We start from the raw sequence: 67,228 nt of genomic DNA on the forward strand, positions 1-67,228 counted from the left end.
CCAAAGGCCGCACTTGCCTTTCCAAAGCGCTTCATCACCTCAGCGTCCAGGGATCCACTGCTCGTAACGGTGTTACCCAGATAGCAGAACTCAGTCCACTCTCTTCATCCCTATGTTGTTGATGACGATGGGAGGAGGTTGTGGTGCATTGGCAGTCTGTGGTGGTGAGGGCTGAAACATGGCTTCAGTCTATCCAGTCTTCCCTGACTGTTAGCCCGAATCGTCTACAGCTTCGTCTAGTGTAATAGTTAATGTCAGCTCTGTATAAGTAGTTATTTCCAAGTAGTATCTAGTATTGTAATAATTTATTCTGTGTTCTACAAGGCAATAAAATAAAACAAAAACCTGAACGGGTACGTAACAGTTTACACGAGGAGATGTTACAGAAACATGTGCATGAGATCATGATCAACTCATACGGGCCTCCATTTGGCAACCATGACGTAATAACGCGGTTTGCTTTTAGAGAAATTGAAAGCCTATGGAGTATGTGATAACGAGCTGGAATTAATACCACGCAGTTATCTAAGTGGACGCACACAGTATGTATGTATCAATGGTTGTCATTCCTCCCCAAAAACTGTGTCGGCTGGAGTACCGCAAGGGAGTATTTTGGGCCCCATTCTGTTTCTTTTATTCATTAACGATCTACCATCGGCGGCACAGCATTCTACCGTAGACATCTACGCGGATGACACTACTCTCAGTTTATTATCAGATGTGACTAATGGACTTACTGCTATGTCATCAGCCCTTCAACAGGACTTAGACGACGTGTCACGGTGGTTGGCTGCCAACAAAATGGTTACAAACGCTGCGAAGACGAAATGTCTCCTTGTTACAGAGAAACGTATACCATGCAAGGTTGACAATTGCTCATTGGAGCTCAAACTTGTTAACTCTGATATAGAACAGGTTGATAGTCAGAAACTCTTCTCTAAAGGGGTTACTATCGACAAACACCTAAGCTTTGATGTACACGTTGAGGAATTGAGGAACTGTGCGTGAAGTTATCTCAGAGAATAGCGGTTCTTAGAAAGATAAGGAGATTCATCCCGATTGAACAGCGTATACTTTTCTACAATGCTATGATCAAACAAGTAATGTTGTATAGGTCATTTACCTGGTCAAACTGCTCAGCTGATAACCTAGCGAGAATCCTCAAGCTGCAAAAACGTGCCGCCCGAGTAATTTTAGGAGCTGATACATGCAAGATCGGACAGCGCAAATCTCTTTAACAAATAAGGGTGGCTCCCATTTTATGACGAAGTCAAAGTCAATAAGTGTTCGCCAGTCCTTTAGCGCCTACAAGGAAACTGCCCCATCTACATGTACGACCTACTTAAATGCAATGCAGATTCACACACACGCAGTGGGCGGTACAGTGCCTTGAACCTCGTCTGCCCCAGATATAAACGTAAATCGGAGGGAGGGAGAACTTTTAGTGTGTCCGTGACAAGGCTCTGGAACTCCCTGCCCATTCACCCTAAGAAAGGAACATGTGTAACCTCGTTTAGAAAGGCTATTTGTAGTCATTTTTATCTAGATACAATGTTGTCGATCATTTTAGTTTAAGTGAAACTTAATTTAATTTTTTGCCATATGCTGATCCGGCATTTCACAACCTTGCTATCGCTTGATCCATCTTAGCAATATTTTTATTGTGATTATAGTTTGTAGACACCCATTGTGAGGATATTTTATAATTGTAAATATAGTTTTTACTCTTTTAGTCTTATTTATGTATATATTTATAGTTCTTTCTCTTAATATGTATTTTTGGTCACTTAATTTTTGTTACACAATTTTAATTTGAGGGCCACTAGTTATTCAGTTGAAGTACTGTCCCGTGTTACCCTCTTTAAATAAAGTTGATTGAGTGATTGATTGATTGATTGATTGATTGATTGATTGATTGATTGATTGATTGAGCGACGTCATATGACGTCATCATTTTTTGTTGCAGATCTAAACGGGAAACATCTTTGGGCATACTATTTCTGTCCTCGAAGCTTCCTTGTCATTGCCATTACCTCCTCTTCCCCCTTCCTCTCCCCCGACTCCAAATGACAAAAAAAAAGATAGAAAGAAAAGAAAAGGAGAAGAAGAAAAAAAGAAAAACGAGCCTAGACAGGGTTACGCCACCCAAGTCTGGTCGCCCGCTTACATTACTCTGAATGCTAAGGTGGAACAAGCGCAGAGACGTGCAAGCAGGTGGATTCTACGCGCACGCAGAGGCGAGATGTCATACAAGGAGCGGCTGACTATGCTAGATCTAGACTTTCTTCCACTCTCTCTAGATCGCGAACTCAAAGAATTGGTCTTTTTTATAAATGCCTCTATTGTAGTACTGCTTTAGATGTTCTGAACTACGTATTCGTTTTGTTTCCCACGGTCGTACAAGACAAAGTGACTCCTTTAATCTACGTACTCCTCTCTATCAAACATCTACTTTTCAGGCTTCGTAGTTTAAGAGAAAAGCTAAACTTTGGAACTATGTTTGTAGCGGCTAGCAACCCCAACCAGTTTTTGCTCGCCTAATGCCTTTCAACTTTTTGTCCGCAAATTAATGAGGGGGTATATGAGCTAAATTCCCCCTGCACGTGGACGCTAGTCCCAACATGCCCATGCCACCCTTTTTTTCTTCTTCTTCTTCTTCTTCTTCTTCTTCTTCTTCTTAAGAATGCTTGTGTATGCTTTTCGTTTTAATTTAGGTCTTAATCCAGGGGCGGTGCCTCGCATGGGACGTTCGTCCCGTTGCATCTGCATTTATGTTATATACTGTAAGTGGAGTACCCAATAAAGCTGTTAAAAAGTTCCTGTGTTTACGTGATACGGCGTTTCATATGTTGGACAGCCTCTCTTATCTCTCTCTCTCTCTCTCTCTCTTTTATCACATCAGCTGTCATTTCATTGCGTCTTACGTGCAATACGCATACTAAATATAGCACTACTACAGCGATATTTTTAAAGGTAGTAAAGGTTATCTAACTTTCTATTTTAAACGTGCACTAATGGATCCCTTGGTCTGACCTTAATTGATATTTTACCGCATATTTCTGTATTTCACACCCAAAAGTCTTGGCATTCTTTCTTTTGTCCAGACGGATGACCTTATGACCAGTTTTAATACGTGAATCAAAACAACAATCCTAAATTATTTTGTACATGGGAAAAAAGTATAAAAGTCACAGGTAGTTGCTTACTTACCACTATAACTGAAAACGTTTGAAGGGCTGATACGTCAGAGTATAACTGTCTTAAGTCGATTATTAGGCCGAATTTTTGTTTTGCTCAGAAGTACATGAATTTGTGCATGATGCCTTCAATTTGGCCAAAGAACATCGCGCTGTGTTTTTGTTTTCTTTTATTTTATTGTGCTCCAAAGCATCCATTGTTCCGTTACTTTCTTTGCGTATCTTCACTGAAGTGATATTTTGGCCCTGTTTGCCTCTAAAACTATAAGCTAGCGTAAACTAGCGGAAACAACACGGTAACCAAATTGACCAAACTGACCAAAATTGAAAGCAACATTCCAAAATTCAGATACTTTCGACCAGATCGGAAATCGGCAATAATTATTAAAGCTTGATATAAGAAAGCTATGCGATATCCCTTTAGCAATTACTTCAAACGCTCATTTCAAATGGTAAAAAATTAAGTTACCTACAACTTAAAATAGTCAAGAGGCACGTCAAATCCCTTTGTTAGTTGTCCCGGGAAAACTGAACCGACAAAAAAAAAGATCGTTCAAAAAAATTACAAGTGGTTTAATTATGAAGTTTAACTTCTGCTAACGGCTTCTTCTGAATGGCGTCGTTTTTTATCTCTACAGAGGCAATCGTTTTACTCAAATTCCCGCACTGTTAAGCCGGCTTCCAATTACAGTTATGAAAAGGCTTAGATTGTGTCACAGAGATTTTTTGTACTAGAAGGGTTTCTCTGTATCTTATACATGATGTGTCTCTTTAAGACAGGTTGTCATCCTAGCGGAGGTACCTAGGAAAGGTGTCCAGTTTTGAGAGAGTAGTAAGGTGTCCATCTTTGAGAGATTTCCACCAAAGGGAGGTGTCCACCTTTGAGTGGTGTACTTCTAGGAGAGATGTCCACCTTGATAACGTATTCATGTTCAGAGGTGTCCAGCTTGGAGAGGTGTCCACCCAGTGTAGACTACGTTGTCCACCTTAGAAAGGTACCCAATAGAGTTCTCAGATACCTTTTTAATTATTTTAATGTGAGAAGCCATGACATTCACCACTACAAAACTGGAAATAATGATTACCTAATTTTGGAAAAAGTTAACATAGAATGCACCAAGCGCGCTTTTTTCTACAAAGGTACAAAAAATTTTAATAATTCTTAGAATTTACAAATGTTTGAAACTTCCTTTTAATGTTACTATCCTAGAATATTTGTGATCTCCTTTTATTTTTTATTTTATTTTTATTTTTTTTTTAACAGGAACTGCATTGATAGCAGTTTTCTTCTTTAAACTGATGCAGCAGCTATCCCGTATAAAGATGTTTGAATTATTATTATTATTATTATTATTATTATTATTATTATTATTATTATTATTATTATTATTATTATTATTATTATTATCATTATTACTTTTGAGATGTCCACATTGGAGAAGTACCCACCTTGGAGCGTGTCTGTCCCTGAGAGGTTTTCATATAAGGGAGGAGTACACGTTAAAATGTCCATGTTAGCACGTGAAAAATCTCGGTTGAACATTTGAATATGTTGGTCGACATTTTTATCAAAGCTTGGTTGTTTTGACAGCGTCACATGTCATACGAAAAAGAATTTCATGTAAAAATCTATCCGAGAAAAAAAATCCACAGCTATTGAAAGCCTTTGCTCCCCAAATTAAAGGATGCTAGAGGAGACATATTGTATACACCCTCACCCCACCCCTCCCCCCTTTTCGCCATTGTACACTCAAGAATCGGAGAATCCGATGATACTTGCGCTAATTCCAAAAGCAGCAACATTAGACTGAAAACTTTCTCTTCCTATTCCTATTTAAATCAGTAGTAGCCCCAGACAACGTAAGAGTTCGGCTGGCTGTCAAGTACTCAAAAAGTTGTAGGGACTATTCCCTTTTAGCTCATATTTTTATAGTTTTTTTCTTTGCCCACAAACGCCTGACAGGCACCGAGAGGCTCATTATAAGTTTATGGTAACATAAAAATTAGCACTTTCATTTCATTTGAACGTTCTATAACAAAGGCAAACAACATTGGCCAACATGTATTGGATAACAAGCAATGCATGGATGCGTGGCTGAAGCCAGTCTATTCAACTCCATCATCGATCATTATCTAATGAAAAATGTTGGTCTAACATTGTTTACTGAACATGGGACACTATTGAAACCATCCAGCATTGTTGGGTCACCAAACGTGGTAAAAACGATCGATGTTGGAACCTTTAGCGTCACTTTCAAAGCTGACAATTATGTTATCTCATCTTACACAGATCACATACACCTGCTAAGGGCGTTAGCGAGAGCGCCTCTAATGGCCGCCTGCGTTGAAGGACAACGGCCACATTTACAGGGTGTAAAACTAACGATATATACGAATTAAAATTTTTGCACTTTCTGCGGGTTCTGAAGTTCCACCTGTCACTGTGTGCTTTTGCATGAGTAAATACTTCTTTGTGACGTGCAAAAGGTTAATGGCTTTGGTGTAACTAGAGGACATTGATTAAATATTTACGATGTTAAATGGAAAGGTGACTGAGTATTCCATTATCTCCAAAATGTATCCTGAAGCACGGAATCACGAAGGGTTATATTAAGCTCCGTTTGTGCTTCTTAAAAGTTTGAACTTTTTTATTTCTAAGCATTGTAAACATTGATGTCAAATACCCGAAATACTAACGCTGTATTAAAGCCAAGTATATTCCACCAATGAGTATCATTAACACTCAGTTCATTGTATACACGTGCATGCCGTCAAACCTCAGTACACTTAAGTACAAAATCGTCCGCCATAACATTTGCCGGTGTTAACGGGGTAGACTGATTAACGAGGCTTTTTTAATAAGAAAGAAAATGACTCTGTTCAGGAGACGCCGTAATCGTAATAAGGACCTGATCGTGTTAATGGAATTCTGACCTCATGTTCCCTTGTGAACAGTAATGGCCGTCAAGCGGGGTGCCATAAACTATTCCATTAGCTCTTAGGTGGGTCTTTTCCACCTGTCGATTCATCACATGGGAGATAAAATTTAAATAATCACTTTCTTAGAGCGACAGACAAATTTGGCCGCATTTAACCGGGAACTGCAAGAAAGTGCCTTTGAACGTATATCAGGTAAATGTTCATCAGTATAGTGCCATGGCCAGCGTTTAAGGGTTTCGTCCAGATGTGTTAGCCATTATCCAACAGTGCTTCCTGGTGGTACACATGGGTATCAAACTCTTTTCTCCGCAGAGGCCTCTTTTGTGACCTGTTTGTGAGCTTTTGCGTCGTCCCCGCGCCTCCTTTTATTTTTCTTCTCATTTCCTTTCTTTTTTATTAAGGGTCTTCTGCAGAGGAGAGAGGGTATCGAAAGAGTACTTTAAAGAAGCCCTGCCTGACCAATCGATGAAATCAATCGTTCATAAAAATCGATATCAGTCAATACTAATCGATTTCAATTAACCGATGTTTTCGGTTCCGTGGTCCGTTTTTCGAAAGACCCGGCAACTTACCGGGCCCGAAAGGTGTATTTGGTGATAAATGTTTCTTAACAGACGTCAAGTTCGTTACCTTTAAATACTACTGATTTCAAAACATTACAATTCTATGAAAACATTGGCCAAGTACCATGTCTGTTATCACTGTGTAATCGGCGAAAAAACATTTAAAAATATACTTATCGGGCCCGGTAAATTACCAGGCCTTTCAAGAAACAGGCCCCAGGCTGCCCCGCGACCGATCCCGCAAGCAGAGTTCCCTTTAATAATTTTCTCTCAATATACTCGATTTGTTTCTGTAGCAACTTCACTAGGAAGACCGAAGGAAACTCTGTTCGAATGGCAAATGCGCTTTCGACCCTCCTAATCGACTGCTGTTGGAAATCAATGACCATTCGATAAAAGTGTGAATGAGTGAATTTTCGATCGATTCACTTTCGTTGACCTGGTTTCATCGATTGCCATCGCTTGCTACCTCGTTTAGAGAAGCCGAGGTTAGTTTATAAAGAACTGTGGTGCTGCGTGGTTCAGTAAGGTTAGTCATATAATTTTATTTCTCCATTTGTTTCTGTAGGTCTCCGAAAGGTAATATAATATTTCATAAACTGTACATTCAAATTGGAAAGGAGTCTATGTGAAATATAGTCCATTTTGCCTAACGATTTCGAGGCAATACGTAGGGTTTTAACGGTGACGGATAGTTCTAATTTCCAATCCTTGAATCCACAGTTAACCCTATAGAATGAGCAGTATCTAATTTTTCCCTACATATAGCACTTCTTAATCAAAACCACCGGTCATGGGCTGATAAAGGAAACGATCACCCAGTAAAATCTCCCGACTAGAACTATGAAAAATATAAGGAGAATGTTAAGGAGAATATAGATGTTGATTAACACCCTGCGCAAGACGTTCGAATAAAAGGAGACAACAGGCAAGAGGTATCTGTGAGCTTAGTTTAAATTTTTTGTCACTTTGGTCGCTTGGAATTATATCTTCCATTAAATTGAAAGGGTAAAATACTTCACACGGCTCAGAAAGTTGACGGCGCGCTGAAACACATTGAACCCTCCCTTCCCCCTGGTATAAAATATCCGCCAGGGTGTTGTTCTAATAAAGCCACGCCCAATAGACGAGATTCTGGTACCGGCAGGAGTGAGACAAACTAAGACAAACAAGACAGCGCCAAGACAAACTAGCCTGTGAACAGGTTCCCAAGTAAAGAAAAATCGGCAAGCCGGGTGAGCAGGGCGTGGTATGGGGGCTCGATGTTTGTCTTCGCACTATACCCCACTTGGGAGCCTGTTCACAGGCTAAGACTACTGAACAAACGAGATTCTCCTCTGGGGTACCACAGTAATTTCATGTGGGGATATAGTGATATGCCTCTAAATTCTATTATGAACGGTGTAATACATAGTGAACAACACTTATCACCACGGGGATGGTACGTGTGTCTCAGTGCTGATAAGTGTTAATACATAGTGGACGCTTTTCCTTATAACGAAATAGCCTCTCTTTTCGTTTTATCAGTTTGTTGATTTTTCGCTCTCTGTGATCGATGCTACATTTTTAAGAGCTATATACTAGCAGTGGTTCGCCTTCCACATAATCATCTCTTACACTCAGCGCTACTTCCTGATGGTGTGATCTATGTTGTTCCTATCACAAGAGGTTTTGCCTGTCTGTATTGTTTGATTAATTTCTTTTAACTTTTTGCAGATTTTAAAAGCCACTTTGAATTGGTAGAAACACTAGGCGTGACGTCTCTATTTTGAAAATCAGATGATCAAAGTCGATAGCAACCGAGCTGACCGAGGGCCAGCTGTCTGGTTGTTTTAGCACAACTCAGTGATCTATTTATTCAGCAAAGAAATTCATTCTCTGGCAAAGTTGGTTTTTGAGTTCGCCAAGTTTCATTGCCCACGCGTCCTTGCGTCTCCAATCAAATTGCAAGTTCAGTTGCACCCAAGAGAAAATAAGATGTCCCCTTATTTCCTCCTGGTCACCGGGTTATGGTAAATATTACGACCTGCATTCAAATCGTTGTTTTAGACAACCTCTAAGTTAAGCTTGGTTGCTGCTTGTCATAAAACGTCACCTGGTAGTTGCGCTAAATATTCTCTGTATTCCCACGCGGTTAACAAGCAGTACAAACTTACGTAAAACATCCCGCGCAAGTCAAACGATGGGTCAACGATTAACAATAATTGAACTAAGTTGTCACGAAATTCCTTGCAAATAGATATGTGATTGACTAGAAACGTCATCAAATAATTACTTTAATCATAAAATACAGACATTTTATCTGCCTTACTCGCTTCTGGTTACAAACAGGAGTGTAGGAAGAATGCGATTTGCATTTGGAGTTCCTTTGAACAGGTGAATATTGGAAACTGGTATGAAAAGCTAGTCTTAAAATTAACCCTCACATGCAGTACCTCCTGAAGTATTTCAGTATTCAAATTTTCACATCACACTTTTCATTTCGTTTTAAATATCAAACGTTTTACCGTCCGCTAACTTAGACGAGATTCGAAGCAGTTATTTTTTAAAAAAACCTCCACACTGGCGTAGAAGTTCCTTTGTCATTTTGTGTGGCTAGCATTTTAACTCGATATTTGTTAACCGTCGCATATGTTTTTTCTAAGTCACAATTTTTCTTATAGTCTCGGCTTTCCTCCCTAGATTATCTTGAAATTAGAGGAAATTAAACGGCAGGTTTTCGTCTGTCTGTCCCGGTTGCCTTTAAAGGCATTAACGACTGGATTAGAAGTTATCAGGTTTTCATCTCTTTCGGAAAAGGTTTTTACTGACTAGCCGACATTTATCATTATCCGGTAAATGTCTCACCCACTTTAATCGCCTGCTAGCTCTCTCATGAAAGAAACGCGTTTCTCCTCGAGGATCTACCAGTTATTTTCTCGAAATTCTCACCGGCCTTCAAGCGTGTTGCAGAATCACTTCAGTCTGGTAAACGATGTGAATTTACAGCTTCTTTTTGGCCTTCTAATGTAATCTCGATTCTCTGGTGGCTTCCACTTTAAGGGGCCTAGCCTTCTAATAAGTGGTCCGGTAAAAAAGTCTTCGTAAGCAGATGGTTTCCCGTTTAGCTCGGCTAGGAACAATATCAGTATTTCGAAAGAAAATATTCCTTCATTACAGAAACTTGAAAAGGCTTTTTGTATATATTAATTCATAACACGACATTTTGCTTATGGACACAATATGTCAGTTTGATCGCATGCAGCAAAACCCGCAATTTTTCCTCGTTTAACCAGGCTGCGATAAGACTTTGGAACCATCATCTGTCGCCCGTCCGCCTTCAATCTTCTTCACCCTCAAATTCAAAGACCGCGGGACATTTCAGTCCCGCGGGATTTCAGGCTGTAGGCACATTCCTCCTCCTTCGCGGCCAAGTGCTCAGTATGGGAAAAATCGAGGAATAGAAAATATAATATGAGAATGATTATGAATGTGGCTAGTGAAAAACAATGGAGCGAGATGCACAGCAAGTAAACTGGTGCGAGACCGTGTTCGAAATGGCGTCCCGCGAGAAAAACTCGATGCGCCTAAAATTGTATCGAGAGAACAATGTTCACTGCGACATATTTTCACCAGCGCGAAGCGTTTTCACTCGTCCACGTTATACTCCGAATTGCATCTCTTCCATACTCTCCCAAATTTGTTTCTTTGTGTATTGGAAACTTAAATAAACATTAATCCATTGAGTGGTCTTCATTTGACGGTAGATAATCGTAGAAGCTGAGAATCTGCTTCGAGGTCAACACACCGGCACTAAAAAGAAACTATAATCTTGTGCGAAAAATCAGCTTTCACAAAAAAACTAAACTTATTTTATGCTTACTTTTGCCGGTCGTATCATTACTCAACTTTGATCAAAACATGAATTTCTCAGCTCAGCCTCCCGGAAGCTCTTGGAAAGAGGTTGCCAAGCAGAACAAGTGTCCTTAAAGCATATGCAGCTCATATACGCAAACGGGTATGATTCAAGTCACGTCCCTCGATGTTGTTTACGAGAGCGCGGTGCAAATTTCTATTATGCACAGCCAACGGCGTGTATACAGCTCATATGAACTCGCTCAAACCACACCTAAGAGACAGCAAAATAAGCTTTTCATCCGTATAAATAATCAAAATCTCCGTTCCGAAAGCCGAAGGCTGGGAACTTCTATTGCTAGAACTTCCTGTTTTAAATTAACATTTGTGGATGCTTAATTTCGGTGTCTGATAAATATATATTTAACGTCTAATATAATAGATGTTTTATTTTTTATTACGTGAAGCTGGTTTGGCCATTAACCGTACCTCTGATAGTGTATGTCGTCAAATCAGGCTGAAATAAAATTTTAGAGAATCGAAAAAACGCGTCAGCGTTGAATAAATAGTGAATAAATTTTTGTGTTACCGAAATTAAGCTTTCAGTAGAATATTGCATTTTACAATACTGCTTTTAAATACTCGAATTCTGACACGAATTCTGACACGGAGACTTCAAGTGTTCTTCCAGGCCGCTAAGCCGATCAATATGAGCTTACCTTAATTGACGTTAATCAGTTGACTCCAACGTCACGCTATAAGTAGCACCAGTAATCTGCATGCACGCCATTCGCCTTTTGAACAACTATTCTCACTAAGTGACTATCTAGCGACGCGCGCGGGCAATCAGATTACGCTATACTTTCGATCCTAGTCTTATTTAAAATTTTCTGCTTAGAGGCTGTTTTCAATTCCGCGTGACCAAATCCTGAGCCAAAGAAAAGTGGTCTCAACTTTCGATCCTGGAGGAGAAAAAGTGTGACCATTCAAACGAAAGTGAATACTGAAGCAGCCCCTCCCTGTGGTATTGTTTATTATGCCGTACATGCAAGTTAATTAAGTTCTGAAACTTTGGATACGATTCGAAAATGTGACTGTTTGGCCAGTAGTTTGTTGTGGTGCTGTTATGTCTTCTTTGCTACTGTCCATTTTTCTTCCCTTAATAGCTCTGCGTGCATGCGTGATGCTTTAACAGAAAGCAAAAAGAAGCAGCTTTTTATTGTGGCAACGCTCCAAGTTAGCATAGCATTCCAAGGATTTTCTAAGTGATGATATGGTTCGTCGCCGAGGACTTTAACCTCGGTCTCCTGCCTTCAAGGCATGCAGACGTGATAAAAGTGATCTTAGTGATGTAATAAGAATTAGCCGCGCTAGTTCGCTCGCTTCCACTGTAGGAGGTTCGAGTCTTCGCTGAAGAGCATATTTTCATATAGTGCTGTTACTTGCTTTTACAGCCTCGTTACCAGTCTCCTTGGCCCGCGGCCGAAGATCGCTCGACAAGCGCTATTACTCCTGGGAACGGGGTTGTTGTTTTTACACGCTTACTTACTTCGCTCCTTTTATATAACAGTTCATGACAGTGGTCCCATGTGAACATATAGCTGATTCACTTAGAACAAATACTACTTCCTGCTTGTTTCTTTTTCAAGTGCTCAATCTTATCAAGCTTTTCTTCGAAATAAGAATCTTACATATGTCCTTACAAAAATGTCCAGCTTAGACTGAAGAGTTAATTTAAAATGGAAAGAGAAGGTGCGCATTCTAGAGGAACCGACACGGAGGACTTCCATAGAAAAAATGAAGCTGTTCCCGTTGAACTTTCGCGAGTTGAAATTCTTGGTTTCGTAACAGTTTGTAATATATAGCTGAACTGTCCGCGCTGAAAGGGAGCCGCATTCTGATTGGCTCCCAGCTGAGCGATCCGAATTTTCCCGCTTACGTTAGAACGTACGTTTGAAGGGAGCAAAGTGTTTCAATTTTGATGAAAAATAAAGCAAAAGTGTTTTAAATTAAGCTTATGAAGAAGGAACTGTTCAAATCGTCATGTGGGAGTTTTACTTTCTCGTACTGCTTGAATATAAACAAGTTTCACGCGGACTAGAAAGATACAACCGGTAAAGTCTATATAATTAACAAAAACCTTATTGAACTGGCTTGTTTGGTCTATATCAGGAAAATATTGATCTCGTCCGTTTTTCTTCTATTTTTGGAAGTTTATTTTCCCAATTCGGACCTGCGCTAGTTCAATAACATATATAAGGTGTCGAAATCTAAAATAACAATCATTAAATTTATTCCTACCTGCACCCTTAGGGCGGAAATTGAAAAAGAAATCAACCGCCCACAGGCTAAAACGTGTCTTGCTTGAGGGGTAAAGAACCACGCCCAAAAACGAGTTTAGGCTATACCTTTCTCTAATGCGAACTGCCTTCACGTTTTTATTGGGGTTATTTGCTTGGGTGAGAGTTTTTCTTCAAACTTGGTTTTTTCCCTGGAGGTTTACAGAAGAAGACGAGAACTCGCGAAGCTCCAGAGTTTGTTCGATCGTACGACAGTCCAACGCTTTGAATTTTAAAGTCGAACTTCCTCAAAAGGACTGCTCCTTTATAGGGGTTCACTTCAAAGACTCACTCATAGACTATAAATACGCATCAAAAGTAATTTACTTCAAGTGACTAGTCACACTCACCTGCAAGTACTACCGCACATACAACCTCGTTCCCAGAGCTTAAAGCAATGGGAACGAGGTTGCCGCACATGTACATGGGGCCCTTTACGCATGTGCGCAGCCTTTTGCTTTTGATCACGCCCTTGAGCAGCCGCTGACAGCTGTCTCGCCCTGGGCTCAGCAGCGTGGCATAGCCAAGTCAACGCAGAGGCGCGCTCAGCTCCGAGAGCGGCTTAAAACCTTTCTCCACACAACTTGAACGTAAACATCAAAAGCCGAGGAAACATATTGCATTGCATTTTTTATCTCCAACATCGGCCACAATCGAACACTTACCAGCTGTTGCTGGAAGTTTAGTCTTCCCAAAGACGTCTTGCTCCAGATATTTCCTTCGAACGCCTGCGCGTCGGCAGGCTGGTGGAAGTTCAGCTGTGCGCAGCCTTGCTAGTTTTTAGACAACTTCACCAAGTGTGGGCTTCAAAAATACCATTTTGCCCAAACAACAGCTTGTCAGGGCAACACAAGATGCGCTTTGTCTTCTGGTTTATACGAAGCCCATGCACCCCCTTTCCCAAATATAACTCTCCCTTTGGCCTGCCATGAACATCAACTTCTTAGAAAAAAGGTATAAAACTCCACTTTTTCGTCTTTCAGAGGGTAATGATGCAATGCGGAAACTGCTTTAATTTTACCGAGCTAGAGTACAAATTAATTGGGTTTGTTGCGCTTAAATATGTGCATATTATATAGGTGTTTGTCATTTTAAAAGAGACTGGAAAGATCTAAAAACATTTCAGTCTTCCGCCCACGTGGCTCGAGTCTCCTCGCGCGTCTCCTCGCGCGGTTGGGGATTACTCCATCTAGTGGGTTTAACGGGAAGGAACCGTTCGAAACCGGTGCCTTGCCTTAGTTTTACTTCCTTAGTATGCGAACTGGATAATGAAATTTGAAATGCCGGTTAGCTGAAATAGGAGCAGTGAACTCCAAGTCGATGGATTAGAAACTGAAATAAACTGGCGTGACTTTGGCTTATTTTTGGTTTAGAAGGAAGGGGCGCAATTGTCTATTTTGTATACTAGGAGACGGGAACTATTTCGGCAGAAGTTGGTAAAGGGTCGAACCTCTGGGGCGAGCCTTCCCGTATAACCTTTCTTGAGTAAAAACCACAAGTCACCCCATCCCCCCTTCCTACCTTCCTCGGGAGGCCTAGGAAATACAGAAGGTGTTTTCAATTCGTGTGTTTTGGAATTTCGAGTGTGTGGATGAAATACTGAATGAACGTAACAAAACAAATGAGAGCGGGTGATTATCAGTCATAATATATTTTTTTTTCAATATGTGTATTATTTTTCCCTTTGGTCTCGAAATTGCTCTCTTCTGGGGATGAAATGCTTCAGAAATATAACAATCTACTTGCCCGTCATAAACCGGCTGAACGCGTTGAAAAAAATACTTATATAAATTGGCAGACTTTAGGTCGGTGAATTTTAAGTACCAGAAAAATGAAAACAAAAAAAACAAAAAAAAAGAGTACAATTATAACATATATGCTCAGTACGGCAAAAGTCGTTTCGCGAGGGTATACTACCCTCGACGAGAGTCAAATTTCTGTCTCCTGTTTTTTTGAACTGTAACTTTGGCACAAATTTTTGTGCCAGTGTTAATTCATTGAAAAAAAGGTTCAAAATTCTGTTTTGTGCTCAGAAACTACTAGACAGGTGATGACGCTTTGCAGTTCCGCCCTTGTCAATAGAATCATTTCACAGGCAGCAAAGATAAGAAATCATTATTCTCCCAGCCAGCTTTCGTCTGAAAGCTGTCTCAGAGCCAACTTTGCATAATAACAACTTATCACTGCCTTAAACTTATGAATTTTTATTTCAGTTTTATTTTCTCTAAAAAAAAAACATCCGACGAGATCAGCGTGGTAGCATCCGGTGACGACGTCCTGTTCTATCGATATTAAAACGTTTTTGACTCGAATTAGTAGTCAAGGCTTAATTAAAATGAAAAAGAGCCGAGGGAACATTTTAACTGTCATCTATATTAACGCGCGCACCGCTAATGGGCGAAAAAAATGGCTTTCATTGGCGTCACACAGTGCTCACAAGTCACGCGGCTCTGTTTTAGTTAGAAGGGTTTTGCTTCAAGCCCTAACTTACAAAAAGAAATTTAAGGCTAAATACACGTGAAACGTTTTGAATCTTTAGACAAAGTTATTATAGGTCTTTCTAAAATTTCCAAATAAGGCCAAGATGACGTTCCCTGTATTTAATCAGCTGAGATGAAAACCGAAATTGGTGGGTGTGCGGGACTAAAAATAATCCATGTAAAACTACCATTCGGAAATGAATTTTTCGTCCAGCCGGGTCGAAGCGATATTTTTTTGGTGAACTTGCGCCGATAGAATCTTCTCTTAGCCTTTCCCAAGATCCGGCTGGCAGGCAATTGCCTGAAATACGAGCCAGTGAGGGGCACCTGTGGGAAATTTGAAACTACCCCAGTTTACATTTGCGCAGCTAAAAATGTTCTCTTATATCCTCTGTTATATTTAAGTGCGTGGTCAGATGACAAGTTATGGTGTTATTACAGTAAATTTAGATCATTTGCTAATTGCAAGATAGACGCCGCTGGTAAATGGGTAGAAATTGAAAATTTATGCACTAGCCTTGTTTAAAGCTCATTCCTTCCTCTAATATAGGACTACGCGACATAAAACATCAGATCAATACTGATTATTTTCTCATACGCATGAAACCCATCACGTATTAGTTACATTTCATTTAAGATCGAAACACCGAAGCCGAAAATTTGTATAAAGAACTGAATGAGGAAATAGCACTTCTCAGTGGCTTTCATTTGCGCGACCAAGCTTAAACCCAGTCTTATATCAAACTCTGAATTTAGAACCCTAGCAAGTGAGCATGAGGCTGTCTCTAGCGCTCTAAGTATTGAAAAACGTTTACAGCAAATAACACAGTGTTGAATTGTTGGATGAAAGCTAATCTCAAGGTTGACTGGCGCTGTCGTCTATTCACCTCACAGAGCACGTCGTGGCGTTGCGTTCGGTTCTAAGCTTTTTTTAGTTTCCTCTGTCATTTCATTGGTTTTCTTTTAATAGACGTTTTAATATTTCTCTCGTCGTCGCACGATTTTTCTGTGATGGCCTTACAAGTCAAAAAGTTACAATAAAAATATAATATTTTAGCCTAAAAACGCGGGCTGTGCAATTTATAGCATGTTTCCGGAGGATTGATCAACTTCCGTTTCTCAATCTAGTTGAACCAATCCCATCGACAAATAGCTTTAATTCCTATAATTTTTAGAGGTATAAACCAAGAAGAGGACGCGCCCATAAACTCTAAAATCAGGTAAAAAATGCATCTTCCGGATCGATCTTCAGAAAGCAAGCACTGTTGTTGTCTTTTTGCGTTACGCAAATACAGTGCGAGAGTGTCATTGTGGCTCAATTTGTCTTGCACTTTCCGAGCGCACACAACATGTGCGTGATCGCGTGTTTTCAAGGCGATGATGTAAACACGCCAAAATTAGTCAATAGCGATCACAACAAAACCGAATAAAGTGAGCATATATTCTTGCCGCAACTGTCAAATTGAAGAGTCAACAAGTGTCTGGCGCGTCTCGACCAATCAGAAGCCGGGATTTTCCAGCCCAGGTTTCTCCGCGCAGATGTGTCCGTTTTCTCCACCAATCAGAGCGTGCCCTTTCAGCGGCACGTGACCACTTTGCGGGTTTTCCCAGCATGCTCTTGATTGAGACCGGAATTTGGAGTATTTGGCGCCGCGAGGTTTCAGTTTTGAAGAGAGTGGTTCTGTGGCATGGCCGTCGAGTTAGCGCTTGTTCTCTTTAGCAAGCGATGTTCATAAGCTAAAACTCAGCTTTGTAACGCTTCAGGGACTCTGCGCGATGGCGGCGAACAAAATTGTCAACGGTATCGCGAGTCAAGCGGCCGACGCGAAGAAGCGGATGACCAAAGAAGACGACGAAGGGTGAGAGTGACTTCTAAGTTTGTCAATATTAGGCGCAAAATTCATGAAATTTATACACGAAAATAATTTGTAATTTATTATCGGAGCCACAGAGAGCGCCATGAATTTTACAGGCCATAATCTACGAGTTTTCTTGCTGTGTTTTAGCGTGTGTTTAGAATTTTGTGAATATATATGTGAGTTTAAGGTTCGTACAACTTCTTTCTACGAAAGTTGTTTCGAATGCGTGTCGTCTTTCTGGCTGGATCAGTTGATAAACTTCCTTTCTAATTGTTGTTCCTTCACAGCAAGCTCTTCGTGGGCGGACTCAGTTATGAAACCACGAAAGGTAACTTGATGTTTGTCTCCTTTGTAAAATTATACTTTAAATTTTGAAAGTAGGAGAGTTGCAAAATTTGTCTGGAAAGTCTGGTAGACCAGCTGTGTTCGGTTGAACACAGGTTATTTACGACATCTCAAATCCTTTCAATTTCAGAAACATTGACGGAATATTTTAACAGGTTTGGTGAGGTTATCGGAGTGGAAGTAAAAATGGATGCTTTGACGGGTCGTTCAAGGTTTGTGGAATTATTTGTACTTTTGTTTTGTTGTCTCGCAAAGACCTCATCTGAATTAAGCACCGAAGTACACTCGTTTGTGTAATTTTTAGCCCAACAATGTATTCTTTTGTAGTCTCGCTACACGTGCTCGGCTGTCGCGAGTTTACATTAAATAATGTATGGCAAAATAAGCTTTACTTTTCACAGCTTCGTGTCAAAACACACGTTTTCTATTGTGTAACTATTTCGCCTTCTTAACGCCTCGGAAAAATAGCGCTAAGATTTTTCGTCGGCTGTTAAAATAAGCCAATTGACCCCAAGTGGCGCGTGTATTTCCGAGTTCCTCGCTGTTTTGTTTGTCGTTTCCAACAATCCAAGTAAAAAGAACAGCCTTGTAAGAGACCACCAGTGTCTAATTCTTGCTATAAACAGCCCCCTGTAGCGAGCCATTTTCGCGGTCAAGTTTTCATATAAACTAGAGCATGCATTATCGCACGCCATTACTTGCGCGAGAGACTCGAAAAGTCGATCAAAATAAGTCGCGGCGCCGGATTTCTTTGTTTTGTCTAATCAGATAGCCTAATTTTATTTTTCCATACCCTGTCTGGGCTTCATATATATCTAACTCCTTTCAACACTCGCTGAGAACAACCGAAACTGTGCTTTCAGTTATTCTTTTTCAACGACGTCCCTTGACCGATTCAGCTGAAGACACGTCGGGGTAATTAACCAACAAGCGTATTCTTGTGATAATATATTGTTTGTTTTCTTTCATTTCAGGGGCTTCGCATTTGTACAGTTTAAAGATCCGAAACAAGCTAACGCGGTAAAGTCCTGCTTTATGAATTTCCATAGTGTATAGTGGTAGAATACTTTCGTTATCGAAGAAACCTCGTGCGTATTCGAAATAATTTTTAGCCAAGTAACAGAACACCTTTTAACAATGGAACAAATGTTGCGTGAAGCGCCAGAGTGCTTTAACGCATTAGTCAAAAATTATTGAACAGACACTTGCAGGTTTTCGCCTCGGACGACTACTAGACGAAGCTTTAGCGGGTGATTGTTTCCTTATTGGTCAGGTGGCTAGTTTCAAAATGGCCGAAAGCTTTCACGAAGGCAGTATTTTTAAGTGGCAAGCCAACCAGTCACCAAGCGACAGCATATCACGGCATATATTGGGTTACTGATATCATCATGTCACATTTGGTCACAGATCCGTGACATATTCGACCAATCAACTCATGCTATTTCCATAATAATATTGATCAATGAATGGCAATTTCTGATGGTGCAAAATTTTTGGACAAACTTTTGTGTTCTTTTTGTCATCTTGCGGGAGAATTTAAACCAATGTAGCCTATTGAACATGATATGTCTAGAAGGAGAATATTTAAACAAATACACTTGGTTTACTACAGGCAAGATGTTGCAATTGGTTGCATGACCTAACTGAAAAACAAGCACAAACTGTCCTATTAATAAATATGAGTTATTGGCATTCAAGTTACGCACTTGAAATGCACTTATTTGGGTCTAGTGACGTTGTTAGTGAACTCTCATTTTACTTGCAAAACTTCACTGCTAATTCATACAAAATACAATTGCTGTCAAAACACAGGTGATAGTCTTGCTTAAATATCCATCCACGTTTAATGATCAGTGGGATTTGAGTCTTACAGCTTAATGTGGAGAGAACTGCCTCAATGTCAATTTTCTATGGGTTCAAAAAAACAGGCACCTGTAGTTGGTTCTTTCCCATCACAAGGAAGTAAGGGAACTCATAGATACAGGACATTTATGCATTAAATTGAATGCAAATGAGAGACTGGCAGATATTAGTCAACACCCTGGGGCCGTTTTATACAGTTGGCATCACTGTTACAATTGATGAAGCAATTTCATCGGGTCTTCACTCCATATCTTACTCAGACATTTAATTTAGTCAGCAACAGTCAAATGTTTCGTTTCTTTTTATAAAATATTATGCCAAGAGTGCAACATATTTCTTTCATTATCATACAAGTGTTACTAAAAAGCAAACGTCATTAAATAAATGTGTCTGCTTTGTGCTTTGATCTTTCAAGTTTGTCTGAAAAAGTGAAGGCATTATCAATTGAGAGATATTAAGTAAAAATGAGAAACACTTTGGTCAAAAGGTGTGTTTTTACCTTGCAACCAATTACTCAATTATGGAGGTTAAAAATGTTTTCAAACTGTTTATCTCTGACATCTTGTCCCGCCTACTTTTTCGCATTGTAATTCATGTCACGTATTTGTTAGTTCATCTGCCTTATGTTCAATAATATATCAAGTTTATTTATCCAGCAGCAATATTTATAACTGGGTGCAGAGTTCATTTGAATGTGTTCTTTCTTTGCTAGATTTAAAATTAAAGGGTTTAGGAAAAAAAATTTTGTTTGCTAATATGAGATAGCATGAGCAGTGGGTAAGATTACTTTGAACAAGGAAGTACAATACGTGGCAGTAATATCGTAGCAAATCTTTTCATTGTTTGATGAGTGTATTTGTCCTTGACGTGGTGGGAACAACTGTTTTACATTGGTTTAACAAGTGCTAAAACAGGATGAGTAGATGACCTACTGGGCTTTTATCTTGTCATTTGAACAATTTATGTCTGTAATGTTTAAACAAAGTAGCTGGAGGCAGATAGTTAACCCCTCAACCCCTTATGTCAAAGGACAAATTCTCCCATCTTGTCCCTATACTTTTCTTATAAAAGTAATGGGGAGAAGTTGTTACATATCTGAGAAAATTCACCTTGGGTGATCATATCCTTTATTCTCATGACCTCAGGGGTTGAAAAGCATTGATATTATAAGGAGAAATTTGATGCTGATCACTGTTAGGGCTTAAAGGGTTAATATGTGACCTACATGTAATGTCAATCAAGATTGACTAACAGTTTCCAGTTTCCCCTGGGGCCAAGTGTCGCATGGGTCAGGATTAGATTAGTCTTCAGTTATTGTAAACATCATGTGATGTGCATGCATGCACTGTTTTTCCTTATTTTCTTCTTTATGTTGTAACATGCGACCAGTACAACCACTGAGGGTTTAAATTTTTGTCACATTATTGCTTCAAAACATTTAGTTCCTCCCCCAGGGGGGTACTCACATATATTAGTGATGGGGAGGTATAATTAAGACCAAATTGTTAGACCCAAAACAACGAGCCCAGGTGGGCTAATGCTGGACATAAAAGTCCAACAGTCCATAACATATAACCCATCAGAGTCTCATTTTCAATCATAAATACAGTCGAACCTCCCGTAAGCGACCATCCATAATGTCAAGGATATGTGGTCGCTTACGGGAGGTGGTCGCTTACCAGAGGTCAGACCACAAAGGGGGGGGGGGGGGGGGTGAGGTCTAAATTCCGGGTAATTTACATGATGGTAATTGCAGACACCTAACGGCTTTTGCCATTGCTTATCGAAACCCTAAGTAAAAACTCTTCTTTAGACTGCCTGATTTAGGACCAAACAGTAAATGGCATTTTTGCAATGTTACATTTCAAGCGTAACACATCAACAACTTTGGCATTTGTTTGTTTGTTTGTTACATAATCCAGTTGACGTTCTTTATCGCCACAATTTTTCTGTTGAATAATACAAGGTTGAGAGAGTCATCACCGGTCGTGCATGTACATGCATGCTATTAACCAGATAAGAGAGTTTTTTTTTCCTATAAGGGATTCAACCTGATTAAAATTTATTTCAGTGTACCATAGTGCATGTATATGTTATCATTTGTTTCAATGTCAGGAGACACTTCCGGTAGCTCCGGCTGTGGGATTTTTAGTAATACGGCGTCCGCTGTAATGATGGGCGCCAATATGTTACAGTCAATTTCCGCCCGTGAGAGAAACAGCAGATTGTGCCGTGTCAAGTGGTCGCCTACGGGAGGTTAAAAACAAAAGAAAATTTTAAACTATCATCTCTAAGAGTGGTCGCTTACGGGAGGTGGTCGCTTACGAGAGGTGGTCGCCTACGAGAGGTTCCATCTAAAGTGATTTGACTTGAAAACTTTTGGTATTTTGGAAAAGTGGTCGCTTATGAGAGGTGGTCGCTTACGAGAGGTGGTCGCAAAGGGAGGTCCGACTGTATGTTCACGAACACGGGGGTTTGCTTTCAGTCAAACCTCCAAGTCCTTAGCAAAACCTTTCACCCCAAAACAGTCACCACAAATTTTTGAATCCCCCCAAAAGTCCTCAGATTGCTAATTTCAAAACCTAAAAAGGCCTTCACACATCCCTGTCACTAATATATCCAAGTGCTGTCAGCATCATGATCATATTTGGGTAGTGTTACAATGTGTTGTAATGAATAATAGCAAGGGTTGTAATAGTCTATGTAATGTTGTGTTTACAGGTCTTGCAGTATACAGAGCCTCATGTTCTAGATGGAAAAACTGTAAGTTTTTTTTGTGTGTATAACGTGAAGAGAAAGCTAACTTCGTATATGAAGGGGTGCCTGGATAAATGCTTATTGTAATTGCTAGATTCTCCTTCCAAATTATCGTGCATTTGCCTCTGGAACAAAAGGAGAATTTGACCTTACATCAAAAGTCACTTTAAAAGCCTTATCCGGCACACTCCTTCAAATGCAAACATGCCTAGAGTTACGGGCAGCACAGGAGGGAATGGGTACATATATATTGAAAAAGTCATTATTCTGTTACTACAAGAGCAGCAGTTGTTACAATAAATTATTATTGACAGTACATTTTAGTAATAAATTTATCGCCTTCCAAAAATTTAAAGAGGGTGTTGATTATAAATGAGCTATTTACACTTAATATATTCATGGTCATTATTTCTATGGTGAAGCAGTATCAAAGGTTTTAATTTGCTGCTCGTAGAACCTAATATTTTGTTTTATTTGTTTTCCAGGTCGATCCTAAGCCAGCAGCGCCTATAAACAAGGTTAGCTAGAGCCACTTGCATTGAAAAAGAAAGTCTCTGAAATACTCAGTTTGTTCAAATTTACAGCTCAACAATTTGACCTTTTATGCAATGGATTGAAGTAAAAGAGACAAATAAACATTTTGGGGTCATGTAGATTCAATTAGAAGCAACTGATTTCAATAATATACTAATGAATTAGAAAAACAGTAAGTTGTATAAAGCGGTTTGGCGGCAGACAAGTACTTAAACCCATCCGGACATTTTTGCCAGATCAACCCTGTTACTTGATCTTGTACGTGTTCCTACAGAGACAAACACCAGTGATAATGTTGTTATCAATTTAAACCAATAAGATTTGGAGAAAAATTAGTGGTGAGCTATGACAGTGGACCGCCGATAAATATACTATGTAAAAATATAGCAAGCCACATTGCTAGTAGTCTGACTATGTTTATGGTCATGAACAAAACAACTTGGAGCTTTTTACAATTACAATGTATAATAATTATATAATGTTGTGTCTCTCTATCTTTCAGCCACCACATTTGAGAGTGAAGAAAATATTTGTGGGAGGTCTTAAACCTGAAACTACAGACCAGCAAATTAGGGACTATTTTGGTTCTCATTATGCACCGGTAAGCTGTCATTTTATTATCCTTTTCAGGAAAATATACCTCATCTCTCTCACAGAAGGTTTTTTGGTTCTCAAAATTCCAATTTAAGTTAATTTAAAGTAAAGACTGTGGCCCTTTTGTGATTTTCCTTGAACTCCATGCAATATGTTAAACAAAATGACATGTGCTATATTGTCGTACGAAGAAATGACTGCTCTAGGGCACCATTAGGAGCCTGTATAATGTCCTTTTCAACAATCGAGCATAAATTACATTAAGTGATTTGTGCTAATTATGTGCGTATCATATGAAGTCATTAAGCTTATTGGAACCCGAGCTTCGTTGATCTGTCAGTCATAAGCTCGTTTCATAGGGCAAGGACATCAACCCGACCCTCCCTCCCACGGGAGTCTATTGATTCAGTTACGATGTCATTCGCTACTCAGTCTATAGCAGTCGAATCTGACTCAATAAACTTGTTGCCCAAACCTCTCGTCATGTGATTATTGAGAGCGCGTGATTTATGGAAGACAATAAGACTATCCTTGTTGATATCGGGACAAATCTGACCACTTTTATGACTTGATCACAGGTGAGAGACATTGAGTATGTTCAGGAACACAACACAAACAAGAGAAGAGGTACTTGTAACCACTTATTATTTTGAAGCATTTCACACTGTTAAAATTCCTCGTTTCAAGATCAGAGTGCTCATTTTGTTGATTCCAATTTTTTAAACATTCTCACGTTTCCATGCATTTTTCTTGTAGGGTTTTGTTTTGTTTCCTTCGATTCTGAAGACACTGTAGACAAGATTTGTGAATTACAGTTCCATCATATTGATGGGAATAAAGTAAGTTGATGAAGCGCTGAATGCAGAAAAGGCTGTGCATTTGTGCACTTTCAGGGTAAATCAATTCTTCCCCTCCCACGCCCCCCTCCTCCCCCCCCCCCCCCCCAAAAAAAAAAAGAAACTGTCTTGAATTCTCGTTTGGTACATAAAATTTCCAACGGATGACTTGTCCTTTTTTTTTTCGGTTTATTTGGCCTGATAATGCACAATACAGTAGATCAAGTCGGCCGGTACTTTCTCGAAAGTCCCTGTAACTTACTGGGCCCGATAAGTAATTTTCGTGATGATGTTTCTGAACAAAAGTCAATTTTTGTTAGCTTTCAATACTAAATTTTAAAATTTTATTAGTTTTTGAAAACATTGGCGAAGTACCATCTCTGTAATCGTTGTGTGTACTCGGTGAAAAAACATTTTAAAATATACTTAACGGGCCCGGTAAGTTACCGGGACGTTCGAGAAACGGTCCCCTGACCACAGTTTTGACTGGTTTATAGGCAGTGAAAAAGTCACTGAATTTATTGTTTATCTGCCATCGATGGATGGCAATGTAGAACCCTTGTGATCTTCTGTAAACTTGGTGGATACCAGAAACTACTGAGAAAGCGGAAGATTTGTGGCTGGTTAGGTCATTTGCTAGATTCAGAGTTGCAACTTGTTTTGTCATACAATCCTTCCTACTTCTTTTTTTAGGATCACAGGTTATAAGGGTGTCTTTGAGGGATAAATTTAAAGACAGCTCAGTTTAATGAACAAGGCTGTTACCCAAGAAAATTTTCAAGGAGCCCACAAGGCCAAAAGTCATTCTGACAAGAAGTTAGGAGCCCAACATGTGAAGCAAATACTTTAGGTGCCCAGAGTATTTTCTTGGGTGTCCCTGGCTAGCGGGCTCCTGCTATTGGTAGCACTGCCTTGATGAATCTGTTTTGCTTGCAGGTTGAAGTTAAGCGAGCTCTGCCAAAGGAGGTACAGCAGCAACAGGCGGCACTGCGAGCTGCTGTGGCCGGCAGAGGAATGATTCCAACTATCGGTGGGTGCATGTCAGTCAAGTACTTTTAATTAGCCATTATGTTGACTTATGGTTTCTATGGTTACTTAATTAGTGATAATCATACCTTTTTTGTAGTAAGATTTGAAAATTCTCTGTCTGAAAAATGAATCAACGTTAGCAAGGTTAGGGGAAGTCAAAATCTTGACCTCTTGGGGGTGGGCAGGGGTACTCCTCTGAATTTTCGGTGGAGTTTGTGGCTCTCTTCTCCAAACCTTGACCCTGAATTTCAAACCAAAATGTATGTAATTTTTGCGGTACCTTTTCCCAGACCTGACCTCTAAAATTCATACTGGTCCTGAGTGTTTTCAGACCTGGGACGGGTTGCACAAAACTTAACGGCGGTATAAATGCTATCGTCAGACGTTAAAACGCTGAGTGTGACTGGGCTGAAAGTCTGGCGTAAGCAGTTATGCCCGACGTTAAATTTAATGCAACTCACCCCTAGTTTCTAGAATTCATGCTGTTTCTGTATAATCCATACAAACAGTCTTTCAGACCAAACTGGTTGTTGTACAGTGTAGTCCTGATTCAGTTTATATGTAGGCTACATGCAGTGTCCATGGAAGTCACTTTATCTTAGCATAATAAATTGGTGTAATTTGTTATGTTTCAGCAGCAGCCACTGCTTTTGGAGTTGTTCCTGGAAGAGGGAGAGCAGCAGCTGCTTTGACCAGAGGTGAATAAAATTTCGTTATTTCAGATGACAGTTAAAAAGAATTCCTTCAAATCCTATTTTAGTTTGCACTTGGGTTTTTATTTGGAATGGACTATATCAAAGCGAAAAAAAAGAGGAAAAACCCTTTTGAAAATCTCAAAAATTTACCCAGGCAAGTTATCAAGGCAATATTATTGTATAAATTAATTTTGTGATTGGTGGATGTCACACAAAACCTTGAGAAACAAGAAGAGTGAAAGAGAGCTACAAGAAAATCTATGCTAAGAAACTTGACAGCAGGGTCCAGACCAAGGCGTGGTAGTTAAAGGGAACCTCCACTCCGACAACAAATGGACTGTAAATTGTTGGAAATAGTGTCTAAATTCTAAATTTTAGTTTAAAAAGTAGAAGTGACATTCAAGTGTACTAAAAAGTAGATATAATTATCGCCTATTTTCAATTTTAAATTTCCTGGGCGCCGCCATTTTGGATTTTATGACGTCATATGGTTGCCGCTATTGTCAGTAAGCAGAAGTTCTTTTGTGTGAAACAATTGATCAACCGTATTACGTCACGAAATCCAAGATGGTGGCACCCGGGAAATTAAAAAAAAAAAAGGCGATAATCAAATTCTGTTTTGTCTGACACAGAAATATTTTTTCCTTGTTTTCTGGACAACGAAATTTGAAATGAGATTGTATTTTCAACAATTTAACGTTAATTTATTTCAAGAGTGGAGGTTTCCTTTAAGGTATGGGGCAAAGGAGAGTTAAGAGTGTTTCCAAACGAAAACTTTTTTATTGTTAGTGTGGTAAACTGTTCATACCAAACCACAAATTGTAATACTTGCAAGGTGTATCTGCCTGCAATTTTATTGTAAGTAACATTTTGATTTGCAAGGTCCTTTTCGCACCGGTACAGGAGCGGGCGGACTTGGTCTTGCAGCGGCAGCCTATAACCCGACGTATGCCGCAGCACTCTACGGAGCAGCCTTTGGTACGACTGGGGCCTATGATCCAACTGTGTACCCAGCTGCCTCATATGCTGGCCTCCCTGGCTTCCCAGCGTACTCCCCTGGGAGCGCATTTCCTGCAGCAACCTCAGAGTACCCCAGAGGAGGCTACACATTACCCTACGGCCCTGGCAGAGAAACTGGTATTCACCTTGCAGGTATGCAGGGATCGCAGAATAAAGAAATATGTTGAGCGCACATTCATGGCAAAAGAATGCTGCCGTTCAGTTGAAATGTGGTTGTTGTCACTGATTATAATTGTTTGATCGAAAATAAATTATAAACATTTACAGAGAGATTTTAGGCAAGGAAAGAACATTGCAATTTTATTTGACTATTTTAATGAACTTTTTCAACGATGCACCGGAAGGAGTTAAGCCAGGAAGAAGTGAAATTGAATTTTTTTTACCAGGCAGCATGTCGATCTGTCATTGCTGCTTTCAATTTAGCACGTATTTATACAAAAGAGAGAATTATATTTTTGAGGTTGACATGTAAATCTCTGGGATATGGCATTGAGTTGGATTGAAGCTTCACTTTCGTTTGGTTTTCACAGTTAGAAAATTAGAATGAGAGGAGCTAAATAAGTGTTTTTGTCTGAAGTGTTAATCTTTTAAATGTTGTCCTTTGACACTACAGTTTTTCTGTTGGTGATCACTGCAGCAACGGCTGCAGGTATCATGAGTCCAACCCTTGAATTTCCCAGAGAATTACAAACTGTACGTTATATACACAAACAAACAGCCTAATTACTGAGCTGTAATGTAGATCAACTCCGAAGAAGTTACACTTTCATGAATTCATGTTGTATTTTATAGAAAGTGAATAGAAATTGTTGACAACATATATTTAATGTACATGTACATGTATTGTTCAACAGGATTTGTAGCTAGTTATTAATTTGATGTACCATGTTGATGTAGATGATACATGTCAGTATATTTTTGATGTATTCATGTTTATATAGGTGATAGGTCAGTACATAAAATCTGTCAAGCATAACTCAGTTTTTGTCAAACCAGTAATATTATCTTTATTAGTTATTTGCACTCATGCATCTATGAGAGGATTTGTTTGTAGTTACTTAGGGCAGCTCTCTGATAACTGTTGATTTGTGGTTCTGTCAGATTTCATCAGTGAAAGAAACATGTCACAAGCTGAACTTCTTTGCAGGTTTCAGTGATTAAGCAAAACTAGATAATTACGCTAGATTTTCTTGACAGTTGCTGGAAAGCTGCCTAAGTAAAACTCGTGAGTTAAGATCATTTTGATGGAACTGAAGTTCAACGTTGGTCAACACTGGATTCACACAGCGGGTTGCAAAGTTCGGCTTTGCCTGGTTATAAGAAACAGGTCCTAATTAACTAAAATATTAATCTTAAAATCTGGGGTAGCCAGCTGGAAGACTTCATATCCACCAAACTTATTTTAGAGACCTTTTAATTCTAATTATGATTACGACTACAAATATGAGATACAAGAAGTTTTTAGCAAAGTCAAGTAAGAAGGGATATATACCAGCAAGCTAGCTTCACTTTGCTCTTTGTGAGCAACAAACTTGACGCAGTTGTTTTGAATAATGATGGCTAATCCCTTTGGCATTCCAAAAAATTGAGATCACCTATGTTTCGAGTCCTTGTTTTCGCCATTGCAATATTCTCTGAAAACTTGAAGATGAAGGCAGCTTTCTTGTTTTCCCACCAAAATTACACTGTTTCGTGCATGTGCGTTCTTTCTCTTTCGGAAAAACTCGTACTCGTTCTAGAATCGAAAGGTCTCTTTTATTATGGATTTTGAAGATCAAGGTGGCATAGTAAGATGCATCAGCCAGTAGCAGGTTCACAGGAATAAAAGTAACGGATAGGGAATCACCAATGCTTCTGTTTCAAGTGCTGTAATGTTATCCATTCGTCTTGTACATAGACTGAACATTGACATTCATTGATAAACGCAAGCTCTTAAACAACCCTTTCAACCCTGATATAGATTGATAGACATATATCAGTTCCCCTATTTGGGTGTCACACCTTTTTTTATGTTTATTTTATGATTTCGGAAAGCTTTGAACAGTCTGTTACCAAAAGGTGGTGGACTGCCTGACAACAGTGACTCAGTACAGTTTGGTTTAGTAACCTATAACACATTTTACTAACTAATAACATTCATCTAAATGGTCGCATTTCATGGTTTCTCACACATAGTTGAAAGTTAGAACTACCTCGTAAACATTGGGGGTTTGTTTGCAGATCTGATCATGGTTGAAAGGGTTAATCACAAACAGGAGCATTATCTATCGTATATAACAAGTCTTGCAAAGCAAGAGGAAGTTCTGTGCTTTAGCCTGCACAGTTTTTGTATTTTGTATTTTTGAAGATGTTGAAATTTATTAGATAACTAGTGTACATTTTTGTTGTTGAATTGTTGTTGTGTTTGTAAGCTTATATAGATGGCTTATGAAATATGGTTATACTTTCATGTAAGTTGTCCAGATATACATACAGATATTTTAACTCTATGGTACAGAAAAGGCCCTAAGTCAGCATATTGTAGTAAGAATTTGTCAACAGGGGGGGTAGAGGCAAGGGCTTTTGGTGACAGCTTCAACAAGTGGATAACCTTACTGCTGACAGTATTTTGTAGTTCATCTATTTTCAGTCACTTAGTATGCTTTGTAGGATATTGTGGTGGTCTTTGCATATTACTATGCAGTAACAGTATTGTAATGACTGAAGACTTTGTCATTGTAATACATAGTCAGATCTGATTATATTGCTGAGCCATTTTAGGCATATACCATGCTGTATTGGTAATCGATCCCTCACAAACTGTCAAGCAATTAAGACATGCCGCCGTCTATATTCATTTTGTTGCATACCAAACTACGGAGAGGTAAAACTGTGGTACTTTGAAACTGTTTATTTTTGAGAAAATCGGAAATGGAATTAATGTATTGTTTTCATTTGTTCATTGCCTTGGTCTAAACTGTTGAAAGAGCTGATTCAGAAGTGAATGTTTGTAAGGGTAATTTTTCTTTAATTAATGGAACTAATTTAGTTAGATTTTTTAGAGCTCAGAGCTAAAGGTAATGTTCTAGATAGCTTCTGCGCAGTTGATAGCAGTCTGTTAGAGATGTTATTTTGGCCTTTGCCGTATGATGTATACACCAACAGTGTATAAATTGTTCATACCTTGATATACCTCGTAAGGGTAGTGTCATCATGAGTAACTGTCAACATTAGTTTAGAGTTAAGATAAACACTAGTTGTAGCTCAAAGGTTAATTAATTGTATTTTGTGTTCATTGCACAGTTGTATGCCTTTAATAACAATTATTATTGTAGTGTAAGGTTAATCTCATGATACTAATGATTCAATTGTAGTTAGTATAAATGAATAATGATTTTAGTTTAATTTGCTTCAACTTATACCAAACGAGATAGTTATAGTCTGTAGAGTTCTGTGTGAAGAGATTCATTCAGAATGCTCCGTAATGATAACGTTAGTTTAATCCCCTGCTCTAGCTATTGCATTAATTATTAAGTATGTAACAATTTCCAACCATTGATGCATTCTAAAACTATTTTTGACCCTTTCACTAGCAGAGTTAAAGCTCGAATGAGGTAATTTGGTTCAAACTCTTGAGTCCATTGGCTATCTGCCTGGCTCGTACTAAACAGAATTTCCACCGGGTGGTGGAAGGAGCAATTCCCTGATTATGATGACGATGATGATTGCAAGTGAAAGCTCATTGTTAAGTAGTGCTTTTCCGTGATGCTGTTCGTTGTACTAAATAATGTTGTCCTAACTTTTGAGTCTGCGAGTAAATTCCTGAATTGTAACCGCTAAAATGAAACTACTTTCCTGGATTTGGCACTATCCATTTTTTTCCATATTCTGCAAGATGATTTTTCAGACTTGTCGCTGGCGTTTTCAGCTTGGCTTAGTGGTGAAAGGGTTAAATGTCTTGTAAGGCCCCTGTTTATTGGAACAGTAAAAGACTTTGTTTACGTTGCCAAGTAATATTGGGGCAGCAGTTTGTACTAGTCACAGACTCTTCATCACGTGACAGATGCAAGTGAACTGATTGGCTCCTTCCTGCAGCAGGAAAGTGGGGTTATGGAAAGAGGTGACAGTGGTGGTACCCCATCTTACGCCTCATGCACCCTGTGACGCCAAGAGGTGAGGGTGCCAGGTAAGCCACGCCTGCTGTACTGGCCATGCTGTTAAACCAAAGTCAACCTACCTACAAAGCAACTTAATGTCTGCGACTAAAGCTAAGGTCACGCTGATTAAATAAAATTGTGCACTTAAACCATGGCCAGCCTAGCAATGCTGTGTCTTTAACTGAATCTAATTTGGCCTTTTAAGTCTTAAAGCATTGTGTAGGCAAGGTTCACGTTGCAGTGGTTAATCTGTGTTTTTCGTTCAGTCACTGTCGTAAAGTAAGACTCGCTTGTGTAATTTGTCTTAAAGCACGCAGGGTTGTTGGGTTGGCTGAAGTTGTAGCTAAGGGAACTTAAAGGTACAAGGATGCTTAGATAGAATTCCAGGTATACCGTGTAACGTAATTGTGCACTGTAAGTTAAAAAGGGAACGTAATAAATGTGTAAGAATGACTTGTAAGGTTTTTCACTTGTAACCAATTTAACACTGACCCCATAAGCAAGCATTGTAAAACATAAATGTAAAATTTAACCAGTATTGTAGAACAACTTTGTAAAATGTAATGTAATATGCCACACTTGTAATCAGTGACACTTATGTATTGTAATTATTAGAGCAGAAGTGTTTGCAAATTACCGACGTGATCTGTGCCGTTTTCCTCTTCTTTTCATTGAAGTTCTCCCAATTGAACTTTTACTATTTTACTACGTTTTGTTCATGTTTGAGGGGAGATAGTGATTCTAAAGCTAACCATTGCCTCTCTAGGAAACATTCTCGTGCCTCTTAATACAGAGGGTTTTGTGTTCAGTATATAGCTATGCAGGTCAAGTAGATCTACAGCGTTGTAGCGTGGTCCATTGAAATCCAAAAACCAAAAAGAAAATTGCGGTTAACCTTGCATTTTTAGCAAAAGTAACTCTAATAAGCGTTAAAAGTATATTACAGTGTATGGCGTGTTTTTTTTTTTTTTTTTTTTTTAATTTAGGCTTAATTATTTCTGAACAATTTATATTCGGATTCCAATAGCCCTTGTTTGCTACTTCTCCTGTATAGTCACACACGGCCCACAAGTGCCTTTGTGTTAGTAGGCGCTCTCCTGAACTCAAGTTTTTTGCACCATTTCGAGCAACAATGGGAGGCAGCAGGTGCCCTGCTTAAATTTTCAATCTTGACTTACGTTTTGTTCAAATTTTATGATTTCTTCGAAATTGGTACAGCATACGAATTTAGCACCAGTTTAGCTTGTTTGGTTAGCGTTGTTTTAGTTTATGAAATCAGTTTGTGATCACTTCTGTTCCGTTTTCATTAATTGATCATTCGCATGTGTTGGTATAGTTATTATATTGTTCCATACCTTTTTTTCCTGTAAGTCAATTGATCTTTGTTTTTTTTTTGCGCTAAAGCGACTGCATAGGATTGTGTCATTTTTTAGTTATGTTCACAAAACACCAGCTGATATCCAATTTTTGCAGCTTATCAAATGGACGTGTTTCAGTGACAAGTCTGTTTGACAGTCTTTCATAGAACAAAGACTGAACAAATATTGGAAGAATTGGCAGACCGACTTTGATACTTTCGTCAATTGTTTTTAACTTTATATACAACTTGGCTTCTCAGTCAATCAGTGTTCAGTGGTCAAGAACACCATGCGTCAGAATCTTTGGAACGCAACAGTTATTGTGTTACAAAGTTGTTTGCTACGTGACGCAGCATTTAAGTTGCGTGACAAAACTTTGTTGTGTGACAATTAGTTGGATCAGTTGCTTTTCTATTCACTCACTGCGTTTCTCTTGTTCTTTAGATGGGCGTCCCAGTGCATTTGGACCAATATTATCATACACCAGAACAGCCTTCCATCCGTATGCCCGCTAGCAAAAACACGCGACGTGGCGTGACAATTGATGCTCAGTCACGCAATCCCTTGAATAGACTGCTGGATGACAATGCAATGGAATGATTTTGTGGCGGTTAATACAATGTTTTTTTACCAGTACAGTGTGAGGAGCACCGTGACATTCACCGAGTGAAACACGAAAAAAAGGCTGCATGAAGTGTGACTCTTCCTTCGATGTCATCTGCATGTTTTATTATATTCATTTAATGATGTTAAGTCTAAGTCATCTACAAGTGATACACTTGCCAGTAAGGACAAATCAATGGACGTTTATTCAGCAGTATGTTATGGGCCGCCACGCTCTGCTCAATGTACAGAAATTTGCTTGTCACTAACCATAGGTTAAAAAAAAATAATGTAAACAATAGAAAGTTAGCTCCCCCCTCCCCTCCCTCAAAGGGCCAAAGAATCGTGTAGGTGAATCCTGTCTATATTTTGTGCGTATCTTGTATAGTATTTATATATGTATACTGTCGGAGCTCTCTCTTCCACTGAAGTATAGTTTGCATTTAACTAGTGTTTGTAGTGTCAGTCGTGGCCCATCTGAGGATTTGAATGAGGTGTTGGCTGATGAAAGCTTGGCCACTGATGGTTTTGCAATAGTCGTAGTTGAGATCGTAATCGGAGATCCACTTGAAAACGTAAACGTTACAGCTGTAGCACTTCAGCTTGCCACTCAACTTGTTTGATTAATTTTGACGCAGTATTTTTAAACGGTTTGGCATCTTTTAGTTTTTTTTTTTTTTATTAAAAAAACTGCAGTTTGTCTGCTCGTGTTCGAATATCGCGATTGACGATTCTAAGTTGACCACTCAATTAAGCATGGTAATCTTTCTCCGTGGCAGTCATTTGTCCTTCGTACAACTCTTCTTGCCACAAGTTAGCGGACAGATAAGTGTTTTGGTGATCCATATGATAGGTGTAAAGGAGATTTCCAGTCTGGGAAAGACAACATGGTGTACAGCTGTACTGTCTTCATGTAATGCAAAAACGTTTGCTGCCTGTCATTGTTACGCAGGTGTGAGTCGTGTCTGTGATGAAACTGTAAAATTAAAATGGAATTGAGAACCACTGTCGCATTACGCAATGTGGATAATCCTTTATCAGGAATTCTTGTTCCATGGAAGCCTTTTTCGATTGGCGACTAAACTAAAACACTGCAGCGCTTTCACTGTCATCTCATTCAAATTCTTCTCTGGGTCGTCGGGATGTACCCCACCACAACCTTGTTGCTTTTGTCGGGATGTACCCCACCACAACCTTGTTGCTTTTGAATGCCGTGGTGTGCTGTAGAACAGTAGTTTTACATGGAAATCTGTGACACTCTAGACTACGAGCAGTCCTTCATTTTTCTTAGGGAAGGCAAGGGGAGCGCGCGCGCGAAAATTCCCTCCCGCGAGGGGACGCGCGCGGAGGGAGCGCGGGATATTAGGGATCAGTACCTCTCGCAATATTTCTCGCAATATTTCAATCACTTCGGTAGTTCGCTCGCTTTAGCTATCCCTAATAAAAATAATCGATTGCCCGTAGTGCAGCGACTTGGAGAGAGAGGATTCCGTTATCATTTGCAGAATATAATTTCTTTGTTGGGTTATTAGGTGCACTGTAGTTTTTCATGCTGTTCTTCAAGAACAATAAACTTGTGGAATTGCTTTAGAATTGTGTGTCAGTGTCAGTTGAATGTCCGTTTCTGAAGAATAACACCATTCTCATTCATTCACCAGGCTTAAAATATACCATCACATTTATCCTGCATTAATTCTATTTCGCAAACCGCAAAATCCCGGTTATATGGGGTTTTGGGGTACGATTATATTCGGGGTTGGGGGGGGGGGGGGGGGGTTATAAGCCGACAAAAAAAAAACAGCTGAAAAACAGCACAGTCTATTTCTGTTCGCAAGCGGTTGCTGAAAACTCTTCTAAAAAACGAGCGCCGGGTAATGGCCAAAAAATACCTCCAAAACGGAAACGCGGTTGGCACCAAGCTTTCACAGAAATCCATAAAACGAGTATCTCACAAAAGACCCCTCGCACACGGCGAGAACAGTACGCGTAGCTTGCTCACGAAACTTAAAGGGTCAGTTATTAAAAGACAGACAGATTTGGAGGCCCACTGATTGGCCGGGGCCTAAGTTAGACTGGTTAAATAACCATAACTGATAACTGGCCCACAATGTCTCTATGTGCGCGCGCTGTATTAGAGCACCACATCAGTGTTCGTTTAAAAGATCAAATTTTGAAACTCCAGGTTTAACCTTTAACCGGAACATAACAAAACGAGATCAGACTCAGTTGATCTCACTTCTACTTCACAAGGTTAATTACGGCTTTCCACTTCAAACAAATCTTGTTCATCACCGTCAATGTCATCTCCAGTCTCAAGGTGAAACTCCACATCTTCAAGGGTTTGATCACCAGACGGCATCTTGATGAAGGTCTTAGGTTCGACTCCTGGTAGGAGCACTCGGATTTCCTTTTTCTGATTATGCCTTTGTCACTCAATGAATAATACATTACTCAGTGTCAGATCAGTTGCTCGTCTAGTCTAAACGACTGTTACCATAGTCAGTCATTGTAAAATGTACACGGCAGACTATATTTCAGCTGAGCTGGGGACAAGAGGCGTTTGCCATTCAGTATTAGAATCAACAGGGTACAATGGTCCGGTTGCCAAACCAAACACACCACTTAAAAAGACGGCTTTTCTGTCAAGTCCTTTGAATTACTTTGATCACGCAAATCGTTGAAGGATTCTATGCAAAATTATCGCGGGTGACTTATTTTGCGTTCAAATCGAAATTGCACCAAAAACTGATAAGTGCCATTTCTGCACAGAGATTGGTTACTTTAGATACGTAATTTTGTATTACGTTTTTGAGGAAAGGAAGTTTAAGGTGGCTTGCACTGGTTTCCATCACTTTGGAACAATTCTACTTTGACAGATTAATGGAACCATTTTCAGTTGATACAACAACTTGCCTGGCCATTGGTGAACAAGTTATGGTAATTTTCTTGACATAATATGTTACCATAGCGAAAGTGTAACCTGTTAAAAACACCGTTCATTTTACCTTGGTAAGTGGTTATTCTGAAAAGCGAGCACGGTGATCACGATTTTTTTATTATGGGGCTGTAATCAGCAGCATTTAGTTACATTTTTTTTGTATCCGAGAGGTTAAGGGCCAATTTCAATTTTCGAAAATTGAGGTGTAACATTAGGGATGTTTTAACAGCTCATATTGTTCCTATGGTAACCCATTATGTCCCGAAAACGGCTATACGTGTCATTTCACTGATCAGTTAATATAACACATTTTTTTGGTGTCATTATTGATGTATCATTGAGGAGTGGTAGATAGAAGCGGCTTAGGCAAAAAGGAACCGTCACTTTCAAAATTGGGTTTGATCAAAAGTTAGTCAGCGTCAAAGGAGGACAAATGTCTCTTGTTATCAGCAGCCTCTAGTCCGCAAAATCATGAAGATTTTAAATATCAGCAATGCTGTTTTTGTGATTGACTGGTATCTTCTCCTTTGGTCCCCTAATTTACCCGAACCGGCGTCAGTGTTTTGTGACACTCCTTTTTTTTTTTACTGCCCGACCTCTCCACTCTGATCAATTGTTTTTCGTTTGAAATCTACCAAAACGATTGAAAACGGTGTCGGCGTTCTTGTTTGAAAAAGCATACATATCGAAAATGCATACCGTCATTCGAAAACGAAACCATAGCGAGCGCTTCTAGTTTGATGCGTTTTCCTGTAATGCGAAAGCCTCGTTCCAGCCCTAATCACCCTTATCGAGAGAGTCTGACGTCACCTTCGACCGCTGTGGTCGAGGCTGGGGGTGTGCAAGTGGCGTTAGAACGCATGCTTTAGGACGCACCCTTTCTTGTTCAGCTAAAACGATAAAAAACGCTTTATGTAAAACCGTCGGTATCATTGCAGCCAGAGGAAAATGTAGCCTTTTGAACAGAACGCATCCTTATTGTTAAAACACAACGCGGAGTAGCGCTGGCGCTGTAATTTTTCAGCCGTGAAAACGCTTTTTGAACGCAACTGCGACCAGATTAAGATTAGAATAGATTAGTATCACAGGCAACCCAGGTTCACAACACGGTTTGCAAAGGGACAATATACGAATTTTATCGTGAGTTTTTTTTAAATCGTAAACAGGTACAGAAAATAAACAGACATTAAAGTCTACATAAGTTATGAAATGATCTCTCTGCGTTGTTTTCTGATTGTTTCTCCCGAGGGGAGATAAACCACGCACTAAAACTTGTTAAAATGCCGATTACAGGACATGATACAGTCAGAAAACATCACAAAGACATCATTTCATAAGGAATGTAAACTTTCAGTAATGCCTGCTTTTATACATGGTTTATACGATTTCATCGAACACTCGGGATTTCACATACAAACTCCTTACATGTCCTTACATATTGCGTTCAGGAACTGCGCTCCATACGGCCCGGATTAGCTTGGATTATCATACATTGGTGAATGAACTGTCTGATTAAAACGCATTTCAAACATGCGTTACAGGAAACCAACGTTTCTGAGTTAAAATCGCCTGTACAGCTTTTACCTTTGATAGTTGCTTTCCTGAACTCGAATTCTGTTTAACGTCGCCATGTAATTCGCTGCGCACATTTTTAGTAACTAAAGTCACACAATTTACGGTGTTATGCTTAGTGCATTATTGATTTACTCGCAAAACAGTTCACACTTTAGTATGACGTGTAGCTTCGAAAGAATGTTTTGTTTGTCTATTTTTCTTCAAAAGAAGATGTCATTCACATCCCTGTCCTAAAATACCAGTTGTTTACTTGATCCCCGATTACTCTTGCCTCCACTGTTAGCTGTATGCGCTAATTGGTTCAACCTATTAATTAACAACAATAGCTTTTGTCTCTTTCGTCTAACTTGAAGTGTCTTGACAACCAAAGGCCGCCAACATTACAGTAATATTCACGACAAATTTAGCGCTTGCTATTGGCGATCTGCGGCCACTTTGCTAACCGCTTTATGTTATCTGAAGGATCTTCGTACCAAATTCCTACCTTGAAGCGAAGATGCCGGAACCAGTCCGTACCAGGTAAGAAAATTCCTTCGCTGTGCTTGTCTCGCGCGCCTCGTGTTATAATACCTTATTTAGTTTCATTGTCATATCTGCTTTCGTCTACAAGATTACTTTAAAGCTCGAATACGAGGACAAACGTTTGTGTCTTCGCAATAACAGAATCCAATTTATTTCCCACTATGAAGAGAATTTGTAGTGCAATTCAAAGTAGAATGACTTTGAGATGTTCAATACAATGGTTATTTATTACTTTGAGAGAACGTCAAACAGAACAAAAACAGTAACCAATTCAGCAATTACAGACATTGGAATCCTTGAATTTCTTCTGACTAGCAATTATGCCCATTTTCACTCGTAAACGTCGTTATGTACTTATGAACCAACGTTCGTGGTCTTATATTTTATATTTCAAAAGGCAATGCGCTGTGTTTGATTGCCTTGGCGAAGGAAAAATTCATCAATTTCGAGACAGTATGTATTTAATATTCCGCTCTTTGTTTACAAAGAGATTATGGATAGACTTCCTTTGCAAATTACATTGAAAATTGTGCTTTTATGCAGTTAAATTTCACTCTATTAATTCTTACGCGCTCGCAAATGTCTTAAACAAATGGTTTCCTTGTTCGCGTGTTTTTAATACATGCAAGCGTAAAGATACTGCTTCGATCGTTTCCGGTGACACGTATTAAAACTGTTGGATAAAAACCCACATTCCTTTTCATAAAACGAAGCTGGTTTCTATTTGTGAACACTTGCTTGTGTTTTTAGAGCCAAGATAGCCAGTAAACAAGAATAAAGCCTCAAAATACTTCAAGTAAAAGAGAAACGATTGCTTGTTGTGACTTCGTTTGTTACGCAATACGAATGCGAGTTGCGTGACATGGATGTCACACTGAACGAACGTAAGTGACTCAGACCTCCAAGATCCAATTTGTCCTCCATCACACTCCCTAAGTGTTCCAGTTATTTTTGTCAGAATAACATTAATTGTACTTGCTAGAAACAGGCAAGAGAGGTCATAGAATAACCTAAGCTAGAACGTCTAAAAGCTACACCTGTATAACTCTACAAAATTAATTATACTCATTTTGTCAACTTGAATTCAGAGTGAAACAAGACAGGCTGCGAAGAGAGATGCATGAGAGGTATGAACGGTCCTTATTTACACCAGCGGGATTGAAGACATTCAGGCTGCAACCATCAATTGACAACACTTCAATTCTGAAGGTATTTCACTTCATAAGTGAGCCTGTGACTGCATTCTGGTTTTTAGTTCTTGTTGAAGTGAGTTGAAACAAGCCAACTGGAAGAGATCATAGGCTAAACTACAGTTCATTAATATTTTACTTTATGTTAATAATGTTATTATTTTATTTCATGCTGATCAGCATTCTCATGATCTTACAATCAGTGCTAATATTTTTAGGCCTATATTTTTGCAATATATTTAAAGTGTTCGGGAGATGTTTGAGTGGGAACTTATTGAAAAATAACTGGATCCCAGCCTTGTCCCCATGTTATCATTGGTGTGCAGTCCAATGCGATATCACTAATTGAGCTGATTGGGATGATTGCTAAGGTTCCCTTGGCTGCAAGCCCCCATTGAGAAGCTTGGTTACTTGGATAAGCACCTGGAGGACTGCGAATAGGGCTGGCTGTACCCCGATTTCATTCTCAAGAGGGTTCCTAGGATAAAAGGATCCTCACATTTTTTGAGTTGATGGGAACAATATGGTGATGATGATGACGTTGATAATGATGATGACTTTTCATTGCAAAAACACAAAAGTAGAAGTAGCTGCCAATTAAGGGGAACAGGAAGAGAGATATTTAGATGCTCTTTGCCTCTCCCCTACCCTGGGTGCCAGAGACTTTTCCTGCGCAATTTCTGGTTTCTGTCAAGTCCTTGTTCAGCCTTTGACCAAAAACGTGATCTCCCTGTGCTACCCAGGGTACCCATCCCCCTCAGTCTTCCCAGCCCATTGTGACCCATTGTGATACAGGGATCTACAATCCTGGCCAAAATGTTGGGATGTGACAAAGACCTCTGTTGAGCCAGTCTAGTCATCATTCCATTCACCCCCCTCCTCCCTCCCCCTCCAATGTTGAAAAAGATGAATTTATGCGTGTGATAATTAAAACCTGCCAACTCTCATGCCTGCGTGTTGGCCACTTTACAACGCTATCACTCGCGTATTAGACTATTTCGTTTATCATTGATAATAATAATAATAATAATAATAATAATAATAATAATAACAATCTTTATACAGGGAGCCCACATCACGAAAGTAATATTCAGTGGGGCCCTGTAGATTGAGAGGGAAAAATACGTAATGTTTTAAAAACTTTCAAATGATTTAAAAATTACAAATATTTTAAAAATAGAAAATACAAAGACAGCAATAAGAAATAAAAATTAGAAATAAGAAATAAAACTAGCTAAAACACGCTCATCGGTATAGCGAGATTCTCTCGAACTCTTTATTGTAACTGCTGTGAAACCAGCTTTGAAAACTGTGAAAATAATCACTGTGTATACATTAACGTCTTCGTTCAATTTTATATGAAAACGAAGAGTTGAACACAAACAACAAAAAAAAAAAAAAATAAATAAAAATAAAAAACCACACAAAAACAACGATGCAAGAACGTTTTTCGTCCACTCGTGAGAGATTGAAAGTGATCAAAAACACTAGGTTCAAGGCGGCGAGGTAAATATCTACCATTATTGACCGACATTCAGGTAAATAATTGTTTTAGTATATACCAAACCAGTGGAGTGAGTGTCGTTATTTCACATGTGCACAAATTGGCCAAAGAATTGCACACCAGTCGAGATACCGGGGGCAATGCCGGGAGGTGGGGTCGCAAATAGTATCCGGGGTTTAATCGTTTGAGTAGCCAATCAGAGCGAGCGAAAAACACTCTCCATAGCTTACCTCAGGGGCTCACCCGGCCCCTACAGAAAATAATCACAAAAGCAAACGTTTATGGTATTTTCTTACATCCTATTAAACGGCACTGATAACTGTGAAATTACAGCCGAATTGAGCCGAGTTTAGAAAAAAATTAGCCTGAGGTATTTTTGCGTAAACTCGAGGTTTTAAAATCCGACCACGCTTGCATAATAATTTGCGTGATCGGTCCCCACACGAACTTTTGTAGAGACCAAAAATTGGGAAGAAGTTTCACTCTTGGACATAAATAACAGCCTAGATACACAAGCAAAATTCTTCACTTTTGAACCACAAAGCAAGGAATCAATTCGTGAGCGGTTTTATAAATATGGGAAATTCGCGCTGCTGAAAGGATTAATCAAAATGCTTCGTTGAATAGAGATTTAGACATGCACTTGCAACATTACAATCTAGCCCTGCGTAAATGATGGTGACCGATGTGTTGACTATAAAACCAGCTGTTTACAAAATTAACACTTAGCGGTAAAAAAGATAAGTGGTGTAAGTTGTGAAATTATTGGTTTAAGAGAAACAAACCGAAAAGCCTTTTCTTGCCTGATGACAACAAATTGTGTCTAAGCAACTGGACTTTAATTCCACTTTAGGTTTTGTAATGGAAATTGTCGCTCCTTTTGCAATCACTTTGTAGAAGATAAACGTGTTTTGTTCATAGCTACCGAACCATGCCGTGTGGATGTAAAGTATTCGCTTTTTAAGAAGCAAACTCCTGGGATTCGATGCAGAGAAAGAAATTTTTAAAAATGCAAATTTGCTGCTTGCGTTCTGGTCTTGGATACCGGCACAAGGCGCTCCCACACTGCTAAAAGGAGCGCTTTTTCAGCTAGAAAAATGCGCGACAATCTGGCTCAAGTAAAATCCATCGTTCAGGAGAAAAACGCGAATTTAGATGTGGAAATTATACGGCGGGATCGAGCCATTTTGTACCGTATTCAGCCGAGGAAAGTTTTGACGGTGCGCAATGAAGCTTTAAAATGGAAGCGCTCTGCACCAGCGGATGTTGAGGAATTGATTAACACTGCCTTGGAGCGAAATGGCCCGCAACCATCCACAAAGGTTTTTGCTTAACATTTTAGTTTCGTTAATTTGTTGTGTTGGTGTAAAAAGGCTTAACGTGGAGCGAATGAACACTCGGTGAAATAGGTCGTGTGTACTTCACATTTTTCAGTCAAGTGCATTTTTAATTTTGCCAATTTTTTTTTACTTCACTTAAAACAACTGAAATACAAAGTAGAAGAAATTATGGAATAAGTGGCAAAGTGCCAGTCTAACAGAGACACCGTAAGCTTTATTATGCCAGGCTTCCTTGTTAGAATTTCATTGTACTAAAGAGAACGTAAATTTCATCCCTGCGTAGAATTAGCTCGCTACTGGAATTTAAAAGACATCGCTTGGTACGTACACCGCTAAACTTTGAATTTATTTTGCACGATTACCGTACAGGTATAAATGGATTACTTTATAAGCCTGCTTCGAACTCCTCATAGCTAAATTGTTAGATAGATCGTTAAATAAGTCACTGGCTATTCTTTTTTTCTTTTGCAATTCAATGCAGTCACTAATTGCGGTCGATATTCACAATAATACACTACAGACTGAAAATCTTTGATTTTTATACCTGGGGTTTATGCAAAGCAAAAAAGGAAGCTTTTTGCATTTACAAGCCTTACAGTGTTCTCAGAATGTTTGTTTTGCTGGCTTGCAGGTGTAAATTACAAAAGAGAAGTTTTGCGATAGCTGTAATTAAGTTGTTTTCGCTCCAATTGTCACCTAAACTTAACATCATAGTTGGAGTGATGAAGCGTGAATAGCTCGTGCGTCATCACATCTCATTGTGTTAAAAGGAAAAAGCTTTAGTCCACTTTGGTTTGTGCGTGCTAGATTATGACTCAACTTGACTGAGAAAGCAAACTGCAATAATTCCCGTTTACAAACGTCAATTCTTTTAACACGTTGTGTTTGTACAGAAAGCTTTCTTGTCAATGTTGATTGCGTACAGTCAGATATGAGAGCTTGTAAGAGATGTAAGCTTATTCTTTGTTAAAAATGACAGGTCGAGTTTCTGTTCCATTTTTCGTTTAACGTTATGAGTAAATTACGGAAATCACATTTCTTTGGTTTAATTTAATTTGTTACTTCTTTTGGCCCATATTATATTTCCTATTTGGTCTTGGGGCAAGGAATTACTTCGCCCAAAACACCGATTTTAGCACTAAGCTAGAGATGCTATAAACGACGCCGGAGTTGACCACAAAGGTTATGGTTCGCTCTGACGAAGGGCTAACGCTCGAAACCCAAGCACTCGTATCTCTTTATGATGGTCAAATTACCTTTTGTAGAGACCAAAAATTGGGAAGAAGTTTCACTCTTGGACATAAATTACAGCCCAGATACACGAGCAAAATTCTTCACTTTTGAATCACAAAGCAAGGAATCAATTCGTGAGCGGTTCTATAAATGTGGGAAATTCGCGCCGCTGAAAGGATTAATCAAAATGCTTTGTTCAATAGACATTTAGACATGCACTTGCAACATTACAATCTAGCCCTGCGTGAATGATGGTGACCGATGTGTTGACTATAAAACCAGCTGTTTACAAAATTAAGATAAGATAAGAAGATAAGTGGTTTATGTTCCGAAATTATTGATTAAGAGGAACAAACCGAAAAGCCTTTTCTTGCCTGATGACAACAAATTGTTTCTCTTTATGATGGCCAACTCATTTGGTAAATTTGCAAAAATTTCATTTTATACTGGCTTGAATTCTGACAGTGGCAGTAAACTTGGATTTGATTCAGCCTCGTCCGCTATTTCTAACCATTTTTTAATGTGTGAGCTATTGTTTAATTCTGCATCCGGTTGCGCGTGAGCACAAGGCTTAGGGGGCGGGGGGGGGGGGTTTCGATTATTCGATGGAAAGTGGTCGGTAAATCAATATGGGGGGGAGAGGCAGGGGGGGCTTAATTGAGGAATTAAGGTCATTAAGTTCCTCAAGATGACTCAATCATTAACGTACTTATATTCTCTTTCTGTTGATTGTAGTACCAGTCCAGACCATCTAGTACCGCTTCTTCATCTAGCCAGTCACCAAGGCACACATCTACACCCCGCGCTCCTGCACCTCCCTCTCAGAGGTCCAATAGCGCTGGGAGGACCAACAGAACAGGGACCCAAGCGAGCAGGTCCATTGGGACTCAGACCAGGTATATATGCATCTTCGTTGTTCCCCTATTGTGTCGTTTTACTACATAAGGACAGGGTAATATACTATCGTATATTATCGTATATACGTATCATTCTGAAGCTCGTCCCAGCACAGTGTAGTCTTCAGACTTGGCTTTCAAGGCTGACTCGTCCCCAGTCATTTGAGAGGATAAGCTCGAAGTGATGCGCGCGGGGGGAGATGGGAAGGAGGAAGAAGGGGAGATTCTACTTTCTCTCTTGCTCCTTCCCGTCGTCCCCTTCGTTGCGTTGCCGTCCCAGTCTCCTCTCGACCGTGCGAGATCATAAGAGACGACTGGGAACGAATCAGCTTTGAGGTGCTTTTCGCTCAGACGCTCGAAACGTCAGCACTCGAATCTCGTTACGGTGGCCAATTTTCCTTTAGTTATCAACTCTGTTGATAAACCAGACATATACACAGTCTCTGATTATGTAAAAATATCTGCAAAGGCTTTCCAGAAAGCAGTTGAATCGCATCGTTCCCGGTTTTACGTTTCACCTGACAACTTTTTTTAATTAGCGTATTCAACGCTTTTTCACGGTTGTTTGTGTAAACAGTCGGTGCAAAATTGTGAGTGACAGATTTGTCTATATAATATATGAAAAGGAAGTTACACGGTGGCTTGAAGATATGAATTTTATTTCCTCGCGTTATAATATTTTACTCACCCTCTGCACTCGTTCGTAAAATATTGTTTTTACCACTCGAAAATAAAATTCATATCTTGGCGCCGCCGTATAATATCGTCTATGTATTGTTTGTGTATTCAGAAACAAAGCAATAAGACGAACAACTCGCACTCTTGATTGAATTACTTTTTGTCTCCAATCATCTTTTGCAGCCTTGAGAGAGCGGCCAGCGCAGGCGCAGTAAGAGAAAAACCGCCAGCTCCAGCTCACAGGCCAGGTCAGTTGATGTAGAACGGCGATTAGTTTTACAGGGACTTTGTCAGCTGAGACACATGCGCAATAGAGTCCGTTTGAGACTAATTTGCATGCAACTAGTCGCGGGATTTTTTCCTTTCCGCCATTGCAAAAGGTTTCAAAAATATCGCAACAAACAGCTGTTGTAATTAATAAAGAATGTTTCTTTGATTTAATGATTTAAAATTGCCAGGAGTTAGGCGAGGAGTCTATAAGCGGAACCTCGGCTGTAAGTTAAGAAGCTATTGAAGAATCCGAAAGCGGGCACTGCCAGGAAATGCGATATTGCTATTGACAAGCTAAGAGTTTAGTTTTCAGTGTTGTTGTCTTAGCTGAAGAAAAATTTCCTTTTTATTTTTTGCTGTCCTCATTTACAGGATCGTCTCTTAGCAACCACAGTGTAACATACACGTCACGAAGCGCATCATGTCAGCCCACTCGGATGTTTCAAAAAGAAGACCTCCGAACTGCGGCGAAGTTGAACCGACCTCCGAGCAAGGTCTACCTCTGCCAGGAAGAACGCGATCGGGCGCGCTCGGCGGGGAGGCCAAAGTCACCATCGAGGTTCGATGGAAGTCCGGTGAAGTTACCTGGGTTTATGAAAACAAACTACTTTCTTCATCACGAGGATTTGGACATGGGGCAGAAGCAGTACATCTGGGGAGTTGCGCGGATTTACTCGGTGAGTCAACTCATGAGCTTGAAACAAAAGCAGTACCAGAACCTGTTGGATTACGAGTTCAGCCGAAGGATTCAAAACAAGGAGTTGAAGGAGCACGAGCGGGTGAAAGAATGGAAAGATTATCAACGATATTGCAAGTTTATCAAGAATTATGATCAGGTAACGAAAAGAAGGGGTGGAGGTTAAGGATCATTGGATAACAATTCCAGAATTTTGATTGGCTTAGCGGCCATGAGCTATCAGCAATTGTTAAAAAACTGGATCATTGTATAATGCAGTTCCAGGGATTTGATTAGCCTAGCGGCCATGGTATATGAGCCATTATACCATGCCCAAGAAATAGCGACCATTAAATTGTGTTCTGGTTGTTCTTCCAAAGCGAAATCAGAAAGATCTAGCAATATTTCTTGATTGTTATAATAAAAAAATTATTCCACTCACGCTTGTTGGATATGAGATGACTATAGCCAAACTCGGCTATCTCAGGATCATTATCCAACACACGCTCGCGGAATAATTAACAATTAGACGGCGAGCTCGAGGTTTCTGTCGGCTGATAGTTGGCGAGGGGCGAAGCCCCGAGCCAACTATCAAAAAGGCGATAGAAACCAAGAGCGAGCCGTCTAATTGTTTTAGCATACCTCAGTGATCGATCTATGAAGCAAAAAACCTTTCTATTTCATAAATTTTGATATATTTGTGCAATGATGCATGCTAAATCGCGCGCGCTCTGACAAACTGCTGTCTATCGATCGATAGACGGCACCTGTGTAGCCAATCAGATTGCGCGTTACGCGATAGTCGGTCACTGAGGTATGCTAATTGTTAATTAAACCATGCCCGAGAAATAATTGTCTTCTGGTTAGTTTTGCAAAATGAAATCAGTGAGATCAAGCGATATTTCTTCGTTGTTTTAGAAAAGAAGTTAAGAGGTTTGCTGCATGAATGTGTTAGTCGCTTTTTGAGACAAAAACTCAAAAAACGCTCCAATTTTGCCCGGTTTTAGCATGGTCTGTGGATTTTTTTACTTAAAACCTGATTGTAGACGGATTTTATCACATCGATCTGCCATTACGTTAAAGCAGAGGCAATACTCCTAGCAAATTAACCTTGGTTACCAAAAAACTAAAGCTTTCTAGGTTTTAGGACAACATCAGTGCAGACTAGATAAAACTGGGTATAAGTTGCGTTTCTCTGACTTTTTGGCCAAAATAGAAACTTACGCCCCTCTCGCAGCAAAACCTCTAATTATTCCACTCTCGTACTTGTTGGATATGAGATGATTATAGCCAACTGCAGTCTCGTTCCCGGCACCAAGGCGTTAATCGAAATAACCGAGCTTGTCTGTGGGGGCTTGGGGCGTACCTTCCGGACTTCCCGATAAGCTCAACGGGTGACGTTACATTTGACCGCGCGCCAAATGATGACTGGGAACGAAGCTGAGTTAACTCTGCGCTGCACTGCGTTCATTGCACGGCGCTCATTGCGTTCGACGTAGAAAGAACGCACTCCTAATACAGATTGGAAACGAGATTACATGGGACAGCGTTGATTGAATGAATGGATCTTGGGACGCGCGTTTGGCATCCCCGCAGATTTTGCAGGGGCGGATGACGTCGTCACCAACTTGGCAAAGGAAGGAGAGCCTGGGATCAAACGCACTCCCTAATCTTTCATTACTGATAGGAGAATAATCATCACGCGGTCTTCATTATTAAACATGGCGTGGTGTCAAAAATGTCTTTCAGAGGCAGCTATTAGAGTGTGCATGGAGTGTCCTCATCATTCTCCTCTGAAATCTTTACGTGTATAGTGTAATGAACATAAATGGTACCAAACTACAAATTTTAATGTGCTAGGACTGAAATGTTTATTTTCTTGTTTTTCATAGAGAATTCCTCGAAACAAGTCAAAGCCTGTATCCTCGCCTTGTGAAGAGGCGTCCCATGTTCACAAACACATGATAAAAGGCTGGACCACGGATCCTAACGCAAACGAAGCTTACAGGCCGTCCAGCAGAACCGCAAGCTATGACAACAGACAACGCCAAACATCCCCCGAGGACCACCCCGAAGGTGGACAGGACACAAGCGAACCGGAATCCGCTGACAGTGAAACGGAAGAGTACAGGCTCAGGTTGATTGTTTTACCAGGCGACGGAGGGAAGAGTGGTACTGAAAGCGTGACAGGTAGGATTGGACCTCAAGATTATAGCGAAGTACTTAGAAGAGATATATCCTAGGAATCTTCATTTTAATCCTTGTGAGCGACGAACTTGACGAAGTTGTTTTGAGTGTGATGATAGGGGTGATAGCATTTTGGTACGAGTCAACTACGAATACGAAATTTGACTTTAAATTTTTAGAAGGGTGGGTTGGTCAGTTCATATTTCTAGATGAGACTGGTACGTATGCACTGTGTTTTTCGCAAGCCCTGACTGGCTACTCAAACTCCGAATAGCATTTGTTTTTCGGCTCATTGTTATTTCGGAAAAAGGAAGGAAAATGGCACCGATAGATTGAGGTTAGTCAATGAAGGAGACCTACAATCCTCGCCAGTTTCTGTTGTGAAGGTTAGAAAACAAGCCCGGTATAGCCTTTTTCATTACTTACGTTTGTTTAAGCCTTTGTTTGTCATCCCCCCCCAATCCCCCGCCACGGTCAATGTTGAATTATCCACGATGAATAATGCATAAAGATTCACAGTTAAAACTTGACACTGATACAGGGGGAGGGGAGGAAAGTAAAAGCAAGGCAAAACTTAGCAATCTTCCCAAGAGTTTTGAATTGGCGATGATTGTCAGCATGGGGGCTGTCCTCTCAGAGGGAAAAGGGGCTTTCTTTGTTTCGCTACCCAACCCAACCGGGAGTTCTAGATCCTCCCTGAACGATTGATCAAATACTCTTACTTGTTGAATAACGCGTATTTTGTATTTCTGTAGAATCGGAGGAGAAAGAACAGAACACTTCAGCAGCTGACGAGGAGAAATCAATCCAAGAAGATATTAACAACAATCACACACAAGAAGAGAATGACGATACAACAGAACCTGATGCTGAAACAGGTAGATAAACTTCGAAGTTGCTTCAAGGTTACCAGGGAGTGCTGTAATCGCTTCAAACATACATGAAAAATCTGGGGTTCGTTCAGTGGAATATGACCTCGATTTTTCGTGACATAAAAAAATTGAAGGCTTTGTTTTTGGAGGGGTAAGACGTGGGCCTGAAGCAAAGAAGTCGTCTACGAAAATATAATAGAGTGAAGATGAAAATGACTTAGTCGATGAGTTGAATTCTTAGAGGCCGTAAAGAGGAAGAAAAACTCGTTACCGTGTCCTCCATAAAACCGACGTTCCTTTGGGAAATTTCACGTCCTAGTCGTGCAGTGACGGTGAAGAAATGTACCAAAAAGTGTAATGCATGTGTAGAGTTGTTGATTTGGTTATTAAACCTAGCCTATTGCTTTTCTGATGTTCTCGTTGCCGTTGCCGTCGTCGTTGCTAAGGCTTTCTGACAGTTTTGATGACGCACTCGCGCGGCGCGCGGGTCCATATTGTTTTTAGCTTTCCATATTTTTTGCGTCTTTGTTTGAAAACGCATCCTTTTCGATGTTTTTTTTTTATGGCCTCTCGTTCATAGTAAAATTATTAACTGCCGCTCAGGGTTATCAAAAGCCTCACCCATTCCGGCAAACTAAAACAAAAGTCTCATGACTTTTGTAAGCAGTTTCTTAGGTCTCCATTTTTATCAGTGTTTTTGAACTTTTTGTTAGTGGTGAAAGGGAAAAACGGATGAAATAGAGGCTGTTGGTTTTACACATACATCGCAATTGCAAGCATTAACATTCGTGCGAGGATTAGCACGTAGACAAATTATGCGTACATCTGCGCATTAGTGCAAGAACAATGTGACATGCACACAGGCGCTTACAACTGCATGATGGGAGTCTAATATGGCGAACGCTATAAATCTTATTCGAAAATGGCTTCCATTTTATATTCTTTTATTTGTATTCAAGTGAGCCATTCTTTCCTCTCTCAAGGTAAAATATTGTTTTAATTTTTGAGTCTAAGAACGAGGTAAGAAGGGCTAATTTGAGTACCAAAAGAAGAGTATTAAAATGGTTTGGTTTGATCAAAATGGTTCAGGTTTGCTTTTCACTTATTCCTTCTTCTTAATTTCGTTTCAGAGGCCAAGGTCTAGAAGGAGCATGCGCAAAAGCCCATGAATGAGGAAGGGAATTAATAGTATATTGAGGAAATTCTCATGTAGTGCGTACGTGTGTGGACGAGTATTCGTTCGAGCTTATTCGCATCTGATACTCCTGGATTTCTGAGATCAAACGTTTCGGTTGTCGGTCTAGATTAGGTTAAAGCTGCGTTCCCACCAAAAACATCTGAACCGGTTTGAAACCCGTTTAGTTAAATATAGTTTGAAATCGTTTTCTACATAGAAGCTGCTTATTAATGCTTTAATGCTTCAAACTTATCATAACGAAGGCTTACTTGAACCCTGGTGGTGTGATGTAACGATGTTTTCGGCGTCCCTGTCGTTGTTGCTAGACCGGAAAGGGAGAGTGACAGTGCATGTACACGAAAACTCGACCAAGAATTTTTAGTAAGAATTTGAGGAACTTTCACTATGATACGTTTAATCATAGTTAGTAGAGGAGACTGGTTATGAAAGTCGGCAAAAATCAAGAGCAAAAACAACGGTGCTGCAATTTAGGTTGAAAGCTCCCTGACAGTGCACAACCTTTTGTTCTTTGGTCGCACATTCAGACTGAATAAATTAATGATACTTTTCTATTGGTCAGTTTTTTCAACTTAATTGGAGTGCTATTGAGCGTTGTCACCTTTGTGCACCTTCAAGGGCAAAAAAGGCCAACAAAAACCTTAAACAAAGGAAGAATGTGGGGCTTCATAACCATTGCCCTTTATTAACTATGGTTTAATGTTGATTTTTTTAAACTTTACATTGTGTTTTACCTGAGTGATCCATTTGTGTAACTTTTCAAGATAATTTTATTACTTAATTAATTCTATAGATTTGTTTATGACGTAATAATAGGTGGCTTATTTTTAAGGGGTCTGGTACTCTGTTTTAAGCCTACCTCAGATTGATTTGATTTGATTGTAATCTGAAACTAAATAAATAAAGGAAGTTTTATGGTCAATTATCCATAGATTTTCTATCTTCCGGGAAGCTTTTTTCTTCATAGTAAGAGAGATTTAAAATATTTATGTAAGTTGATATTTAACAATTATTCACCAAGTTGAGGTGGATAGCAAATGTTATCAGGAGTTTGAGTAGCCAATCAGAGTGCACAAAAAACAAAATCCATTGGTTTGATACTAAAATAATCAATTTCCGAGTTGCCTTGAACCTCATCACGAAAGCGAGGCTAGACAGGCTAAATGCCAAGCTTTTCATGTGAAAACTAGTTTTGTTTGCATATGAATGTAAACTAATTTTATAATAAAAATTCATAAGTACGTAATTATGGTCATCCGGGTGAGTGTAGTCCTAAGAAGGACTGTTTCAGGCTAAATTCTGAAGACATGACTCCTGGGTTCAAACAATTTACAATTTTAGAAACTATGCACGAAGCCTCGCTTTCATAATGAGGTTCAAATCAGAGTGTAGAGTGTAATATATGATATGATGCCTTAATCTCGTCTTCTTTCGGACTTAAGTGAGTGAGAAAAGATTTTATTTTTAACGAGTACCGTATTGTGACAAAGTAAGTCTAGAGTGTTTTTGTAATACCTATGGAAGTGGACTGAATAAGAAATAAAACTTATTTTCCCTGTGCTGTCATTTTTTTGTGTTCATTTTCAGGTGTTCTCCTTAATAACTAAACAAACAAAAAAATCAATTCACCTTAGAAAAAATCTTTCCGTCCAGCTCTTGCTCCCGAATCTGGTGATTCTGAAGTTGAGGCGAGAATCTCGGACAAAAAGACTTGGCCGGTGTTCCTGCGAAAACGCTTCGAGTTGTCAGAGCTTATTCCGTTTTCTCACCTCTGAACCTTCTTTAGAATAATTAAGGCTTTGTCCACTCAACCAACCCCCCCCCCTCCCTCCCCCGCACAAGAATGTTCACTTGATCGCAGGTAAGGCTCGCAAGCGCCTGATATTTCAAACATTGTAAAGGTCCAGGAAATTCGTTCCTAGGCTAAAACAAAATACGCGTGGCGAGGTTTCAACAAATAAACTTTTGCTCGATCACAAAACAACAACAAAAGCTAGCGAAACAGAACATCACAAGATGTGAATGCGAATTTGCCTCAATATATATTTGCTATTGCTGTGCGTGAAATCGACGCCTAACGAAGAATTTTTTTTATTAGGCCGCAGCGATTTTTAAACCGATCTTTTGCTCTAGTGACGAAAATAAATAATCATGCAAATGCGTAAGCTAATTCAAATACGATAATCATTCGAGTGCAAATGAAACTTAGGGTGCTAATGTTCCCTCTAAAACAGTAATTAGATTGGATTCGCTTCAAAATATTTTTGACGCTGTTGCCCTCCTATCTCTGTTGAGGGGGAAGGGGCGGTTCCGCCTCCCCCCCCCCGCCCCACTCCTCAGTAACTTCTGAACTGTAGAAGCTATGATAATGAAACTTGGAGGATAGATAGTACGTCCAAAAATGTTTCGTTTGAGGTCCATCGCGAGAAGTGATGACATTATATGACGTGGAAATTACGTCATGATTGCAAAATGGCGGCCATCTTGGATGTCAGGATTCCCCAAAACTTCTGGAAAGCGCCGAAATTAATCGAAAAGTAATCAAAACCAATAACGAAACACTAATATGAACCAAAAACATAACGGTTACAACAATAAAAATTTTTGCTTCATTTTAAAAAGGAATTTTCCATTTTCTGCAAAACTGCCTATCAAAAATTGGTTGCCATGGTAACATCAAAGTCAATGGACATAACTGACCATATCAAATATTTTTACACATGAATTTCCGCGAACGTCCTGAAGTTTCGTGGCGTTTGCAGGAATATATTTTAAAAAAGTTATTCTGGTTCAAAGTCGCCGTCGCCGCGGGCAAAATCCGCCCTCCACGGTCCAGATAGGGTTAAATCCTCTATCAAAGAACAAATTAATGGGCCTAAAGACAGAGAGAGAGACAAGAGGCTGTGCTCGCAAGGTGGCTTAGCCTATGAGCGCTGACTTCGCTCTGTTTACTATCTCCAAGAACAACAACCACTCGAGCGCGCTCGAAACTTGCTTCCCGCGCGGAAACACGACGCGCTGAGGGAAATCCCGACCCGCCTCTCCTCGCAGTTTCCTTTCGTAGTTCACTCGCTTATCAATCCCTAAGAAAAATAAGGGACGCTCGTAGCCAAAGGGCGCCTTGACTGACTCGAGTGCATGTGGTTTCTTGTTTATGAACCCCGCACGAATTTTGCGTTGATCAAACCATGCAGTGAACACCATTGTTTACTAATGGTAACATTTAGTTTCAGGAACGCATTACCCATACAAACAGAATGCAACATTCTATTTCTCCTTAATTTTGCTTCAAAACAGTAAACAATGGATTGGGCCCTAATTTATACATTGTTCAAATTGCGTCGTATGAAGAAATGAACCCCATCGCCAGAACGACCTCTTAAAAAAATTAATTGTATTGGATAATATTCAGACTTCTGTAAATGTAAATGTAAATATCTGTTACACTTTACTGCTACCGTTTGCTTTTGTGCTTATTAAATTTTGCCGAAGTATTTTCTGCGCGAGACTTCTGTTTTCCCTAGTAAATAAACATTTTTTCTGGCACTGACATTAATGAGACTCTTTATGGGGTTCCTAAGTCGTGTTCCATTGGTCGGCGGTATAGCTATGTTTACAACTGCTTTAACCCTATGGTCTAGACTGGGTGTGGGGCCAGGGTGGAGATGTGGGGGAGGGGGGGGGGGATCCACCCCAATCCGCCTTCTCGTCTCCATAACTTGGAGGATAGATAATACGTCCCATGATGTTTGCTTTGAGGTCCGCAAGGGGAGGTGGTGAGTACATGAAGTGGTCATTACGTCATGACTGCCAAATAGCGGCCATCTTGGATCTGCCATCTTGGATTTCTGGATTTCCCCAAAACTTCAGGAAAGCATCGAAATTGAACAAGAAGTAGTCAAAGCCAATACAGGAACACTCGTATCAGCCAAAAACAAAAAAAATTACGGCAAGAGAAGCATTTTTTCTTCATTTTAAAATGGGATTTTCTATCTTCTGAAAAGACTGCCTGTTAAAATTTGGTTGCCGTGATAACCATCGAAGTCAATGAATAACCGACCACATCAAATTCTTCCCAGATAAATTTCTGAAAAAGGTCCTGAAGTTTCAGAACATTTGCTCAGATATTAAAAAAAGAAAATGTTTTTCAGTTTGAAATTCGTTGCGGTTCCTCCCGGTCTACGTAAGGTTAATGAGTTGTTGCAAAAACTGTAGAAACGAATTGAAATCGAGATTTATTGGATTGGAACGAAAGCCTTACGGTGATATATAGTTTTCCAATATTTATTTTAAAACAGCGCACGTAGAAAAGATTTCCCGTAGTACACGACGAATGTATTCAGTAACCTTTGGTGATGATGCAAGCAAAGAAATATGCGGAGAGTTGGGGATGAGACAGTACAATCCACTTAATAGTGCGACATACATGACGTATACTGCACCCCAGACATTGAGAGTCATGATGATGCGATGTAATTGGTTTTTATCACTTTTACTTTAAACGTAAGACCATTTTCCGTCTTCAAGTTGGCCACAATCCTACATATTTGGAGATAAACAGTTTTTGGCCTTAATAGCCAGGAAAATCGATTATTTTTTACGCTTGCTAAGCCCTCGGGTGGTGTTTGCTGTGTCATATATATTTTCGGTTGTTGAAAAACATATGCATGGCGTCGTACTTTGACGAGCACGAACTCACGGATCGAACAAGCAATCCAGATTTCTTTCTAGAGCTTGCAAGGTAGGGAAAATGTGCTGTTTATTTCTTCAGGAGTTGTTGATTCAGGAAGAAATTGTTGCACCAATATAAATTAAACTTACTCTGAGTCTATCTGAGAAAGTAACAAGTTTTACATTCTTAATTTTAAAAGCTTTATTAAAGCTTAAGCTTGAGTTTGTATGGGCTTTAAATTATTTGTAGAACAACCAGTCTTTTCTGTTGGGTTTAGTACAGGTACGATCCGTGATCCTTTATTTCCTCAAAACGGAGTAAGACGGAGGTATTTTGTCTGGCATAACATTACCGTAGCTCATAGGCATTGGCATGAAGAAAATTTACCTTGGCTTTTGAAAACTTCTGCTGTTCAAATGATCAATTGAACTGTTGTTATCCCAAAAATATCCATGATTTCTCTCCTGGTCTAGAATTTAGAGTCTTGTCAGCCTGACGAAACTACTCGAACTGTTAGGTAATCGAACTCAATCAAACCTAATCCAACGATTGGGTTCCATTGAGTTTGGTAATTGAACACAATCAAACCAAAATAATGGTTTGAAAGTTTGATTGTGTTCGATTTCCGAGCCCAATCAAAGTTCAATTGGGTTCGATTGTGCCAATTTTTTTGTGAGAGTTCGATTGTTGAACTCAATCAAACCCAATTGTTTGATTAAGTTCGATAAATGAAACGTTCAATTTGGTTCGAGTAGTTTCATCAGGTGTCAGCTAGGGGAGTGGGGGAGTCTGGGGAGTGAGGTTGGCATGGAAGTTGGCATAACATTTTCCTGGTGGAGGCACTTCGGCAGTTGCTTGGCACGGGACTTCAAAACTCTAAAGGGCGATTTACACGGTACAACTTTGTCACACACGACAGGCTTATGACAGGCTCACAACACTTTTCGTGTAAATCAAACCTACAACTTTCTTAGGACTGTTCTGTATGTCACAAAAACTGTCATAGGATTTTAAAACATGTTTTAAAATCCTACGACAATCACAAGTATAGACAATATTGAATACAAGAGTTGTGTGCGATTTTTTGCATGACATCAGGAGCACGTGCTCTAGAAATCGCATGCGACAGTTGTAAGCAAAAGTTGTACCGTCTAAATCAGCCTTTAATATAGTTTTCTTTGGAGTGGTACGTGTGCACAAATAGCAAGAGTGTGTGCATAATTAACACATGGGCTTTGTGGAAATCTTGGCCAAGAACTAAGAACAAAAGGTTCTAACTGTCATTTAAACTTTGATGAAGATTTTCATTTACTGATAATTCTGTTCTATGCTGCAGATTGCTTTTGTCTCCTAGTGATATGCTGGAAATCACAAGGTATGTCATTATTCGACCTTGCATGTCCTGTACATTAACACCTTTCCCATTTGAAGGGGTGCCTGGAAAAAAGCCTTAAGTGTCTTCTGATAAGATTCTCCTTCCAAATTTCCTTGGATTCGCTTGTGAAACAAAAGGGAGAATTTGACCTTACATCAAAAATCACTTAGTGCCTTATTCCACACACCCCTTCATTTGGTCCTCCTTCATTTATAATTTTGTATTTAATTGCCTTTGTGTCCAATAAAGTTGTTAAAAATATTTCTTCAAAAACTCATTAATAATTCATAAGCCCATTGACCTATCAAATGGTCAATAAAACATCATGTTCAGTGGTTTTATGTTCCATAAAACCTCCTTCTTATTAGTATGTGGTGTTTAATGTTTTTCTCATATGCTTATGTCTAACGTTCACAAAAGCATCATTGTTACGAACTCTCTTGACACACGCTTTTCCAGGAATGTTTTTGAAGCTGTTTAAAAAACTCACAGCACATGTTTTTTCGGGTCTTAAACCACTCGGCTTCACCTTGTGGTTTTAAATCCTGATAGAATACTGCTGGTGGTGTTTTAAACATAACCTGGACCTGGACCTGGATATATAATATACCGGTATTCTCTGTTGGGAGTTGGTGACCACTTATTAAAGAAATAAAAAACGCGCCAAGTGCATTGTTGAGTTATATAAGCACGCGGAGTGCAGAGAGGCACGAGCCACTTCTCGAGTGATCTTAAAAATTCCCAAGTGCTTATATAACTCAACAATGCACGAGGAACAAGTTTTTATTTCTTTTATAAAATATAAACAATCGCAACTCCTCAGACAAGTGCGAATTCAATAGCGCGCGCTCTTGCCGATCACGACACGATCACGACAGGGCACGCGATAGCGCAATCAAGTAAAAAGTCAAACTGTTTTAGTTTTTCGTCACATCGTGAGCAAGTTCAAGAAGTTAACTCCAAGTCAAGTTTAAGTTTTAAGGTGTTGAGACACAAGTTGAAGTTGATTAAAAGTCTGGAAACATCAGTAGTACAAGAGACTGTTCTTTGCGAATTGCTGGAGTGACAGCGCATTCTGTCTCTGAATTTCTCAGATTTTTCACAGACAAAAACTCTGACGTGTGCTCCGTGCATATGTACAATTATAATGTATGCACCATACGTATGCTTCGTGCATTGTGGAGTTATACAGAACTCAGTTTGACCAATCACAGTGCTTGCTTGACCCTGGCTATTTTATAATTATAAATAAAATGTTTTTTTTTATTCTGAATATCATTCAGGGCTGCATTTGATATAATTCAAGCACCACCAGCTTCTAAGGATGTTGTTGAAGCGTTGCCAAATGTGACCATAACTGCAGAGCATATTGGTTAGTTAATTATTATTGAATAATAATAAGCCATGATACAATATAGAAAATCCCTGTATATCACTGTTTATAACCATCACTTTCCATATTTTACCTTTAACATCATCATCGCCATCATCATCATCATCGTCATCATCATCATCATCATCATCACTGCCATCGTCATCATCATCATCATTATCAAAACAGGTTAAAAAACTTTGTAAAGTTTTAACAGCACAACAGAGAGTGCACTTTTAACAAACTAAGTTTTGGGTTTGTAATTAATTAAATGAATAGTTTTTATTACTTTCAGCTCAAGGTTGTACGTGTCCAATTTGTCAAGTGGAATTTAAAGTAAGTGGCTTTAAATTATCATCTATTTCATAGCGTTAATAATTCTTGGAGAAAAGAGAAAAAATAAGAGAATTTTGTTGTTTTGAATTGACAAGTCATCTGAACTCTGCTGTTAAGGAAACTATGCACAGTCTGGCGATATTAATTTTTTTAGAGACCTAACTATGTTGATTATTACTGTTTATTAGATTGGCGAGGAAGTCAAGCAGCTGCCTTGTGATCATATGTTCCATCAGAACTGTATTCTTCCGTGGTTATCAAAGGTAGTTACATATATTTAGCAACCATTCATGGGTGGGTGGGAGGTTAGCACACTTGGATAGGATATGACCTTTTATTGATTCAGAAAGAAAACAAAAACAAAAAACAAATTGGCTGAGAAGTTAAATGCAAGGGGTGAATTTACATTCATAGAAAGCCCATTTGCCTTCTGCCCAAACCTTTAGTTAATGATACCTCTGTTTTCATCCTTGCCTCTTGTCTAGTCATTTTTAAGTGCTGTTGTGCAAGTGAAATATTATAATTTTATGTTTTACCTTTACATAAACTTTTCATTCAGGGATGGTTTAGCAAGAAACTGCAAACGTACATGAAAATTGTTTGCCATGTGGTAAAGTGACACCAACATTTTCTTGTTGTACCACTATCCTTGAGTAGTATTAAAAAGATGGGTGCCATGTGATCTACTTGTCCTTGAATATTTATCTTGCTTGCCCTGTGCTGTGTGTTATTCCAAAACAAAATTTTGTTGCCATGGGAATTCTGCTGTTGCTACAGTTGGCCATTAAAGATACTCTAGTTAGTTCCATAAGAGGTATAAGGAGAATGATGACATCTGGGAATATGCATTTTGATTTGGGGTTTGAAAGATTAAGCTGAGCAATGCTGTCCTTCCCACTGGGTTGAGGAGAGGTCCATCCATAACCAGCTCTGCCAAATGTTATTATTTTTTTTATTTGTATGGGCTATTTATTGGGTCACTCAATAAAATAACCAAGCCTAATTTTCACTTCACATTTCCTGTGAGAATGGTTTACACTGCAAACGAGAAGATAACACCATCATCTTAAGTTTAAGTGATTTTTGTGTATAAATTTCTTCCCAGACCAACACTTGTCCATTATGCAGACATGAGCTGCCGACAGATGATCCTGATTATGAAGAAATGAAAGTTTTGAAGGTAGGAGAGAATAAATGAAAAATGTAAAAATTGTTCTTTCTTCAAATTATAATTAATGTTAAGAAAACTGACTCAACCGAAAGGTTTAAACCTTTACCCTTTTATGTATCATTTTTTGATAGCAGAGGTGAGCCTTACATATAACTTTTATAGAAAATGGTTGCCATTTCACATGTACCTGCAGTGGAAAAACTGTGACAGTCTCTTTTTGGTGGTCCATCTATTTGAGATATTTTAGAAAAACCTAAATGATAGCTTTTTCTACCCTTTACCTAATAAATCTATACTTCAGCTTGTAAAATCCCTACCCTTTTCTTAATCTTCAGCCTGAAAAAGGTAACATTTTTGGGTGGAGCCTCTCATGGTCCATTATAGGGAATACACCCCTCCTCTTCCAGCCTGAAAAAGGTTTCCCCTTTTTGACGGAGCCTCCCCTTGTCCATTTTAGGGAGTACCCCCCCCCCCACCCACAATAATGATTATTATTACTTTGTTGTCTTAACCAGTATTCCACTTGTTATAAAGTAATTTTTCTTCTTCCTCTCCTCCATTGGCAGAGGAGGCTTTAGTCAAGGAATAAGTCAGATCTTTTATTGGAGGTTAACTAATATTCTGTTTGGTTTTATGAAGGGTGATATATTTTTGTTAACAGGTGAAAGAACAAGACCAGATGTTCCGAATGGAAACACTTCACGACTCGATGTTCTCCTGACAAAGAAGCTTGATGATAGCTAATACCATTTGATGCAATTCTAGCTCTTGGAGCATTTTTTATGCATCGAAATAATCAAAATAATGGAATTTTTTTCAGTTAAACTGTGTGAACTCATAAACACATATACATGTGTGTTTAGATATTTTATAAGGCTTAAATTTTTGTCTAGTCAGATATTAGAGTTTTGTTACATGCTAAAAATAGACTAATTTCATATTAGCTAATCTTATTGTTAAAAATCCCATCATAATTACAAAATGTATATAAAATAGTCATTTCCATACCATGGAGACTGAGCTGATATGCAAGACCTTGTTCTAGAAAATAGTCTTAAAAGGTGGTTTGCTACTGTCAGTTTTTTTGGGTTGAAGAAAGATCTTGTATCAAACGCAAGTAAAACAACATCAGAACTTTTTTTTGGATTTTTTTTATTACTATATTGCAGTAGAGATAATATGAAGTCAGAAATTGAAAAATTGAAAATTCTAAAAATGAAAGTATGAGCTAGTCTTTGGCAGGGGAATGGAAAGTACACATTTTAGGGTTGTTTGCCTGTAAATCTCACTGTATAACCCTTCCTCTCAATTTCAGGATTCTGAGAATGGAGAAAATTTAAAAAAGTATTTATAGACCAGATGAAAATTTTGGCAAAAGACGAAAATGGGGAATTTGCCTAATTTGAAAATACTAGAAAATTTGTCGGATATATTTCTTTGTAGCTCTTTTGACTAGATCTGGAGAGTAAGAAAGTAGTTATTGCCAATACAATCAAGGGAAAGACTGTGCATGCATGTTTCAGGGGAAATCCTGTTGGTGTCACCTGCTACATAATTTAAGTCAGAATTATTGGCAGGTATTATTTTTATTGGCGGCCTTTGTATAGGAAGAAGGCAGTTGTATGTTCTGTGAGAAAACTGAGGTTCATTTTCCCCAATATTAGTAAAAAAAAAGTTGTAACTTATTGTATAAAAATATTCATATTAAAAATAGAGTGGTTTAAAGTTGCTTGCCAAGGTGGTCTGTTTGCTAAATTGTAAATGCAGTACAAAGCAATACCTTGTTAGATAGTTGTGTGGGTGAGTTGAAGGCAGGGTGTATGGAAAAAAAGCCCTAAGTGACACCTGATAGACTGCTAGATTCTCCTAACAAATTTCCTTGTTCTACCTTCTATGAACAAAGGAGAATTTAACATGAGAATCACATGTAACCAAGAATCACTAAGGGATTTATTCCACGCACCCGTTCAGTTGATCATGTGATCAAGAAATCAAACGTGGCCCTAGTAGCCAAGCTTGTCTAACCTGAATATCAGCCTTTTTGGAGCGGATACTCAGATCAAGCTTGTCTCTCTCTGGATTTTGTGCTAAAATCTAGAAAGAGCCAGTTTGCAGTCTACCCTGACGCCTGACTTTTTTTGTTCGAAATATGGAGAAATTGGAACTGCTTCCTGTCTCACATACAGTCGACTCCCGATAACTCGAACCCTCACTAACTCGAACCTTGCGCTAACTCGAACCAATTTTCCTTTCCCTTCAGGTCATTTTCTATATAATTTTACCCTCGATAACTCGAACTCCCGATAACTTGAACCTTTTTCAATTTCCCATGAAGGTGCGAGTTATTGGGAGTCGACTGTAGTTGAAAGCCTATTGAAGGTCTTTCACCCATTTCACCCGTTTGATGGTTTAATGGTGTGATCAGCATCAAATTTCTCCAAAGCTATGAACAATATCATTAAGTGCCATATTTTCTGATTATCAATATACGCCTCTTAGCGTTCGTCAAAATTTACAAACCGAACTTTGCAAACTTAGCATTTTGCAAACACTCACCCAACAACAGCTTGGGTGCTCTGTGGCTCACACAAGACGAGTTGGAGAAGGGCCTGGGTTCAAAATAGTTCCAATATGGCGGAGACGATAGAAGGAAATGTGCAGCAAAGTTCGATCCAACAAGAAGAAGCTATGAGCAGCGAGAAAGAAACATCTGGAGGTTTAGAACAAGACCCCTCTGAGGCGGTGTTACAAGGTACCGCTAGCATGGACAAGCCAAACATCACCCCAGGAGAAGTGATGTCTTTGAAGGAGTGCTGTAGAGAAGCGTTCGGAAAGCTAACCGAGTATTTGAGAGGGGAATTAGCTGGTAAGTCAATGAAAAGGTTGACTGAGAATCAGGTGTGCTAAGAGTGCATATAACTGATGTATTAAGTGATTATGAAAGCATTTAAAAGCTTAACCCTTAGAAGCTTAAGCTTAATTTTTATTTATTTTCTCAAAAAGAATGTTAACAAGCTATTCAATTCAATTCAATTCAATTTTATTCATACTTATTACAACGAAATACAATCTATTTTATTGGAAGAAAAAAAATTAAACGTGCAGAGCAATTTATTTAGTGATTTTACATTCTACGGAAGAAGTGCGTAGTGGTCAAAGGAGCAAGGCTTTCGTGTTGGCCACTACCTCAGTGCAGTTAAATAAAATAGGGGGAGATGGAAATATTTATAATACTGCTAACACATAAGTTACATCAACACTTACACAGCACACATGAATGTTTGGACAGCTACTATACAGAGTAAATACATATACTTCTTCTAATAAGCTACTGCATGAAGCAACGTTTCTCATCTTTTGTAATGATATTTAGTCAGTTCGTCTCTTTTCCCAGCAGTGTATGGACTCCGAGTTAAATACTATTTAAACATGCTTCATTCTTAGGGATTTACAGGGGACTCCTGATAACTCGTCAACCTTCAATGGAAATTGAAAAAGGTTTGAGTTGTTGGGAGTTGAGAACAAATGACCAGAAATAAGGGAAAAAACGGTTTTTACTGTGTATTTCAATGATACAGTGTTAATTTTAATCAAATTTAATTTTCGAGAAGTTGAGTGAAATGGAACAATACTGTATTTGTAAGTTACAAATCAAAAGATAATGTAATGTGAAACAACACAAAGCAAAGCAGCAGTAGAAGACTAGGTACTGTGAACTCTGCAGGTTTAAAAGACAAACATGGTTCGAGTTATCGAGGGTAAAATTATATGAAAATGACCTGAAGGGAAACAAAAATTGCTTTGAGTTAGCGGGAGGTTCGAGTTATTGAGGGTTCTAGTTACCGAGGGTAAAATTACAGTAAATGGATGATGGCAATCCAGGAGAAATCGATTTGGTTCGAGTTAGCGTGAGGTTCTAGTTAGTGAGGGTTTTAGTTATCCAATATCGGGACTCAACTGTAGCTAAGAAAGACCTCAGGAGGCTTATTAATAAACCCAGCTGGCTCTTATTTGGACTGTGCACCTTTAAAATTAGACATTCTATTGAAACTTCAGTCAGTAATAAGATACCCAATGACAGTTACAATGTTCAGTGTATGTATCCCCACCCCCTTTCTCCTCTCTAAACCTTACTCATTTTCAAATGATATTTTCAGGCTCACTGGAGGACTACGTTCTTCTTGAAAAGTTGAATAAATTAACAGTTACAAAGTACAGTGAAATGTCTGTTACTGCCAAGACACTTATATCAGCAATGGAGGAACTGGACAAGCAATGTAAGATCTTGTTGAAAATACACTCTGTCTGATTTCTGTAATGTTTAGAATCCTCAGGAGAACAGGAGAACAGTACAATAATTGTTCTTAAGTAGGTCTAAGGTTTTTGGTTTCATTATCAGATGATCACCATTATTTCAAGTTTGTTTTGCTGGTTGTGGTTTCTGTCAGAGAAAATGCCACCAGTAAATTGTCTTACAGGGAAGGGGGAGGGGTGTTAGCTTACTGTTAATCCCCCCTCCCTCCCTCACTCATTCAGTCATGGTTCCAGCCATACCCAAATGGTACATTTTCAACAACAAATAATCGGGCGCTTGGTGCAAAGGCCCAAGGGTATAAAATTGACCATGTTTTGTGGAAGGTGGTAATTTCAGTACTGGCATTCTAGACTCTGTAAACAGCAATTAGTTCCTCATGAAATGTTTACAACTTAAGGTCTGGTTTTGTATGATTGCTTTTAGATAAAAACCTAGAGCCTTATCTGGAGCAGATTGAAAAGGTAGAGGAAAGTGTTGCCAGCCTTGAACAAGCTGCTTACAGACTAGATGCATATTCCAAGAGGCTAGGTAATGGACAATTCCTTCCATTTTTCATTAGTCAAGGATAGCCAGAGCAAGGGAAAAAACACCAGGGAATACTGGAGAGGATGTCTGACATTCTCATCAATTTCAAGTCACCCCAGGCTCATATAGCTCAATCCCACCCTAAGTACTAGGCCTATCTCTCTGCTCCCTGCCACCTAGCTTTTTGAGACATATCATTACAACTTGTTCAATGTCAAGTTCACAGCACAGGGAGTCCACAAAAGTTGTGAAAAAGAAATAAATTAATAAATTATTGACTTACGTTGTTCGTTTCTTGCGGTTTTCTATAGTGCTCATTTGCATAATATTTACGCGACAGCACCAATGTCGTGTACTGAGTTGTGCGCGATTGGATCTAAGCTCTGCTGACTTTACTATATATATTGACAAGGGAGGCAACTTTTTCGCGAAACAATTTGAACACACTCAGCAAAATTGCTTTGAACGTTCGACTTGTTCGCCGCTTTGCAACCAAATTCGTATCAAATGAAAGCTGGATAAATTTGGGAACACACTTATCTGTCAATCCCAAGAAGAAACAATTTTGAGCCAGCATTTTAGCTCCGTTTTCGTAGTTTTCCTCGGTGTATTTTTTCGCAACAGCTGCGGCCAGTTACCTTGGCGCAGACGTCACAGATTTACGCGCCATCACGAGCGAAATGTCGCCTCTCCCTACCTCGCAAAGATGTTTTTGCGCGACAGCTAGGGACAGTCATTGCTCCATGTTTAGTCACAAATTGTGCGAACTGACATTCTACTTTGGTTTTATTTACAAAATTTAGGTTTGTGGACAAGTCGGCCGAAAATTTTTTCCGGTCTTGCGCAATTTGTGACTAAACAGGGAGCGATGACTGTCCATAGCTGTCACGCAAAAACATCTTTGCGAGGTAGGGAGAGGCGACATTTCGCTCGTGATGGCGCGTAAATCTGTGACGTCTGCGCCAAGGTAACTGGCCGCAGCTGTTGCGAAAAAATACACCGAGCAAAACTACGAAAACGGAGCTAAAATGCTGGCTCAAAATTGTTTCTTCTTGGGATTCTGACAGGTAAGTGCGTTCCCAAATTTATCCAGCTTTCATTTGATACGAATTTGGTTGCAAAGCGGCGAACAAGTCGAACGTTCAAAGCTATTTTGCTGAGTGTGTTCAAATTGTTTCGCGAAAAAGTTGCCTCCCTTGTCAATATATATATAGTAAAGTCAGCAGAGCTTAGATCCGCTCACGCACAACTCAGTACACGACATTAGTGCTGTCGCGTAAATGTTATGCAAATGAGCCCTAAAGAAAACCGCAAGAAACGAACAACGTAAGTCAATAATTTATTAATTTATTTCTTTTTCACAACTTTTGTGGACTCCCTGTGGTCCAGCAGTGCTGTATCGAGCACCACATGAGCCACAGAATAAAGCATTTGTTACACCGGTAACATTTTTTGCACCACATACTGAACAAAACATCCTGGAAAAAAAGGTTCGGAATTAGAAAACAAACACCTTTTAAAGGTATATAAGTAAGCTTAAGTTGACATTTTACCGTATTCGTCTATAATTCCCTGCCTAAGGTATTGCAGGCCCGCCAATTTATATTTCCACCTGATCAACATTTTCGGTCTAAACAGTTTTAATACGTGACCTTTTCATGTAATTAAACAAAAGAAGTATAAACTAAGAAATAGAATTGTCTTTGATCTCCCTAAGGGCGCAAAACGGAGAGAAAATAGCATAAAATAGTAAGTTCAAACTCACCTAGAGGCTTTCGTTCCTCTCCGATCCAGTTCGAGTTGACAGCCTGAGATTGAATGCTCAGTAACCTGGCCTTCCACTGTGAATTAACTTTGCGTTTGCATTGAATTACGTTTGTGTGCGTTTCATAAAGTTTGCACGCAATTTTTTAAGTTTGCATGCACTCTTTTTTAACTTTGCGTGAATTTGATTAAGTTTGTAACTTCTGCATTTTTAAAGTTTGGACCAATCTTTTTAAGTTTGCGAGCGTTTCATATATTTTGCATACAATTTTTTAAGTTTACTTATATTTTGTTGTGTTTGGGTACATTTTATTATGTTTGCGCGTGTTTTGTAACTAATATGTAGGTGCTTTGTCCATACCGGCCACGAAACATTTTGGTTTTATCCAAGTAAACGTAAATCAAGAAATTAATTCGTCAAGCGTTGATTGTCACTGTGCATTAGCAAACTTTCAGTGTTTACATTTGTTCTGGTGAATAGATCTTATCGCTCACACTGGACCTCGAATGAAATTTATTTTCGAAGCTTTAGTTTTAGTTTCCTACTTTACCCTAGGCCTTTCACCCACGGAATGGTCTTGAATCTTTAAAGTTAATTGAACGTTTTCTTTTTTATATTGCGGCCAGAGAAATGAAATGTTTTGCTCGGCTGTACGTAAATTCAGTGTTTACGGCCTGATCTTATCGATTACGTTTGACACCGAATGGGAATTTATCGAGAAGAGCCAAAAGAGCGTCTGAGGTTAATTGAAGTCGAACTTTTGGAAAATATCCGTCCTGAAAGGAAAGTTGCCCCTTAGTTTCGTTCAAACGGAAGGAGTTAGCAGACAACACACATACTAGCTGTTTTCTTTTAAGAATACGATATTCGTTGTGTTAATTTTACGTCCTTGTTTTTTGTCCCGTAATGGCGGCTTATGATGAATACATGCAGACTCGCAGACTCGGTCAACATGTAGCGCACGCGCAGTAGATCTCTGCGATTTGGCAATCCTATTTTATAACTTGGCGCTCCGCCCAAGTAATAAAGTTCGCAGGGATGAATTTCGCGGCAAAAGAGGGGGGCAAACCTGCTTCGTTTTCCTTCAGTTGTTGGAAGAACTAACGGCAAATGAATCTAGAGAGCGCTGGTGGAGAAAACGGCTGACCGAAATTCATCGACTATCATGCGCGTGGTCAAACGGGGAAAACTATCACTAACTATCATGAAGAATTTGAACACGCTCAAAGTGACGGATAGATGGACAGGAGATAATTGACAATTATTCCAAGAGCGCTCGTTTAATATGAGGGGACAGATCTCAGATATCCAACAAACGTGAGTGGAATAATTTTTTTTCATTAAAAATCAATTAAGAACTATTGCTAGATCTGGCTGATTTCGCTTTGCAAGAACAACCAGAAGACATTTTAATGGTCGCTATTTGGCTATAATCATCTCATATCCAACAAGCGCGAGTGGAATAATTGTTTTATTAAAAACAATAGGCCTTATCACGGTTTTCGACGCCATTTTGACGAGTAGGCAAACAGTCTTGAAATAACAGTGTTTGTATGGAAATCCGATGTCAAATAATTTTCATAAAACATCGCTTCTGAAAAATTCATGAATCGCAGTGACTGACCGTGGTAACCATAGG

General features: G+C 39.3%; 4 protein-coding genes across 13 annotated transcripts; all 4 read left to right on the forward strand.

Moving 5' to 3' along the window:
* Positions 1–16,983: 16,983 nt before the first annotated feature.
* LOC146453622 (heterogeneous nuclear ribonucleoprotein A/B-like) lies at positions 16,984–34,575 on the forward strand. 9 transcript variants are annotated; one of them, XM_085096434.1, is made up of 13 exons: positions 16,984–17,212; positions 17,500–17,540; positions 17,688–17,769; positions 18,532–18,577; positions 22,142–22,183; positions 22,663–22,695; positions 23,214–23,312; positions 23,884–23,932; positions 24,062–24,144; positions 25,078–25,171; positions 25,806–25,868; positions 26,748–27,017; positions 32,824–34,575. In XM_085096434.1, exons 1-13 carry the CDS (start codon positions 17,130–17,132, stop codon positions 32,892–32,894), a joined length of 1,056 nt encoding a protein of 351 aa, XP_084952560.1. In that variant the 5' UTR covers positions 16,984–17,129; the 3' UTR covers positions 32,895–34,575. The 9 variants fall into 9 exon arrangements, 6 of the variants coding, with proteins under 6 accessions (XP_084952560.1, XP_084952563.1, XP_084952564.1 ...); XM_085096437.1 differs by having other exon boundaries at positions 25,812–25,868; XR_014859468.1 differs by having other exon boundaries at positions 16,985–17,212; positions 26,748–31,050.
* Positions 34,576–37,835: 3,260 nt separating this feature from the next.
* Positions 37,836–50,421, forward strand: LOC146453623 (uncharacterized). 2 transcript variants are annotated; one of them, XM_085096473.1, is made up of 8 exons: positions 37,836–38,014; positions 39,106–39,226; positions 44,020–44,180; positions 45,042–45,106; positions 45,501–45,964; positions 47,697–47,994; positions 48,747–48,869; positions 49,994–50,421. In XM_085096473.1, the coding sequence occupies exons 1-8, from the start codon at positions 37,992–37,994 to the stop codon at positions 50,005–50,007; spliced, it is 1,269 nt and encodes a 422-aa protein (XP_084952599.1). In that variant the 5' UTR covers positions 37,836–37,991; the 3' UTR covers positions 50,008–50,421. The 2 variants fall into 2 exon arrangements, with proteins under 2 accessions (XP_084952599.1, XP_084952598.1); XM_085096472.1 differs by lacking the exons at positions 37,836–38,014; positions 39,106–39,226 and adding an exon at positions 41,756–42,033 and having other exon boundaries at positions 49,994–50,146.
* Positions 50,422–54,531: 4,110 nt separating this feature from the next.
* On the forward strand, positions 54,532–60,707 carry LOC146453624 (E3 ubiquitin-protein ligase RNF181-like). The gene is made up of 7 exons (XM_085096444.1): positions 54,532–54,799; positions 56,067–56,105; positions 57,389–57,477; positions 57,773–57,813; positions 58,002–58,076; positions 58,919–58,993; positions 59,646–60,707. The coding sequence occupies exons 1-7, from the start codon at positions 54,726–54,728 to the stop codon at positions 59,703–59,705; spliced, it is 453 nt and encodes a 150-aa protein (XP_084952570.1). The 5' UTR covers positions 54,532–54,725; the 3' UTR covers positions 59,706–60,707.
* Positions 60,708–61,603: 896 nt separating this feature from the next.
* Positions 61,604–63,883, forward strand: LOC146453625 (biogenesis of lysosome-related organelles complex 1 subunit 2-like). The gene is made up of 3 exons (XM_085096478.1): positions 61,604–61,850; positions 63,142–63,261; positions 63,723–63,883. Exons 1-3 carry the CDS (start codon positions 61,616–61,618, stop codon positions 63,866–63,868), a joined length of 501 nt encoding a protein of 166 aa, XP_084952604.1. The 5' UTR covers positions 61,604–61,615; the 3' UTR covers positions 63,869–63,883.
* The last annotated feature ends 3,345 nt before the right edge of the window (positions 63,884–67,228 follow it).

Source organism: Pavona decussata, unplaced genomic scaffold (genome assembly GCF_977016875.1).
Source record: "Pavona decussata unplaced genomic scaffold, jaPavDecu1.1 SCAFFOLD_329, whole genome shotgun sequence".
Lineage (NCBI taxonomy): Eukaryota > Metazoa > Cnidaria > Anthozoa > Scleractinia > Agariciidae > Pavona > Pavona decussata.

Bases quoted from the DNA above. Each gene is read 5' to 3' on its own strand.
- LOC146453623 (XM_085096472.1), top strand. From the start codon at position 41,809: ATGCGCGACAATCTGGCTCAAGTAAAATCCATCGTTCAGGAGAAAAAC. The intron at 45,965-47,696 runs GTAACGAAAAGA...TGTTTTTCATAG, and splicing joins TTATCAAGAATTATGATCAG to AGAATTCCTCGAAACAAGTC. The intron at 47,995-48,746 runs GTAGGATTGGAC...GTATTTCTGTAG, and splicing joins TGGTACTGAAAGCGTGACAG to AATCGGAGGAGAAAGAACAG.
- LOC146453624 (XM_085096444.1), top strand. From the start codon at position 54,726: ATGGCGTCGTACTTTGACGAGCACGAACTCACGGATCGAACAAGCAAT. The intron at 54,800-56,066 runs GTAGGGAAAATG...TCTATGCTGCAG, and splicing joins TTCTTTCTAGAGCTTGCAAG to ATTGCTTTTGTCTCCTAGTG. The intron at 57,478-57,772 runs GTTAGTTAATTA...TATTACTTTCAG, and splicing joins CATAACTGCAGAGCATATTG to CTCAAGGTTGTACGTGTCCA.
- LOC146453625 (XM_085096478.1), top strand. From the start codon at position 61,616: ATGGCGGAGACGATAGAAGGAAATGTGCAGCAAAGTTCGATCCAACAA. The intron at 61,851-63,141 runs GTAAGTCAATGA...TGATATTTTCAG, and splicing joins TTTGAGAGGGGAATTAGCTG to GCTCACTGGAGGACTACGTT. The intron at 63,262-63,722 runs GTAAGATCTTGT...GATTGCTTTTAG, and splicing joins GGAGGAACTGGACAAGCAAT to ATAAAAACCTAGAGCCTTAT.
- LOC146453622 (XM_085096434.1), top strand. From the start codon at position 17,130: ATGGCGGCGAACAAAATTGTCAACGGTATCGCGAGTCAAGCGGCCGAC. The intron at 18,578-22,141 runs GTAAAGTCCTGC...TTGTGTTTACAG, and splicing joins ATCCGAAACAAGCTAACGCG to GTCTTGCAGTATACAGAGCC. The intron at 24,145-25,077 runs GTAAGTTGATGA...TTTTGCTTGCAG, and splicing joins ATCATATTGATGGGAATAAA to GTTGAAGTTAAGCGAGCTCT.